This window comes from Pristis pectinata, chromosome 3 (assembly GCF_009764475.1).
Source record: "Pristis pectinata isolate sPriPec2 chromosome 3, sPriPec2.1.pri, whole genome shotgun sequence".
Lineage (NCBI taxonomy): Eukaryota > Metazoa > Chordata > Chondrichthyes > Rhinopristiformes > Pristidae > Pristis > Pristis pectinata.
The window spans coordinates 10,247,710-10,314,107 of record NC_067407.1 but is presented as its reverse complement, the minus strand read 5'-3'; the positions used below and the strand labels follow the sequence as shown (position 1 = coordinate 10,314,107).

Genomic DNA, 66,398 nt, shown 5'->3' with positions numbered 1-66,398 from the left:
ACAGACAGTGGCCGGATTTGAACCCGGGTTGCTGGCGCTGTAAAGCATTTTGCTAACCACTATGCTACCATGTCTGACTTTTCTAACTTCTCCCCAGCTGTGGTCAAGAGAGCTTGCACTTGTATCTCTGCCATTTCCTGCACCTGCTCTCACCCCCACCCCTCCCAGACCCAACAGGTATAGGGTTCCCCCTCTTTAGTCCACCTATCACTGCTCTGCTTTTCCCTCCCATATATTGGGCTTCCCCCTTTCCTATCATCAGTCCTGAAGAAGGGTCCTGACCCAAAATGTTGACTGCCTGCTTTTCTCCATGGATGCTGTTGGCCTGCTGAGTTCCTCCAGCATCATAACTAGCCTCCTCTCGAGTTGGAAGATCCAGTATAGCCTCCCCTCTAGTGGGACAGAGGGTAGGCTATACTGAACCTATCCCTACTTTTAGACACCCCTACCATGAGAAACAGACTATGGGTATTTACCTGATCTATTCTCCCCATAATTTTATACACCTCTGTAATGTCACCTCTCAGCCTCCTGCAATCCAGGAAAAACATACCCAGCCTCTCAAATCTCTCCTTACAACTCAATTCCTGCAATCTATGCAACATCCTTGTGAATCTTTTCTGCACTGTCTCTAGCTTAATCACATCATTCCTATAGCATGGCGACCAGAACTGTACACAATACTCCAAATGCAGCCTAACCAACATCTTGTACAACTGCAACATGACATGCCCACTCTTGTACTCAGTGCCTTGGCCGATGAAGGTAAACATGCCATATGATGTCTTCACTACCCCGTCTACTTGTATCACAACTTTCAGGGAACTATGCACTTGTACTTCAAAGTCTCTCTGTTCAACAACACTCCCCACAGCCCTGCCAGTCACTGTATATGTCCTATCCTGGTTTAACTTCCCAAAATGCATTATGTCAAACTTGAGCTAAATTACAAATGCCATTCCATTGCCCACTTTCTCAGTTGATCTACATTCTGTTGTATCCTTAGACAACCTTCTCTATGCACTATACCATAAGTTTACAGATGACATCAAAATTAATGAATCATGCCAACTACATTCTCATCCAAATCATTAATATATATGACAAAGAACAGAGGACACAGCATTGATCCCTGTGGCACACTACTAGTCATAGGCCTCCAATCTGGAAAAACAGCCCTTCACTAACACCCTCTGCTTCCTACCGCCAAGCCAATTTTCTAACTAATTGGCCTGCTCACCCTGGGAGATGTAGGTTTCTTCCTCCCATTGCTGGGTGACCACAAAAGCAATGTTTATTTAAAAATCCATCTGGTTTATTAATGTTCTTCAGAGAAGATCAACCTTATCTGGTCTGACTCATCAGTCCGGTTGCAAGCCAAATGCTGGCTTTGGCAGTGATGACCAGATCCTGGGGAAAAAAAAATGAATAAATGAAAAGATTACAAAAACCTGTCAAAGTATTGATATCAAGACCAATACATCACAACAATCAAATAAAGTTTTGAGGTTTGATGTTTGAACATATTACTTTGTATTTGCCAACAGTGAATCATCATATGGTGAGATTAGTAACTTCCATTGTACTTATTTAGCAAGTTTAGTGCAAAATTAATATTCCTTGCACCTCAACACAATCATTTACTTTTCCTTTATTCAGATTTCCAGCATCTGCATTTGTTTTGATTTTCATTTACTTTCTCTTGCCTTTACATGTTGATATTGTCAGGAACGATAGGATTTGCTCTAAGCATATCCTCAGCTTTGATGGAACTGAAAGATATGAGGTTAAAGTATGTATACAGGGACTTGAGGATACTCCAAGGATAACAGTCAGAACAGAGGAACAGGCCATGTGCTTTCTAGGATACATAGAAAATAGTATTAAATATTTAGAACAGCAAGGTGGAATTGTTATTGTAATCACAGATGATTTGATATCAAGGTGAATCTTTAAGTTCTACAGAAGCTCTTAGTCCTTATAGCCCAATCAAGTCTCAAGGCAAATAATGGTGTTGCCACCTACACAGGGGTCAGAGACCATGGGTCAGAATTGTTCTGATGCATGTTACTGATAGAAATCTGAAGCTGATCTATGTTTCCTCTGCCAATCAATACTGTGGCTTTATTGAACATGTGAGCATCAAAGTCTTTTTCTGTTGAAGATCATGCAGGGGGAATGAAAGTGACCATCAAAGTGGAGGTTTATTTTAGGATATTGCCAAATTCCACTCTCACTTCAGAGGCACAGTTGAGCACGTCCCACTCCACTTGAACCTAAGAAATTCCAAGATCTTCTACCTCAAACACCATTTTCTTCTCAATTCCCATATTATGTGATCCCTTTAATAAGCCAAAGTCAATGAATCTCTGTTTTAAATGCAGCAATGACTGACTTCTATATCCTTCTGGGAATAGAATTCCAATGAGTTACCACCCTTTTAGTAAAGGAACTTCTTCATCTTTCAGTCCTAAATGGTTGACGTTTTATTTGGAGACTGTGATCCCTTGTTCTAGGGCAGAGGAAACATCATCTTCCCTGCATTTCCCTCAATAGCAAGTATGTATTTTTTGTAGATAAGACCAAAATTGTACACAATACTCCAGGCATAGTATCATCTGGGACCTATATAATCACAATAAGAATATGCTGTGCTGTATGGTTCTGTTCTATTCTAACCCATAATGTTGTATTCTACTTTTCCTGCCAACATGCCTATTTCCTTCCTGATTGTGGGCTGAAGGGCCTATTCCTGTGGGGCAGGCACAGTCGTGTAGTGGTTAGCGTAATGCTGTTACAGAGCCAGCGACCCAGGTTCAATTCCAGCCACTGTCTGTAAGGATTTTGTACGTTCACCCCGTGTCTGTGTGGGTTTTCTCCCGGTGTTCTGGTTTCCTCCCACATTCCAAAGACGTAGGGGTTAGGAAGTTGTGGGCATGCTATGTTGGCGCCAGAAGCATGACGACATTTGCGGGCTGCCCTCAGAACACTCTACGCAAAAGATGTATTTCACTGTGTTTTGTTGTACATGTGACTAATAAAGAAATCTAATCTATTAACAGTTGCATCTGCATGTTACTACATTGTGTCTTGTGTACAAGGATATTTAAGTTTGCTTGAACATCAATATTTCCTGATCTGTCAGCACTTAACAGATGCTCTGCTCTTCTACTCACATTTTTCCACCTTGTAGTCCACTTGTGTTGTTGCCCAGTCACTCAGCATGTTTATATCCCCTTGAAGCCTCTTTGAATCTTCATCACTACTTCCATTTCTACTAGGGGTTGGTTGTGTCATCAGCGTACACAGAAATATGACATTTGGTACCCTCAGCCAAATCATTGCTATAGATCATGAATAGCTGGGCCCCCAGTACCAATCCCTGTGGTACATCACTAGTCACAGCCAGCCAACCTGAGAATGGCTTGTTTATTCCAACTCCTTGGTCTGTTAATCAACTCTTAATTCATGCTAGCATACTGTTTTCAATTCCATGCGCACTCACTTTGTTCACCAACCTCCTGTGTAAGACCTCATTGAAACCCTTCCAAAAATCCAAATGCACCAACTGACCCACTCCCTCACTGAGATATATCCTTAAAGAACTCAATAGGTTATTCAAAAGTTATTTGCCCTTCTTTAATCCATGTTAATTCTGCTCAATCTCATTACTATTTTCTAAGTATCATGACATCATAACCTAAAATTATAGATTTCAGCATTTACCCTACTACTGGGTCCCTGCTTTCTCTCTCTCTTTCTCTAAATGCAGTCACATTTTCTACCCTTTCATCAGCAGGAACCATTCCAAAATCAGTAGAATCTTGGCCAATGATGACCACAGCACCCGTGACCTCAAAAGCCCCCTCTGGGATGTAGATCATCAGGTTCTTGGAATTTATCAGCTTTCAGCTTCATTAATGTCTCTGGTATTTCATTTAGTTCACTTCATTTCCACTGAACTGTTTCCCAGTATTTCTGGGCGGTCTGATTGTCTTCTGTGAAAACAGGAAAATATTTGTTTAATTCTACTGGCATTTCCTTATAAACCCCCCTGGGAATTTGTAAGGAAGTGCCAGTAGAATTAAACAAGGGATCCAATTTACCTTATCAGCCTTTTCCGTTGTATTATCCCTTCAGTTTTCTTTGTTCAGATTGAAAACCCTGGATTCAGGCTGTATCACAGTTTTCAAACTTCTATTACAGTACATGCACTCTTTCATGGGGCTCCTTGACAACAAGATTATGAATTAATCCCTCTTCATTGCACGGTAATAGATCTAAAACAGCCTACTGCCCCCACTCAGCTACTCATTTGGCTGATCTAGAAATCCATCTTGTGCACATTCCAGGAATTCATTCTTAACATTGTTAGTAATAATTTCATTTGCTAAGTATATAATCTAATTATAGTTCCTCAGAATTACTGTATTTCCCCCATTACATTTATCTCTCATTCCCTCATTTGTACCATGCCCTACTCCTATTCCAATCTGAGGTTACCACCTACTTTAAGAAGACCACTATCATCCTGGTGCCAAAGAAAAATAAGGTAATGTTCCTTAATTGCTGCCCAGTGGCTCTGATATCCATCATCATGAAGTGCTTCGATGGGCTGGTCATAGTACATTTCAACCACAGCCTCACAGACAACCTATTTACTGCAATTTGCCTACAGCCAAAACAGGTCCACAGTGGACACCATCTCCCTTGTCTTGCATTCATCTTTGGAACATCTGGATGACAGACACCCAAGTCAGACTCCTATTTATTGATTATAGCTCCACCTTCAATACCATAATTCTGAACAAACTCATCTTCAAACTCCTTGAGCTAAGACTCAGTAAACCCTCTACGAATGGATCCTTCACTTCCTGACCAACAAACCAGTCAGTAAGGATAGGCAGCAACATCTCTGCCACAATTTTCCTCAACACTGGTGCTCTTCAAGGCAGTGTCCACAGCCCCTTACTTTACTCCTTATACACTCATGGCTGTGTGGCCAGATTCTGCTCTAACACCATTAGTGGGTTGGATCTCAAAGAACAGATGGAGTACAGGAAGGCGATAGAGAGCCTAGTGGCATGGTGCCAAGACCACAACCTCTCCCTCAGGAAGGGGGCAGCTTATACGCCCCTGTCTATATCAATGGTGCTGAGGTGGAGGTGATTGAGAGCTTCAAGTTCCTAGGTGTAAATATCACCAACAATTTGTCCTAGTCCAGTTATGTAGTCACTATGGCCGAGAAAGCACACCAGTGCCTCTACTTCCTCAGAAGCCTAAGAAAATCCAGCATGTCCCCAATGACCCTCATCAATTTTTACAAGTGCACCAATTGAAAGCATCCTATTTGGATGCATCACAGCTTGGTATGGCAACTCCTCTTCCCAAGAATGCAAGAAATTGCAGAGAGTTGTAAACACAGCACAGACTATCAGGAAAACCAGCCTCCCCTCCACTGACTCAGTCTACACTTCACACTGCCTTGGGAAAGAGCCAACGTAATCAATGATCTCTTCCACCCTGGTCGTCCTCTCTTTTGCCCCATTCTACTGGGTATAAGATACAAAAGCTTGAGAACACACACTGCCTGGCTCAAGGATGGTTTCTATCCAGTTATAAGACTCTTAAACAGACCTCTTAATATGACAAAGATGAACTCCTGATCGCTCAGTCGACATCATCATGGCCCTTGCACTTGTCTACCTGCACTACACTTTCTCTAACTATAACACTACATTCTGCATAGTGTTTTGTTTTCCTTTTGTACTACCTCGATGTACTTATTTATGGAATGATCTGTCTGGCTGGCATGCAAACAAAAGCTTTTCACTGGAGACACTTGAGACTGCAAATGCAGGAGATGTGGAGCAACACACAAAAAACTGGAGGGACTCAGCAGGTCAGGCAGCATCTATGGAGGGGAATGGACAGTCAACATTTTGGGTCAAGACCCTTCATCAGGACTGGAAAGAAAATGGGGAGATAGCCAGTTTAAAAAGATGTGGGGAAGGGGTGGAGCAAGAGGTGACAGGTGGATTCAGGTGAGGGGGGTGATAGGCAGCCAGCTCTTGCTCCACCCCTGTAGGTTTCAGCAACTGGGAAACAAGAAATTCTGCAGATGCTGGAATCTGCAGCAACAAACACAAAATGTTGGAGGAACTCAGCAGATCAGGCAACATCTATGGAGGAAAATAAACAGTCGACGGTTTGGGCTGAGACCCTTCATTAGGACTGGAAAAGAAGAGGGCAGAAGCCAGAATAAGAAGGTAGGGGGAGGAGCACCCACAGGCAGGTGATAGGTGTGTTCAGGTGATAGGTGAGTCCAAGTGAGAGGGGGAAGGTAGTTGTGTGGTGGGGGGGGGGGGGGGGGTGGGAAAGATGTAATAAGCTGAGAGGTGATAGGTAGAAGAGGCAATGGTCCACTACCCTCTCCTACCGGATTCCTCCTCCTTCAGCCCTTTGCCTCTTCTGCCTATCACCTCTCACTTATAACATCTTCCCCCACCCGCCCCCTACCACACACCTACCTTCCCCCTCTCACCTGAACTCACCTGTCACCTGCCTGCGTGTGCTCCTCCCCCTCCCCCCAACTTCTTATTCTGGCTTCTACCCTCTTCCTTTCCAGTCCTGATGAAGGGTCTCAGCCCGAAACGTCAACTGTTCATTTCCCTCCATAGATATTGCCTGACCTGCTGAGTTCCTCCAGCACTTTTTGTGTAAGGCTTCAGCAACTGTAAGGGACTCTGGAAATCATCTCAGGTTGAATCTTGGCAATATCTTCAGCAACTGATCTGCTGAACTCAGACAGGTGATTGGGTTGTTTGGAGGTTCCTTCCTACATATGTCTACTTCCGGAAAATTAGAAGAGAGTGATAGCTGGAGGGTTCTGCTCTAATTTAGCCCTTTTGCAAGTGGACTGACATCATGATTTTCTTTCCCTGCATATTTCTCCTAATGGACTGCCCAAGAAGAAAGTGCATCAAGACCCAAATCAATACAGAAGTTGATTCAACTTATAGACCCTGTCAGTTGTTGTATGAAAACCAATTCAGCACTTCATAACATCTAAACAGCAGAGCTATGGGGTTGAAATTTGGGGTTGTTCTTTCTTCCATGGTTACCTGATTACTTCAGAAGAAAGAAAGTCAGTTCTCTTTCCAGGGCAACTCATTATTGTCTTAGTGCAAATTCTGAGCACTTAGAGCACATTGGAACTTCTGGTCCAATTTTATATTCTTTTCTGTCAGAACAACCTCCTCCAATCTCTTTCAATTCATTCTTGAGAAGTGGATGTCACTGGCAGATCTATTACTTGCATTGCAGGAAGTCTGCTCAAGCAGAAAAATCCTCTGTGCAAGAATGATGCAAACCCAGGGTTCGGTGTTCTACTGTCTCTTGAGCGTTTGCATTATAAAATGCTCCAAGGTTACATTGGTCAATAATGGATATAGAGACACTGTTTTTGCTATAAATCCTAGTATCCAATATAATGCCAAGCTTATTGAAAACATTCAGGTGAGGTGATGGCTGAGATCAATTTATTTACATTGTTTTGTTCATCAAATGTTACTTACATCGTGTTTCACTGCTTGGAGTTTACGATTTGATGAGAGTTAATGTTCTTTTTTCCCCTCTCCGGGTGATTAAAATGCAGCCAGGCATTAACTTTTAATCCTGAGCTTGTTTTGCAGGAAATGATGACTGAAGCCTTATTCTACCTCCACCAAGCTATGAAACATCAACTTTACTTCTCAGATGTAAAAATTCTGCTGCCTGCTGTCTGGCCATTGAATTCAAGCCTGCTTCAGAGACCAACTACTCAGTCATATGAGAAGGTAAGAACAGAGGGATGAGAGACTAAAACTAATATCAATGGCTTTCCTCCACTGGAACTTCTTCCAAAACCTTTTGTTCACATGTGAGTTTTGTGCTTTAGTTCCAGTGGTGGAGCAGGAGAAACTCTGCGTATATACCTGGAAGAACAATTTCCAAAGACTTTCTTACAAATATAATCTTCTCCCTCAGTGAACAGTCTCTCTCAGAGTCACGGAAATGCCCCACTGACAGTAAAACATAGTATTTATACCTGGTAACAAATGGGATTAGTGTAAACGGTTGTTTGATGGTCAGTGCAGACTCAGTGAGCCAAAGGAACTATTTCTATGTTGTATGACTCTATGAATAATATTCGGATCTCTCAATAAGTTGAATTCTGAAACTTTTGTTGGTGCTTTGTTGACAGAGTTCCACAACCCTTTTGATTTTTCCCTGAAATAACAACTCAGTGGCTTTAATTGTTATATGTTCCTTTATTTGCATATTTGATTCTTCCCTCTTACCTGTCTGGAAGCCTGGTGAGCACAAGCCCAAAAGCTTTGATACCTAAACTGAAGGTTTCCGGAACTGTAATTGAGTTCTTGCACTTTGATGACATTAGGCTATTTTGGAATCTGGCAGGAATGTTGCGGGTGAGCCTGTGGTTTGTTAACATTAGGAGATGGAACATTAAGATCTGATTCTTGTGGCTTGGTACTGACTTTTGGTGGAGGGTGTACAGGGCTTGACAAAAGTGGGAGTCTGCAACTCTGGGTAGACAATTTCCAGGTGACAGAGGTGCTGTCAATGACAATGTTGCTGGGGGACATCGGAAAGTTGATTAGTTTTGAGAACAGTGTCTGTGCAGGATTCAAAGATACGTGCATTTTGTGGAAAGAGAGGTACTGAGCATGTGGGTGTTGCAAGGGAAGAAGCCTCAATTCCAGTTCTATTGGAGAAATACTGTGTCAGGGAGCTTTTTGAATTGTGGAGCATTGGAAATGTGAAAGAAAGATCTTAGTCATGGAGTCGTGCAGCACAGAAACACATCCCTTCAGCCCACCTTGTCCATGCCAACTGTGATGCCTATCTACGTTAATCCCATTTGCCTGCATTTGCCAATATCCCTCTATGCATTTCCTATCCAAGCACCTGTCCAAACACCTTTTAAATGTAGAACTGTATCTGCCTCCATTACCTCCTCTAGCAGCTTGCTCCAGATATTCACCACCTTCTGTGTGGAAAAACTTACCCCACAGACCTCCTTTAAAATTCTCTGCTATCACTTTAAAACTGTGACCTTGAGTTCTGTACTTCCCTGTCCTGGGAAAAAAGATTCTGACCATCTATCCTATGTATGGCTCTCATAATTTTATAAACCTCTATAAGGTCACCCCTCAGCTTTCTATTCCAGTGAGAATAAACTCAGTCTATCCAATCTATGCTCATAACTACAGCCCTCCAATCCAGGCAACATCTTGGTGAACCTCTTCTGCACTGTCTTTATAGCTACCACATCCTCCCTGAGGTGTGGCAACCAGAAACATACAAAATACAAGTGTGGTCCAAGTCCCAACTCTTACACTCAATGCCTCAGCCTACAAAGGCTAGCATACCAACATCACTATCCTATCCACATGTGTTATCACTTTCAGGAAGCTATGGACTTGCATGCCAGAATCTCTCTGTACATCAACACTCCTAAGGTCCCTGCCATTTACTCTGTATGTCCAACTAGAATTTGACATCACATTTGTCTACCACTTCTCTGCCCTACTTTTTAACTGATCTATGTTCCATTGTATCTTTAGACAACCTTCCTCACTATCTATGACTCCACCAATTTTTGTGTCATCCACAAACTTACGGATCGTACCCTCTATATTCTCATCCAAGTCATTTATATATATTACCAATAACAGAAGTCCCAGCACTGATCCCTGTGGTACACCACTTGTTACAAATTTCCAGTCAGAAAAAGCATCCATCCACCAATACTCTCACATAGCCAATTTTGGATCCAATTTTCCAATACGCCCCAGATACTTTACTCAGATAAAATACGCCTCAGGGCAGCCATGACAGCGTAGCGGATAGCGTAATGCTATTATAGCACCAGCGACCAAGGTTCAATTCCAGCCACTGTCTGTAAGGAGTTTGTATGTTCTCCCCGTGACTGCACGGGTTTCCTCCGGGTGCTCCAGTTTCCTCCCACATTCTAAAGGCATACGGGTTAGGAAGCTGTGGGCATGCTACGTTAGCGCTGGAAGCGTGGCGACATTTGCGGGCTGCCCCCAGAACACTCTACGCAAAAAATATATTTCACTGTGTGTTTCGATGTACATGTGCCTAATAAAGATATCTCTACTTTGTGCCTTAACCTTCTGGATCAGCCTACCTTGTAGAATCTTGTAAAAACCCTTACTAAAGTCCACGTAAACAAGGTCTGCTGCTCTGAACTCATTAATTTTCCAAGTTACCTCCTCAAAAAATACAATCAGATTTGTGAGACATGATCTCCCCTGCACGAAACCATGCTGACTTCTCCTAATCAGTTCCTGTCTTTCCAAGTGAACATAAATCCTGTCCCTCAGTCTTCTCTGACAACTCACCAGCTTGTAGTTTCCAGGCTTATCCCTACTGCCCTTTTTGGCCAAGGAGCTAGCATTAGCTATCCTCTGCTCTTCTGGTACCTCATCCATGACTAACAAAGATGCAAAAATCTCTGTCAGAGCCCCAGCAATTTCCTCCCTTGCTCCCTGAGGATCCTGGGATAGAACCCATCTGGCCCTGGGGGTTTTCCCCACCACCCTAATGTGCTCCAAAAGCTCCAGTACTACTTCCTGATACAGACATGTTCCAGAATACCAGTGTAACCCTTAACTCTCCACCCTCCATGTTTTACTCCCTGGTGAGTACCAATGAGAAGTATTCACTTAGGATCTCTCTCATGCCCTGGGGGGGCTTATTTGTTCTTTGGCTACCCTCTTGCTTCTAATATACTTATTAAAAAGTTTTAGAATTCTCTATAATCCTACTTGCCAAGGTCATTTTATGGCCCCTTTTTGCCCTCTAATTTCTTTCTTAAGTTTTCTCCTATATCCCCTGTAAACCTTAAGTGACTCGTTCGATAACAATTTCCTTAGCCTGACATATGCTTTTTTCTTTTCCCTGATCAAACCTTCAATATCCTTGTTAACTAAAGTTCCCTAAACTTACCATCTTTGCCTCCTACCCTTACAGGGACATGTTAACTCTGAGCTCTTAAACACCTCCCACTTGTCAAATGTTGTTCCCCTCCCCCTCTCCCAAGCAGCTGCTCCCAAACTACCTCTCCCAGGTTCTGTCTTATACTATCAAAATCCATCTTGCTTCAATTTAGGGCCCTAACTTGAGGACCAACTTTCTCTTTTTCCTTCACTGTCTGAAAGCTTACAGAGCTATGGTCATTGTCCACAAAGTTTTCCTCCACTGACACATCAATCACTTACCCGTTCCCATTCCCTAAGATAAGATCAAGTACAGCCCCATATTGCTTCAAACAGCCCTTTTGAATGCATTTATGAATTCCACCCCATATAATCCCTTTGCACTAAGGCAACTGTAGTTAATATTGAGAGAGTTAAAATTTTCGACAACTATAATCCTATTGCTTTTACACCCTTCTGCAATCTGCCTATTTATCTATTCTTCTAATTCCCACTGACTATTGGGAGGCCTATAGTATAACCCCATCAAGATGACTGCTCCTTTCTTATTCCTAAATTCTACCCATATAGCCTTATTGACCTATCCCTCCAGAATATCCTCCCTGGGAAATGCCATAATGCTCTCCCTGATCAGCAGGGAATAGCCACTCCTCTTTTGTAACCTCTGTAATGCCTGAAACGTCTATACCCAGGAACATTGAGCTACCAGTCCTGTCTCTCACTCAACCACATTTCTGTGATTGCAATAACATCATAATCTCATGTTCTGATCCAAATCTTGGAGAGTTGGGTAGGAGTTAGCCCTTTAATAGAACACTGATAGAGGATCTGGAGAATATTGACATCAGGGAACAAGGAGAAGGACTCTGAAAACACGAATAAATAAGCTATGGGCCCTCAAGGGCAGTGAAAAGAAGAAAGGTGTCTAGTAGTATGTCAGAGCCTGCTCAAGGATCCAGGAATACTGAGAGGTGGAGTCTGGGTAGGGGAGGTAAAGCAGAGCAAAGCAGCGATGAAGGGAAGGGAAAGAGGAGCAAATAGACTATTCTGAAACTTTAGTCACTCGTGAACTAAGCTCTCGGATTTAGTACATATACAATTTTGCTCTTGGTTTTTTTTCACGTGTGCAGGGATTTTCAAATGTAAACATGCAATTTCCTTTCATAGGCGAATGTGATCATTGCTGAACCATACCTTAAATATGGAGATGCCCCATACACCCTGTAGTATGGTGGATGTGGCAGAAGGGCCAATATATTCACTTCACCCCAAACTTCATACTAAATGATGAAATAACCTCAGTTTATGACCCAAAAGGTAACAATTTAAATAAGCTTGCATTGCTGTAGCATGTGTTTTGAACACTGAATTACCCAAGTGACATAGGAACAGGTGCCTGAAGCGTCTTCCATCAATCAATGATATCATTGCTGATCTAAAGCCCAATGACAATCCCAACAGAAAGTCAAGCATTCGAGACATGGAAATGGACACAATATTTCTCTATAACAAACATATTCAGCACAGCACAGGGTCCTAGCCTACCCAGTCTCTCCTTGTAAAAATCCTTCTAGTCCCGGTAACATCCTCGTGAATCTTTTCTGCACCCTCTCTAGCTTAGGAGCATTTCGGAGAAAGTGACCACAACTCCCTGACCTTTAGCATAGCCAAGGACAAGGATAGGAGCAGACGATATGGGAAAGTTTTTAATTGGGGGAGGGCTAATTACGATGTGTTACGGACTCAGTGAAAGTCCCTTTAAGATTGAGAGTGTGTGTGTATGTGTGTGTGGGGCGTGCTTACGTCAATAGAAGATAAAGGACGTAATGACGTTGTTGAAGAAGTTAGAAGAAGGAGAGAGAAAGAGAAGGGAGAGAGACACCAGCCTGCTTGTTTTCTCTATCGATAGATGAGAAACAATAACTGTGTCTGCCACTGAAATCCATGTATGGAAGTTGGAAGTAATCCGGTGGAGTTCACTTTGTTGCTGACCTGTAGAAGGAAACAGGTATTTGTGTGGACGACCACGATTCGGATGCTTTTTGGGGTGAGGAAGTCACTACCGAGTAAACACTGAAGTGTTGTTTGGGTTCCATCGTGGAACATTTGGATTTCGTATTTACTCTCTCTATGTTTCTCTACGTCTACGTCTTATCTTCAGACAACGGTGGTTGTTGAAGAAGCCCTTGCTCATGTTTCACCTTATGGCTTGCCGAACTGAACTTTAAGAACCATTCCTGGACTTGGAGTTTGGGACTTTGCCACACACACACGACGAGTTTAGTTTTTGGGGTTAACGTTCAAGGTTTAACATTTTTGAATTCTAACATACTAACATTTTTACTTTTATTTTACATATTATCATAACTATTTTATTAATCACTACTTTTTAACACTGAATCATGCTCAGTGTATTTCTTTTGTTGCTGGTTCGTGACAGATGGTATTAGGTAGGAACTTGGGAGCGTAAATTGGGAACAGATGGTCTCAGGGAAATCCATAGCAGAAATGTGGAGGCTGTTTAAGGAACACTTACATGGGGTTCTGGATAGGTTTTTCCCACTGAGACAGGGAAAGGATGGTAGGGTAAAGGAACTAAGTTTGATAAGAGAGGTGAAACATTTAGTCAAGAGGAAGGAGGAAGCATACTTAAGGTTTAGGAGGCAAAAATCAGGCAGGGCTACCTTATAAGAATTATAAGATAGCCAGGAAGGAGCTTAAGAAGGGACTTAGGAGAGCTAGAAGGGGACATGAGAAGCCCTTGGTGAATAGGAATGAGGAAAACCCCAAGGTGTTCTACACGTACGTGAAGAACAGAAGGATGACTAGGCTGAGGGTAGGACTGCTCAGGGATAAAGGGGGAAACATGTGCCTGGAGGCGGAAGGGGTAGGGGGGGTCCTTAACAAATACTTTGCTTCATTGTTCACCAGGGAGAGAGACTTTGACAAATGTGAGGTCAGCATAAAACAGGCTAATGTGCTGGAGCATATTGAGGTTAAGAAAAAGGCAATGTTAGACCTTCTGAAAAACATTAGGATAGACAAATCCCCAGGGCCACACGGAATATACCTCAAGTTACTACAGGAAGCGAGGGAAGAGATTGCTGGGGTGCTGACAATGATATTTGTATCCTTCCTGGCCACAGGAGTGGTACCAGAGGATTGGAGGATGGCAAATGTTGTTCACTTGTTCAAGAAAGGTAATAGGGACGATCCTGGGAATTATAGACCAGTGAGTCTTACTTCAGTAGTGGGCAAACTATTGTAGAGGAGTCTTAGCGACAGGATTTACGAGCATTTGGAGAAGCATAGCCTTATTAGGGATAGTCAGCATGGCTTTGTGAGGGGCAGATCGTGCCTCATCAACCTAAATGAGTTTTTCAAGGAGGTGACAAAACAAATCGATGAAGGTAGAGCAGTGGATGTGGTGTATATGGACATTAGTAAGGCATTTGACGAGGTTCCCCATGGTAGGCTCATCCAGAAAGTTACGAGGCATGGGATCCATGGAGACTTGGCTGCGTGGATTCAGAATTGACTTGCCCACAGAAGGCAGAGGGCGGTAGGAGATGGAGAGTATTCTGTCCTGAGGTCGGTGACGAGTGGTGTTCCGCAGCAATCTGGTCAGGGACCCATGCTCTTTGTGATTTTTATAAATGACTTGGATGAGGAGTTGGTGGAATGGGTTGGTAAGTTTGCAGATGACATGAAGATTGGAGATGTTGTGGATAGTGTAGAAGGTTGTCGTAAGTTACAACAGGAAATAGGATGCAGAGTTGGGCAGAGAAGTGGCAGATGCAGTTCATTCCGAACAAGTGTAAAGTGATGCACTCTGGAAGATCAAACTTGAAGGCAGAGTACAAGGTTAGTGGCAGGATTCTCAGCAGTTTGGAGGAACAGAGGGATCTTGGGGTCCAAGTCCATAGATCCCTCAAAGTTTCCACACAAGTTGATAGGCTAGTTAAGAAAGCGTATGATGTGCTAGCCTTCATTAGTTGGGATTGAGTTCAAGAGCCACGAGGTAATGCTGCAGCTTATAAAACTCTGGTTAGACCACAAGAGTATTGTGTTCAATTCTGGTCACCTCATTATGGGAAGGATGTGGAAACTTTAGAGTGCATGCAGAGGAGATTTACCAGAATGGCACCTGAATTAGAGAACATGCCTTATGAGGAAAGGTTGATGGAGCTTGGGCTTTTTTCTTTGGAGCGACACAGGATGAGAGGCAACTTGATAGAGGTGTATAAGATTTTGAGGGGAATAGATAGAGTGGACAGCCAGCACTTTTTTCCCCCCAGTGTGGCAATGGCCAATATCAGAAAACATCAGTTTAAGGTCAGAGGAGGAAAGTTTAGAGGAGATGTCAGAGGTAGTTTTTTTTTTACACAGAGTGGTGGGTGCCTGTGTCACGAACCAGCAACAAAAGAACCACACTGAGCATGATTCAGTGTTAAAAACTATTTTATTAATCACTACTTATGGTAATACATAAAATAAAAGTAAAAATGTTAGTATGTTAGAATTCAAAACTGTTAAACCTCGAACATTAACCCCAAAACTAAACTCATCGTGTGTGTGTGTCACAAAGTCCCAAACTCCAAGTTCCAGAATGGTTCTTAAAGTTCAGTTCGGCAAGCCATAAGGTGAAACATGAGCAAGGGCTTCTTCAACAACCACCGTTGTCTGAAGATAAGATGTAGACGTAGAGAAACATAGAGTAAATATGAAATCCAAATGTTCCACGACGGAACCCCAGCGACACTTCAGTGTTTACTCGGTAGTGACTTCCTCACCCCGAAAAGCTTCCGAATCGTGGTCGTCCACACACAAATACCTGTTTCCTTCTACAGGTCAGCAACAAAGTGAACTCCACCGGATTACTTCCAACTTCCATACATGGATTTCAGTGGCGAACACAGTTATTGTTTCTCATCCATCGATAGAGAAAACAAGCAGGCTGGTGTCTCTCTCCCTTCTCTTTCTCTCTCCTTCTTCTAACTTCTTCAACAACGTCATTACATCCTTTATCTTCTATTGACGTAAGCACGCCCCACACACACATACACGCATACTCTCTATCTTAAAGGGACTTTCACTGAGTCCGTAACACCTCCCACCTAAAAAAAATTTTTCCCAAGAAAAATTTAACCGCGCATACAGTTAGTAATGTTAATAATTATCATGCTACACAACTACAGAATATCAGATTAGTACAGATACATGTTTCCCATTTAACATCAGGAAAAACAATCAGCAATCACATTATCTTTGCCTTTAATGTGAGTTATCATGAGATCAAACTCTTGCAAAATTAAACTCCAGTTTAACAGCCTTCTGTTCTTGTTTTTGACTCGGCTCAGAAACACCAATGGGTTATGATCTGTATATACAGTCAATGGTTTCTGAGTGGTGCAAACATATACATTGAAATGTTGCAAGGCTAAAACAAGCAACAGTAATTCTTTCTCTATCGTGGAATAATTCTTTTGATGCTCATTAAATTTCTTTGAAAAGTAAGCTACCGGATGGTCAATATCATCAAGGTCACCCTTCTGCAACAACACAGCTCCTGCAGCTTCATCACTGGCATCTACTGCTAATGAAAATGGTTTTTCAAAGTCAGGTGTTTTGAGCACAGGATGGTAGCATAAAATGGCTTTCAGCTTCTCAAATGCTTCTTGACAAGAATCTGTCCAAACAAACTTTACTCCCTTCTTCCGAAGATTAGTTAGGGGAAGAGCAATATCAGCAAAGTTTTTACAAAATTTTCGATAATACCCAACCATTCCCAAAAATCTTCTACCAGTCCTCGTACCTGTGGGGATAGGGAACTCAGATATTGCTTGAACTTTTGCCTGAACAGGAGCTTGCTTGCCTTGACCTACAACATAACCAAGATACGTCACAGTGGCATGGCCAAATTCACTTTTAGCCAAGTTAACTGGAAGGTCAGCCTTGGAAAGTCTTTCAAACAATCTTTCTAACGCAGAGATGTGATCTTCCCAAGTATCATTCCCAGTCACTAAGTCGTCAATGTAGGCATCTGTATGTTTTAACCCATGAATCACTGAATTAATCATTCTTTGAAATGTTGCCGGAGCATTTTTCATTCCAAATGGCAAAACATTGTATTCATACAATCCAGAAGGGGTTACAAAGGCTGAAATCTCCCTTCCTCTAACTGTTAATGGAACACACCAGTACCCTTTTAATAGGTCAATCTTTGTAAGGAATTTTGCCTTTCCCACTCTATCTATGCAATCATCCACCCTAGGAATAGGGTAAGCATCTGACTTTGTTACAGCATTCACTTTCCTGTAATCTGTGCAAAATCTAACAGTTCCATCAGGTTTAGGTACAATAACACAGGGCGAACTCCAATTTGAAGTAGAATGTCTAATAATATCATTTTCCAACATGTATTTTATTTCCTGATCAACAAGTTTACTTTTTTCCACATTCATTCGATATGGGTGTTGTTTGATTGGTTTTGCATCCCCAACATCATGGGTAATTATCGATGTTCTGTTTGGAACATCTGGGAACAGATTTTTAAATTTTAAAATTAATTCTCTCATCTGTTGTTTTTGTGAAACTTGTAAATGGTCCAACTTCGTTTCAAGGTTCTCCAGGATATTTTGGTTTTTTAGTTTTGATGGAACAATATTTGGTCTAAATTGGCCTTTCTCAACATCAACATCAGGCATTCTAGAAACAACCTTTACATCATCCACCAAGGCCACAACTGAATCCCTCTCATAATAAGGTTTTAGCATGTTTACATGACAGAGTTGTGTTTTCTTGCGTCTATCTGGTGTTTTGGCGTCTATCAGTCACTCGAGATTCAATAACATAGGGTTCAGAAAAACGAGATTGCAAGGGATTATTTTGGCTAGGGAAAAATACCAACAACTTTTGCCCCACTGCAAATGTCCTAGGCCGAGCAAGTCTATCAAAATATGTCTTCATTCTTATCTGGCTGGTTTTCAAATTCTCTCTCGCTAGCCGGCAGACTCTCTCCAACCGAGTTTTAAATTTTTGGACATGGGGAGGTCTCCATTTCCTCATTAACACTCCATTTTTGACATAATATCCAATTGGCACTTGCTCAATCTCCTCACATGAAAGTGCTTTTTCTTTCAATTCTGTCAACTCAGGGTCCTTTGTCTGTTCCACCATAAGATCCTTCCTCGACAAAGACAAATCTTTAAATTCAGGCTCACTATAAGGATGTTGATCCTCCAGTGAAGACAGAAAAGTCTCAGATAAGGCATCATAATTTTCTTCCTGTTTAGGACTGTCATAAGGAACCACATCAGACTGCACCGGACTGTCTGTCTTGGCTAATTCTCTAGCTCTAGCTCGAGTCACCGCACATGATGGGTAAACATCTAGATCATTCTCAGACTTATCAATCCTTGGTTTGGTTGTTAACCGTACCACATGAACAATTTCTCCATCTGCAAGGTCATTTCCCAATAACAAAGAAACTCCTTCCACTGACAAACTAGGTCTTATCCCTATCTCGACTGGTCCTTCTACGAACTTTGACTTTAAAATCACCGTGTAAAGGGACAGACATGGTGTCATCTGTAACGCCTCGTATTAGATTTACCTCACCAGTGTCACTTTCTTCACCAAAATTTAAAACACTGTCCAGCAAGAGAGATTGACAAGCCCCAGTATCTCTAAGAATTTTCACTGGCACCTGGGGTGACTCATTCAGTGAAACAAAACCCTCTGATACATAAGAACGGAATTCCTTTCTCACCTCCTCCAACTTTTCCGCTTTTACCCCTTGCAGGGACTGATCTTTAACAGCATCTCCTAAATCTTTTTGATTTTTAATTGCCTGAAAGCAAGCATTGGGCACAGCTTCCTTCCTTTTCTTCAAAAGGGCACAATTAGATATCACATGGCCAGGTTTCCTACAGTAATAACAAGTACGCTCAACAGGTTTCTCCAGCCCTGGCTTCTTTTCATCTTTTCCTTTTTGATTACCTCCCAATTTAATCTCCGGTTTACCTGGATTGTCTTTGTAACTCTTTTGAAAGGTTTTAGGTTGTCCCCATTTGGATTTATGGATTAAAGCATAATCATCTGCCAACCTAGCAGTTTCTTGTAAAGTTTCCACTGCCTTTTCATTTAAATATGTTGTTAATTCAGCTGGAACACATCTTTTAAAGTCTTCCACTAATATCAATTCTTTCAATTTATCAAAATCCCCATCTACATTTTTAGCCATGTACCATCGTTCAAAACATATTCTCTTTCCATTGGCAAATTCCATATAAGTCTGATCTGCAGATTTCCTCAAGTCTCTGAATTTTTGTCTATAAGCTTCAGGTACCAATTCATAGGCCTTCAATATAGCTTGTTTTACCTTGGTATAATCAACTGCATCCTCAGCAGACAAAGCAGAATAAGCTTTTTGAGCTTTACCTTTAATCACACTCTGTACCATAAGAGCCCATCCTTTCCTTGGCCAGTTTGAACTCTCAGCAACCTTTTCAAAATGTTGGAAATACTGATCAACCTGATCTTCTTCAAAAGGAGGGACTAATTGAACCTCCCTGCTGGCTGAAAAACCATCATCAGAATCAGATTCCGAACTCTTTCGCTTCATTTGTAACTCATGCTGCCTCTGTTTTTCCTTCTCCTCTGCCTCAAACTTTAACCGAATTAGTTCCCGTTCCCGTTCAGCCTCTAACTTCATCCGAGTTATCTCTCGTTCCCGTTCAGCCTCTAACTTCATCTGAGTTATCTTTTGTTCGGCCTCTAATTTCCTTTGCTCTCGTTCAGCTTCTAATTTATTTTGCTCTCGTTCAGCCTCTATCTTTAACTGGGTTTGCTCTCGTTCAGCCTCTATCTTTGCCAGCTGCACCTGTGCCTCAGAAATTGCTATTTCACTGCCAGAAAACTGTTTTAACACTTCCTTCTCAAACACCACCTTTTCCACATAATGGCCAGCTATCAGTCTCCGAATATCTGCCTTTCTCATAGACTGTTTTACTTCTGTAAGGTTTAGCCTTGTAGCAATCTTTATCAGATCATCCTTTTTCGCCACCTCCAATCCCTTTTGGGTTGGTGACTCCAAAAATGCCTTAATATCCATTGCTGCTGGTTTCCACACACACAAGCCAATTAAAAAGAATTTATCAGACCTCCCTCAGAAATCTTTGGATTGAATCCCGAACAAATCTCGTCAATCTGGGGAACGATCCCAGACGACACTCGTTAACCTTTGGATTGGATCCCGGACGAATCTCGTTAACCTTGGGAACTATCCCGGACGAGCCCCCAATTTTGTCACGAACCAGCAACAAAAGAACCACACTGAGCATGATTCAGTGTTAAAAACTATTTTATTAATCACTACTTATGGTAATACATAAAATAAAAGTAAAAATGTTAGTATGTTAGAATTCAAAACTGTTAAACCTCGAACATTAACCCCAAAACTAAACTCATCGTGTGTGTGTGTCACAAAGTCCCAAACTCCAAGTTCCAGAATGGTTCTTAAAGTTCAGTTCGGCAAGCCATAAGGTGAAACATGAGCAAGGGCTTCTTCAACAACCACCGTTGTCTGAAGATAAGATGTAGACGTAGAGAAACATAGAGTAAATATGAAATCCAAATGTTCCACGACGGAACCCCAGCGACACTTCAGTGTTTACTCGGTAGTGACTTCCTCACCCCGAAAAGCTTCCGAATCGTGGTCGTCCACACACAAATACCTGTTTCCTTCTACAGGTCAGCAACAAAGTGAACTCCACCGGATTACTTCCAACTTCCATACATGGATTTCAGTGGCGAACACAGTTATTGTTTCTCATCCATCGATAGAGAAAACAAGCAGGCTGGTGTCTCTCTCCCTTCTCTTTCTCTCTCCTTCTTCTAACTTCTTCAACAACGTCATTACATCCTTTATCTTCTATTGACGTAAGCACGCCCCACACACACATACACACACACTCTCTATCTTAAAGGGACTTTCACTGAGTCCGTAACACCTGGAACACACTGGTGGTAGAAGCTGATATAATAGGGACAGTTCAAAGGCACATGGATGTTAAGAAAAATGGAGGGTTATGAACTGTGTAGGAGGGAAGGGTTAAATTGACCATAGAGTAGGTTTATATAAGTCGGCACAACATTGTTGGCCAAAGGGCATGTACTGTCCTATGTTCTCTATTCATCACATCCTTCCTATATTATGGTGGCCGGAACTGTACATAATATTCCAGATGCAGTCTCACCAAGGTATTGTACGTGACATCCCAACTCCTGTACTCAGTGCCCTGTCTGATGAAGGCAAGCATGCTATATGCCTTTTTCACCACCGTGTGTACCTGCATCCCATTTCTTTGTTCACTTTCCTAGTTGATCTGGATCCTATAATAACCTTAGACACCCTTCTTCACTATCCATTGTACAACCAATTTTGGTGTAATCTGCAAACTTACTAATCATGCCACCTACATTCCCATCCAAGTCATTAATATTCTAAGACAAGCAACAGGAGATTCAGCACTGAACCCTGTAGCACAAAACTGGTCACAAGCCTCCAATCTGAAAAACAACTCTCACTACCTCTACCATCTTTCCCATCTGTCCTGATGCAGGGTCTCAAACTAAAACATTGACAATTCTTCCCCTCCCCACAGATGCTGCTCCACCCACTGAATTCTTCCAGCAGTTTGCCTTTAGCTCCCGATTCCAGCATCTGCAGTCCCTTGTGTCTCTCACAACCACCTTCTGCCTCCTATCACCAAGCCAATTTTGTTTCCATTTGGCAGCTAGCCTTCCGGACTAGCCGACCATATCTCAATCAAATTTCATGAGACACAATTACCCACACACAAAGCCATGCTGATTATCCCTAATAAGTCCTTGCATTTCCAAATGCAATTAGATTCTGTCTCTCAGAATCCCCTCCAGTAACTTTCCTGCCATTTATGCTATATTAATACGCTGTTGCTAATTAGCTGCTTCCTCAGGAAAATTCATCAAGATTCATTAGACAAAGTCCAGCCTTTACAATCCCGGTTAGTGCCAGGTAACGTGCTCAAGTGTTCCAGCACTCTGTTTAATTATAGACTACAGTATCTTCCTCACAAGATGTTGGTCTAATAATTGCCTGGTTCTACTAAAGGATAATTTTAACATGCAAAACAGCAGAAAGTGAAAGGAAATGTGACCTAAAGAGGACCATCACCTGACTCGAATGCTTCCAGGCTGAATGAGCCGAGTCTTGCTGCACACAAATAACAAGAGTTGCTGTTGTCATTAGCTCTGTCAAGCTTTCAATTAAAACTACATTTCACTGCATGATTACATGGAACTGAGAAGATTTCCAATTGATTTAATTGATTGATTAATTAATTGATTTGATTGAAAATGCCACCAGCACAGGCTTCCAAGGGCTCAAGAGAAATTTGTCAGTAGGAAAGTGTGGTGAAAGTGCCCATCAAAGAATATTTCAAGCTCAGATTGTCGCCAGTAGTGGAAGTTGTGGTTGCTTGGTCAGTTCCCTCATAAGCTTGCTTACCTTATAAACACAGTTCACATTTGTTGATTCAACCATTGGGCAAAATAACTGCCTATTTATTTTTATGATGCCAGAAAAAAAAAACTCATCCCACTGAGAGTAACTTGCCCTTACAAGTGAATTATGTCGATATCTAAACCGGCAGAAATAATAGCACTGTTTATATCTTACAGAATGTGAAAGCATTGCATTCATTATTAAAAAAAAAGATTTTGTTTTTATAGGTAAAGTATTTCTTCATGAATGGGCCCGTTTTCACTGGGGTACGTTTAATGAACATAATGATTTGATCCCATTTTACAAATCCAACAATGGAACCTCTGAAGCAACAAGGTATGACAAATCTAATTGTATGATTTCATTTGGTCTTGGGATCTCTACTCAAGAACATCGGAGATAAAAATAGAAGAATTTGCATTTCTATGTTAATTTTCCTAATCTTAGTATGTCCCAAAGTGCTTTACAGCCAGTGGTATACTGTTTGCATACATAAATTATAATGTAAGGAATATAGCAACCAATGTTGCACAAAGCTTGCTGTCACAGACAGCAATTTGATAATGACCCTTTCATCTGTTTTAAGTCATGCTATATGAGTCATACAAGATGGTCAGGACACAAAGGAGAACTCCACTGCTTCTAAGCTGTGCCATGGGACTTTAGACTGCAACGGCAGTCACAACCTCGGTTTGTGTATGTGCAGTCTGCTGCAGTAATGTAATAGTAGTAATGTGCATCATTAAGGACCCTCACCACTCAGGCCATGCCCTCTTCACGTTACCACCATAATGGAGGAAGTACAGGAACCTGAAGACCCACAATCAATGTTTCAGGAACAGCTTCTTCCCCTCCGCCATCAGATTTCTTAACGGTCCATGAACCCATGAATATTACCTCATTATTCCTCTTTTGAACTATTTACTTATTTTTGTAACTTATAGTAGTAATTTTTATGTCTTTATGTCTTGCACTGTACTGCTGCCGCAAAACAACAGATTTCACGACATATGTCAGTGATGATAAACCTGATTCTGATTTGTTGACAAGATTAAGCCATCGCGTTGGATGCCTTGATTGTGGGTTTCAGAATATCATACACAGGAAGGATTAGTGGCAACAATTGCAAAGAACAGTACTAAAATTCATCCTAGTTTAGTGAAGAAGTGTTCAAGTCTTTGGAGGGTTTTAAGGCTGGACTGGGAGGTCCAAGCAATGTGTCACAATGGAAGAATAGGCTGGAAATGAGAAGACCAGTAAACTGGCCACTCCTCTTTTCTGATGAAACTGTCAAATGTACTGAAATAAACAGAAGTACACTTTTATAATTATTATTTCAACTTTCAGATGTTCACTCAGCATAAGAGGAAAGAATGCTGAGTGCAAGGGCAGTTCCTGTTCACCATGTACCATTGATGAAAGCCCTATACCAAGGGTAAAAGCATGGCTAGGGAGAAAGTAGGTCCCCTTAGAGATCAGCAGGACCACCTACGTCTTGAGCCACAGGAGATGGGTAGGATTTTTAACAAATATACAGTATCTCTGCAGTGCTCACTGAGGAGCAAATCGTGGTTGCTCATGAGATAAGGGAAACTAGTGGAGATGTTTTGGAGGAAATACACATTACCAGGGAGGAAGTATTTGCAGCCTTACAACGCATTAAGGTGAATAAATTCCTAGGGCCTGACCAAGTACATCCTTGGACTTTGTGTGAGGCCAGGGAAGAGGCCCTTGTGGAGATAGTTGCTTCATCGTTAGCCACTGGTGAAGTTCCTGAAGACTGGAAGGTGGCTAATGTCCTTCCGTTGTTTAAGAAGGGTAGTAAGGACAAGCCAGGGAACTACAGGCTGGTCAGCCTGACATCAGTAGTGGGGAAGTTACTAGAGGGAATTCTGAGGAACAGGATCTACTAACATTTGAATAGACAGAGTCTGATCAAAGGTGTCAGCATAGTTTTGTATGTGGAAAGTCGTGCTTGATGAAATTTTTAGTTTTTTTTTGAAGAGGTAACCAAAAAGGTAGATAAGGGTAGGATAGTGGATGTTGTCTATTTGGACTTTAACAAGGCCTTTGACAAGGTCCTCCATGGTAGGCTGGTCTGGAAGGTTAGGTTCCATGGAGTCCAGGGAGAGCTAGTTCGGTGGATTCAAAATTGACTCGGAGGCAGGAAGCAGAGGGTGGTGGTTGAAGGTTGTTTCTCAGAAAAGAGGCCGGTGACAAGTGGTTTGACACAGGGTTCGGTGTTGGGACCCTTGATATTCGTTATTTATATAAATGATTTGGATGCAAATGCACAAGGCTTGATCAGTAAGTTTGAGGATGACACAAAATTAGGAGGTATTGTTGATAGTGAAGAAGGTTATTGTAGATTACAGAGGGATCTTGATCAGTTAAGGAAGTGGGAGTGGCAAATGGATTTCAATATAGGTAAGTGTGAGGTGATGCATTTTGGAAAGTCGAGCCAGTGTAGGACTTATACTATTAATGGTAGGGCACAGAGGAACAAAGGGATCTATGAGTACATGTGCATAGTTCATTGAAAGTGGCATCACAAGAAGACAGGGTGATGAAAAAAAGAGTTTAGCATGCTGGCCTTCATCAGTCAGGGCATTGAGTATAGGAGTTGGGACATTATGTTGCAGTTGTATAAGGCGTTGGTGAGGCTGCATTTGGAGTACTGTCTTCAGATTGCCCACCCTGTTATAGGAAAGACATGGTTAAACTAGAAATTTAAGTTTAAGATTTACAAGGATGTTGCCAGGACTAGAGGGCCTGAGTTACAGGGAGATGTTGGCCAGGCTAGGTCTTTATTCCTTGGAACATAGGAGAATGGGATCCAAGGGGACATTGCAGTGTGGATCCAGAACTGGCTGGCCCACAGAAGGCAAAGAGTGGTTGTTGAGGGGTCGTATTCTGAGTGGAGGTCGGTGACCAGTGGTGTACCTCAGGGATCTGTACTGGGACCCTTACTATTTGTGATTTTTATAAATGACCTGGATGAGGAAGTGGAGGGGTGGGTTAGTAAGTTTGCGGATGACACGAAGGTTGGGGGTGTTGTGGATAGTTTGGAGGGCTGTCAGAGGTTACAGAGGGATATAGATAGGATGCAGAGTTGGGCTGAGAAGTGGCAGATGCAGTTCAACCCAGATAAGTGTGAAGTGGTTCATTTTGGTAGGTCAAATATGTTGGCAGAATATAGTCTTAATGGTAGGGCTCTTGGCAGTGTGGAGGATCAGAGGGATCCTGGGGTCCGAGTCCATAGGACGCTCAAAGCGGCTGCGCAGGTTGACTCTGTGGTTAAGAAGGCATATGGTGTATTGTCCTTCATCAATCGGGGAATTGAATTTAGGAGCCGGGAGGTATTGTTGTAGCTATATAGGTCCCTGGTCAGACCCCACTTGGAGTAATGTGCTCAGTTCTGGTCGCCTCACCACAGGAAAGATGTGGAAGCCATAGAGAGGGTGCAGAGGAGATTTACAAAGATGCTGCCTGGGATGCAGAGCATGCCTTATGAAAGGAGGTTGACGGAACTCGGCCTTTTCTCCTTGGAGAGACGGAGGATGAGGGGGGACCTGATGGAGGTGTATAAGATGATGAGAGGTATGGATAGGGTAGATAGTCAGAGGCTTTCACCAGGGCTGAATTGGTGGCCACAAGAGGACATAGGTTTAAGGTGCTGGGGAGTAGATATAGAGGAGATGTCAGGAGTAAGTTTTTTTTACTCAGAGGGTGGTGAGTGCGTGGAATGGGCTGCCGGAGATGGTGATGGAGGCTGATACGATAGGGTCTTTCAAGAGACTGTTTGTTAGGTATATGGAGCTGAGTAAAATAGAGGGTTATGGGTAAGCCTAGTAATTTCTAGGGTAGGGACATGTTTGGCACAGCTTTGTGGGCCAAAAGGCCTGAATTGTGCTGTAATTGTTCTATGTTCTAATAAGGGGCGACCTTATAGAAGTGTTTAAAATGATGAGAGGCATAGTTAAGGTGGACGGTAACAGTCTTTTCCCCAGGCTAGGGGAGTCCAAAACTAGGGGGCATAGAATTAGGGTGAGAAGAGAATGAATTAAAAGGGACCTAAGGGGGAACATTTTCACACAGTGGGTGGTGAGTATATGGAACGAGCTGCCAGAGGAAGTGGTTGAGGCAGGTACAATAGTATCATTTAAGAAGCACTTGGATAGGTACCAGGAGGGGTGGGGCTTAGAGGGATATGGGCCAAATGCAGGAAATTGGGACTAGCTGGGTGGGCACCGTGGTTAGCATGGGCTCATGGGCCAAAGGGCCTGTATCCGTGCTGTATTGCTCTGTGACTCTGACATTTTTCTGCTCAAATTTCCAACTGATCTATATCCTATTCTATCCTTCGACAACCTTCCTCGTTCCCCACAACTCCACCAATTTTTACGTCATCTGCAAATTTACTAATCAGCTCACCTACTTTTTCATCCAGATCGTATCACATCACAATACAGGTCCCAGCACTGATCCTTGTAGAACACCACTAGTCACAGACCTCAAGTTAGGCAAACACCCCTCCACCACTACCCTCTGTGTTCTATGACCAAGCCAATTTTGTATCCAACTTACCAATTCACTGTGGATCACATGTGACTTAATTTTATGGATTAGCCTACCATGAGGACCTCGTCAAATGCTTTACTAAAATCCATGTAAACAACATCCACTGCTCTTCCATTGTCAATCATCTTCATCATCTCCTCAAAAAAACTCATTCAAAGTTGAGACAAGACCTCCTCTGCACAAAGCTATGCTGACTTTCCCTAATAAGTCCATGCTTTTCCAAATGCGAGTAAAACTCATCCTGAAGAATCGTCCCCAATTAACTTCCCTAGGTTGACTGGCCTATAACTTCCTGGTTTGTCTTTCTTGCCCTTCTTAAACAAAGGAACAATGCTGGTTATTTTCCAGCCTTCTGGGACCTCATCTGTGGCTGAAGATCTCTGTCAAGACCCCTGCAATTTATTCCCTTGCCTCCCTCAGAATCCTGGGATAGATTCCATCAAACCCTGGGGACTAACCTACCTTAATGTTTCTCAGTATTAACAATATCTTCTCCTTCTTAATATCAACATGCCCAAGCATATCAACTCCTCCTTAATCTCACCATCATTCATGTCCTGCTCCTTGATAGATACTGATGTGAAGTACTCGTTAAGGACCTTGTCCACTTCCTCTGGCTTCATGCAGAAATTCCTTCTGTTGTCTTTGAGTGGACCTACCCTTTCCCTAGCTACCCGCTTGCTCCTAAAATACATGTAAAATAACATGGATTCTTCTTAAACTGACTTGCCTGGGACATTTCATGGTCCCTTTTAGCGCTCCTAATACCCTATTTAAGTTCTTTCCTGCTTCTAACCCAGCACGATCTGGCTAAATAAATATAAAATGTATTTTTCTCATGTTTATTGGTCATACACAGATGACACAGCTTCACATTATGGAAAATTTCAATATGAACCATTTTCTAGGACGGCACTCCACTGCCACACCCCCACTACCCCACCCCGTAATGCAGGCAGGGTTCTGTAAGACTTAGAGTTATGATCACTAATCCCAAGATGCTCCACCATTGAAACTTCAATCAACCAACCAGGCTCATTGCCCAAACTCTAGTACAGCCCCATCTCTAGTTCAATGATCAACAATGTTGTTCCAAGGATCCCTCCTCGATGCACTTAACAGATTCTGCCCCATCTAATCCCCTGGCACTAAGGGATTCCCAGTGAAGATTAGGAAAATTAAAATACTCACTGCAACAACATTGTTTTTAACATCTTTCCATGACTTGCCCGTATATGTGTTTCTCTAGCTCCCACTGGCTATTGGGAGGCTTGTGATATAACCCTGTCATAGTGAGTTGACCTTTTAGTCTTGAACCCTCAATGCAGTTGTGCCATTCTCCTGAATGGAAATCCCCCACCTCTTTTCCATCCCCCCTATCATGTCTGAAACGTCTGTACCCTAGAATGTTAAGCTGCCAGTTCTGCCCTTCTCTCAACCTAGTTTCTGTAAAGGTTACAACACCTTAGTTCAGTGTACTAATCCAGGCTAATCTCATCTGCTTTACCCGTTATACTTCTGTCAGTCCTGCCCTGTTATTAACTTGGCGTTGCCTGTTATTGCTATTAATCTTACTTCAATGAACTTCGACCTTAACCTCAATCATTCCACCTGCCAAGCTACTGTTCTGGTTCCCATGTTCCTGCACACTAGTTTAAACCCTCCCAAGTAGTATTAGCAAACCTCCCTGCAAAGACATTGGTGCCCCTCCAGTTTGTCTCAGAATACTCTCCACTTGCCTGGAAGACCTTACATTCAAGCCTCATTAATAATCATACTATATTGTAATTTTACAATTAGCCTGATTTTATTGAGTATGTTTAAGCAGAGATGACTTTTTCCAATGTTTCCACCTCTTTTAACCCTGTTGGTACAAATTTCCAGGTAGATCAATTCTGTGATTCTGATCCTCAATCCTGAAGCACCCAACATGCAGAATAGAATGTGCAATTACAGGAGCACTTGGGAAGTGATCAACAAGTCAGAAGATTTCAGAAATATTTCCTCACGCCACATGGGTTCAGTCAAACCAAATTTCACACTTCTACATGCCAAGGATCGCGTGCTTTGTTTAGTCCTTGATGTATCAGGAAGCATGAGATTGGTAAGGTCTTTTATGATATTCTATTACAATTTTGTACTGAATTCCCTGCTGTTGTGTGACTTTCAACGAGACCAGTTCAAAGATTGGGTATTCTGATGGAACTGTCTTACCTCCTGGCTCCCCCTAAGTCCTCTCCACCATGTATAAGGCATGGGTGCAGAATGCGATGGATGGTTTTCTACTTGCATGAGTGTCTGTGGATCGAGCAACAATGAAGGAGAAGCTCAACACCATCCAGGGCAAAGCAGGCTGCTTGATTAATCTAAATTTACATTAATTTTTAAAAATCTTTCTTAAAATACAGAGTTTAAGAAAATCAAATAAATGAGGTTTGCTGGATGTTGAATTGTGCTCTTCTGATACGCAGGAGAATCGCATTGTCAGGCTCCGACAAGCAGCCGAGATCTTCTTACTGCAGATTGTTGAAACAAGATCACAAGTTGTAATTGTCACTTTTAACCACAGTGCAAGCATTAAAACACAGTTAAAAAGGATTGATAATGATACCGCAAGGGAGGACCTTGTACAGCTGTTACCAATATCAGCTGGTGGGGCAACCAGCATTTGTGCAGGGGTTTGGCTTTGAGGTAAGTCTATAAAGTTTAGCCAATTCTGTTAATTTCAAGTGTTACATTTTTTTCATGTTGATAACTGATTGCTGCAGGTACTTCGTGGTGATGACGGTACTACAAAGGGTGATGAAATCATTTTACTGACAGATGGAATAGATCATCAAATAAGCAATTGCTTCCCAGAAGCACAGGGAAGTGGAGCTGTAATCCACACCATTGCATTAGGCCCATCTGCAGCTGAAGAGTTAGAACAGCTCTCGACTATGACAGGTAACTGGCATTGAAAGATCCTGCAATTATCTGCTGGGAAACCAGGAATGCAAACATTTCACATGCTGGTTCCAGGGGACTCACCTTCACATTTGTTTTGCAGGTATTAACAGGTTTATATTAAATTAGCCAGCATAATGTAAATAACAACAAGAGAACTTCAGGTGAAAGCATTAAATTTGGAGTTCATCCAAAATCTGGAATTAGTGGGACTTTTTTTCCTGATTTTCTTCCTGGTCCAAACCCAATTCAGCAATGATAAGAAGGAAGTTGGCATCCTTCTATGATTCAATTGTCCACAAGTCATACCATACAGATTTTTGTAAAGGTATAATGAAAGGATTACTCAGCTAACACAAATTAGTGCCATTGTATTACAAAGCATATAAACCATGGGAAGGGACTTTTTAACTTCACAATTTTATGTCATCCATATATTCAACCCCAGCTACTCAACTAATCAACTTAAATGCTTCTTGACCAGCTGACTCTAATCCTTCTGATAGTTCATATTTGAACCTCTGAGTAAACCAAAATCTTATCATCTGTTGTTTTTCATCTGTTGATGGCAAGACCCACATTTATTGTGCACTAATAAATGCCCTGAACTGAATGGTTTGCTTAGCCCTTCCAGTTCAGAGTCCATATTTCCATGTTTCCATGCAACATAGAAATAAGCCATTTAGCTGGCTCATAGAGCAATCCCATTCCTACACTAATTTCCCTGTAACTGATTCTCCCCACATTCTATTCAATTCCTCTGTCTATCACTCACCTACACACTAGGAGCAATTTACAGTGACCAACTAATCTACCAATCTGCATGTCTGTGGAAGAAACCGCAGTATGTGGAGGAAACCGCAGTATGCAGAGGAACCCATGCGGTCACAGGGAGAACATGCAAACTGCACACAGATAGAACCATAGGTCAGGAATGAACCTAGTTCACTTGAAGTTATTGTGCTATAATACAAATCATCCCTCATTCCACCAAACAGTGGAGCAGTCTTAAAGGGTTGGCTCAAGTATTCATTTGTCATTTTAGACTCCGTATTTCCCACCTCTTCATATTTTTGTACTGAAAGTTATGAAAGCCAGGACTAAAGTGCAGTTGGACCAATCTGGTCACATTTCACGATGCTTATTTGTTAACTTCTTAAATGGCATAGGTCATTGATATTACCCAAGTTGACCATAAAATTTGTTATTTTAATTCTGCAGGGTGCTTACAGTTTGCAGCAACTGATAACCTGGATACAAGTGGATTAATTGATTCTTTCACAGGATTAGTATCAGCAAATGGTGACAGCAGCCAACAGCCCGTCCAGGCTTGATTGTCTTTCAGTAAGGCACTACTTAAATTGCCATATTTGCAGAAATTACTGCAACAGGCCAAATCGTCCAATCGCTCTCAATTCCAGGCCCTCATGCTTTCACCTCGGCCACTTCTGGAGTCTCTGACCTCTATCTCAGCTGTTCCTGGAGTCCCTGAACTACCCCTTGGCTGCCCATGAGGCTTGCTCTCTGCCCATCCAACCCCACACCTATACTCATGTTCCTACAGCAAACCCCATGAACTCAAGCTAATCACATGCCTGAAATAGAGCAAAGAGCTGAGGTGCACCTGGAGATGTGTCTCGAGATTTAATGATTTAATATGTTAATGGCATTATTTTAATGTTTTAAAATATTAAATTGCTCATGAAAATCAAAAAAGCTGCAGATGCTGAAAATTTGAAATAAAGATATAAAATGCTGAAAACACTTTGCAGGACCTGAAACGTTAATTCTATTTCTCTCTCCATGAATGCTATCTGACCTGCTAAGCCTTTTCAGCATTTTCCAGTTTTATTATTAAAAGTACTTATGCAGTTTAATATACTTTGACTTTTGCAAATTATCACAGCTAATAGAAGTATATTTTCTCTGTTATTTTATCGGTCTCATCTGCAACTCAACTACAATTTTTGAATTTCATCACACAATTTAAGTGGAGATTTGCCATTCAGGAATTACAATGCAACTATTCTCTTCCTTTAACAATTGCTTTATGATAAAATATTGTTCTATTTGTTTGTTCCCAGCTTGAAAATTTAGGAAGAAACATCAGCAATGACACTTGGTTAAATGGCACTGTCTTTATCGATAAGACTATTGGCAATGACACAACTTTTGTGGTTATCTGGGAGACACAAACTCCTAATGTGTTTGTGCATGACCCCAGTGGAAAGATTTACAATAACAGTGACTTTAAGATAGATCAGATTGTGTACGCAGCCCGATTTAAGATTAATGGCACAGCACAGGTATGGATTAAAATACTTGCCATAATTAAACTGAAATGTTAATGCTATTTCTTTTTCCACAGAGGCTGCATAACCTGCTGCATATTTCCAGCATTTTCTGATTTTGCTTCAGTCACCCATGTTTTCCATTCTACTGTCTAAAAGCCAAACTATTTTCCCTCTGGCTATATTGTGTAAATACAGCTTGCTTCTTGAAGTCCATTGCCTGTACAGTCGTGTCTCTATTCTATACAACAACTTTTATGTTAATGAACAGTGAGAGCATGGTACACCTCCCGACTTCCAAAAGCCTTTCCATGATCTGCAAAGGTATGAGTTAGGAATATGACTCAAACAACAAGTAGCTTGACACCAAGCAAGACAAAGCAGCCTTCTCAATTGACTTCCTTAAACCTTAGGCAGTCCTTCGAAGTCGAGGATAACTTCCAATCCAGATTATGTGGTTCCAAGGTGACTGAAGAATCCTATGAGGAATGCAGGGGTGGTGTTTCGATGAACAGGAGAGTGATAGATTGATACTGTTATGGACTCAGTGAAAGTCCCTTTAAGATAGAGAGTGTGTGTGTATGTGTGTGTGGGGCGTGCTTACGTCAATAGAAGATAAAGGACGTAATGACGTTGAAGAAGAAGTTAGAAGAAGAAGAGAGAGAGAGAAGGGAGAGAGACACCAGCCTGCTTGTTTTTCTCTATCGATGGATGAGAAACAATAACTGTGTTTGCCACTGAAATCCATGTATGGAAGTTGGAAGTAATCCGGTGGAGTTCACTTTGTTGCTGACCTGTAGAAGGAAACAGGTATTTGTGTGTGGACGACCACGGTTCGGATGCTTTTCAGGGTGAGCAAGTCACTACCGAGTAAACACTGAAGTGTCGTTTGGGTTCCATCGTGGAACATTTGGATTTCGTATGTACTCTCTCTATGTTTTTCTACATCTACATCTTATCTTCAGACAACGGTGGTTGTTGAAGAAGCCCTTGCTCATGTTTCACCTTATGGCTTGCGGAACTGAACTTTAAGAACCATTCCGGAACTGGAAGTTTTGGACTTTGTCACACACACACACGAAGAGTTTAGTTTTGGGGTTAACGTTCGAGGTTTAACATTCTTGAATTCTAACATACTAACATTTTTACTTTTATTTTACGTATTATCATAAGTAGTGATTAATAAAATAGTTTTTAACACTGAATCATGCTCAGTGTGTTTCTTTTGTTGCTGGTTTGTGACAAAATTGGGGGCTCGTCCGGGATAGTTCCCAAGGTTAACGAGTGTCGTCTGGGATTGTACCCCAGATTGACGAGATTTGTTCGAGATTCAATCCAAAGATTTTTGAGGGAGGTCTGATAAATTCTTTTTAATTGGCTTGTGTGTGTGGAAACCAGCAGCAATGGATATTAAGGCATTTTTGGAGTCACCAACCCAAAAGGGATTGGAGGTGGCGAAAAAGGATGATTTGATAAAGATTGCTACAAGGCTAAACCTTACAGAAGTAAAGCAGTCTATGAGAAAGGCAGATATTCAGAGATTGATAGCTGGCCATTATGTGGAAAAGAAGGTGTTTGAGAAGGAAGTGTTAAAACAGTTTCCTGGCAGTGAAATAGCAATTTCTGAGGCACAGGTGCAGCTGGCAAAGATAGAAGCTGAACGAGAACAAACACAGTTAAAGATAGAGGCTGAACGAGAGCAAAATAAATTAGAAGCTGAACGAGAACAAACCCAGTTAAAGATAGAAGCTGAACGAGAGCAAAAGAGATTAGAGGCCGAACAAAAGAAATTAGAGACTGAACAAGAGATAACTCGGATGAAGTTAGAGGCTGAACGGGAACGGGAACTAATTCGGTTAAAGTTTGAGGCAGAGGAGAAGGAAAAACAGAGGCAGCATGAGTTACAAATGAAGCGTAGGAGTTTGGAATCTGATTCTGATGATGGTTTTTCAGCCAGCAGGGAGGTTCGATTAGTCCCTCCGTTTGAAGAAGATCTGGTTGATCAGTATTTCCAACATTTTGAAAAGGTTGCTGTGAGTTCAAACTGGCCAAGGAAAGGATGGGCTCTTATGGTACAGAGTGTGATTAAAGGTAAAGCTCAAAAAGCTTATTCTGCTTTGTCTGTTGAGGATGCAGCTGATTATACCAAGGTAAAACAAGCTATTTTGAAGGCCTATGAATTGGTCCCTGAGGCTTATAGACAAAAATTCAGAGACTTGAGGAAATCTGCAGATCAGACTTATATGGAATTTGCCAATGGAAAGAGAATATGTTTTGAACGATGGTGCCTGGCTAAAAATGTAGATGGGGATTATGATAAATTGACAGAATTGATACTAGTGGAAGACTTTAAAAGATGTGTTCCAGCTGAATTAACAACATATTTAAATGAAAAGGCAGTGGAAACTTTACAAGAAACTGCTAGGTTGGCAGATGATTATGCTTTAACCCATAAATCCAAATGGGGACAACCTAAAACCTTTCAAAAGAGTTACAAAGACAATCCAGGGAAACCAGAGATTAAATTAGGAGGTAATCAAAAAGGAAAGGATGAAAAGAAGCCAGGGCTGGAGAAACCTGTTGAGCGTACTTGTTATTACTGTAGGAAACCTGGCCACGTGATATCTAATTGTGCCCTTTTGAAGAAAAAGGAAGCTGGGCCCAATGCTTGCTTTCAGGCAATTAAAAATCAAAAAGGTTCAGGAGATGCTGTTAAAGATCAGTCCTTGCAAGAGGGAAAAGCGGAAAAGTTGGAGGAGGTGAGAAAAGAATTCCGTTCGTATGTATCAGAGGGTTTTGTTTCACTGAATGATGAGTCACCCCAGGTGCCAGTGAAAATTCTTAGAGATACTGGGGCTAGTCAATCTCTCATGCTGGACAGTGTTTTAAATTTTGGTGAAGAAAGTGACACTGGTGAAGTAAATCTAGTACGAGGCGTTACAGGTGAGACCATGTCTGTCCCTTTACACAGGGTGATTTTAAAGTCAAAGTTCGTAGAAGGACCAGTCGAGATAGGGATAAGACCTAGTTTGCCAGTGGAAGGAGTTTCTTTGTTATTGGGAAATGACCTTGCAGATGGAGAAAGTGATCCTGTGGTACGGTTAACAACCAAACCAAGGATTGATGAGTCTGAGAATGATCCAGATGTTTACCCATCATGTGCGGTGACTCGAGCTAGAGCTAAAGAATTAGCCAAGACAGACAGTCCGGTGCAGTCTGATGTAGTTCCTTGTGACAGTCCTAAACAGGAAGAAAATTTTGATGCCTTATCTGAGACTTTTCTGTCTTCACTGGAGGATCAACATCCTTACAGTGAGCCTGAATTTAAAGATTTGTCTTTGTCGAGGAAGGATTTTATGGTGGAACAGACAAAGGACCCTGAGTTGACAGAATTGAAAGAAAAAGCACTCTCATGTGAGGAGATTGAAAAGGTGCCAACTGGATATTATGTCAAAAATGGAGTGTTAATGAGGAAATGGAGACCTCCTCATGTTCCTGTTAATGAGGAATGGGAAGTTATTCATCAGGTTGTTGTTCCAAAAGTTTATAGGGATGAGATTTTAAACCTGGCCCATAGTATGCCTTTGGGTGGTCATTTTGGTGTGAATAAAACTGTAGGGAAGATCTTGAAACAATTCTATTGGCCTGGTTTGAGAAAAGATGTGGTGATGTTTTGTCGAACCTGCCACACATGTCAGATGGTAGGTAAACCAAATCAAAAACCCCCTGTGGCTCCTTTGAAACCAATTCCTGCTTTTGGTGAACCCTTTTCGAAGGTGATTGTGGACTGTGTTGGCCCCTTACCAAAGTCTAAGACTGGAAATCAGTATTTGTTAACCATCATGTGTGCCACTTCTAGATTTCCAGAGGCAATACCCCTTAGAAATATTAAGGCCAAGACGGTGTCAAAGGCTCTTGTAAAATTTTTTACCTTGTTTGGTTTGCCAAAAGAAATCCAATCTGATCAAGGTAGTAATTTTATGTCAAAAATTTTTCAACAAATAGTCTATGAGCTGGGAGCAAAGCAGATTGTATCATCTGCATATCACCCAGAATCTCAAGGAGCTCTGGAGAGATTTCATTCTACTCTCAAAAATATGCTGAAGACTTATTGCTTTGAAAACACAAAGGATTGGGACGAAGGTATCCATTTACTTTTGTTTGCCGTTAGAGAATCAATCCAGGAGTCAATAGGATTTAGTCCGTTTGAGCTTGTATTTGGACATAGGGTGAGAGGACCTTTGGAGTTGTTAAGAGAGCAATGGGTTAATGAGGAAGTTCACTTGAGTCTGTTGGACTATGTCCAAAAATTTAAAACTCGGTTGGAGAGAGTCTGCCAGCTAGCGAGAGAGAATCTGAAAACAAGCCAGATAAGAATGAAGACATATTTTGATAGACGTGCTCGGCCTAGGACATTCGCAGTGGGGCAAAAGGTGTTGGTATTTTTCCCTAGCCAAAATAATCCCTTGCAAGCTCGTTTTTCTGGACCCTATGTTATTGAATCTCGAGTGACTGATCTAACATATATAATCAAAACACCAGATAGACGCAAGAAAACACAACTCTGTCACGTAAACATGCTAAAACCTTATTATGAGAGGGATTCAGTTGTGGCCTTGGTGGATGGTGTAAAGGTTGTTTCTAGAATGCCTGATGTTGATGTTGAGGAAGGCCAATTTAGACCAAATATTGTTCCATCGAAACTAAAAAACCAAAATATCCTGGAGAACCTTGAAACGAAGTTGGACCATTTACAAGTTTCACAAAAACAACAGATGAGAGAATTAATTTTAAAATTTAAAAATCTGTTCCCAGATGTTCCAAACAGAACATCGATAATTACCCATGATGTTGATGTTGGGGATGCAAAACCAATCAAACAACACCCATATCGAATGAATGTGGAAAAAAGTAAACTTGTTGATCAGGAAATAAAATACATGTTGGAAAATGATATTATTAGACATTCTACTTCAAATTGGAGTTCGCCCTGTGTTATTGTACCTAAACCTGATGGAACTATTAGATTTTGCACAGATTACAGGAAAGTGAATGCTGTAACAAAGTCAGATGCTTACCCTATTCCTAGGGTGGATGATTGCATAGACAGAGTGGGAAAGGCAAAATTTCTTACAAAGATTGACCTATTAAAAGGGTACTGGTGTGTTCCATTAACAGATAGAGGAAGGGAGATTTCAGCCTTTGTAACCCCTTCTGGATTGTATGAATACAATGTTTTGCCATTTGGAATGAAAAATGCTCCGGCAACATTTCAAAGAATGATTAATTCAGTGATTCATGGGTTAAAACATACAGATGCCTACATTGACGACTTAGTGACTGGGAATGATACTTGGGAAGATCACATCTCTGCGTTAGAAAGGTTGTTTGAAAGACTTTCCAAGGCTAACCTTACAGTTAACTTGGCTAAAAGTGAATTTGGCCATGCCACTGTGACGTATCTTGGTTATGTTGTAGGTCAAGGCAAGCAAGCTCCTGTTCAGGCAAAAGTTTAAGCAATATCTGAGTTCCCTATTCCCACAGGTACGAGGACTGTTAGAAGATTTTTGGGAATGGTTGGATATTATCGAAAATTTTGTAAAAACTTTGCTGATATTGCTCTTCCCCTAACTAATCTTCTGAAGAAGGGAGTAAAGTTTGTTTGGACAGATTCTTGTCAAGAAGCATTTGAGAAACTGAAAGCCATTTTATGCTACCATCCTGTGCTCAAAACACCTGACTTTGAAAAGCCATTTTCATTAGCAGTAGATGCCAGTGATGAAGCTGCAGGAGCTGTGTTGTTGCAGAAGGGTGACCTTGATGATATTGACCATCCTGTAGCTTACTTTTCAAAGAAATTTAATGAGCATCAAAAGAATTATTCCACCATAGAGAAAGAATTACTGTCGCTTGTTTTAGCCTTGCAACATTTCAGTGTATATGTTTGCACCGCTCAGAAACCATTGACTGTGTATACAGATCATAACCCATTGGTGTTTCTGAGCCGAGTCAAAAACAAGAACAGAAGGCTGTTAAACTGGAGTTTAATTTTGCAAGAGTTTGATCTCAGGATAACTCACATTAAAGGCAAAGATAATGTGATTGCTGATTGTCTTTCTCAATGTTAAATGGGAAACATGTATCTATACTAATCTGATAGTCTGTAGTTGTGTAGCGTGATAATTATTAACATTACTAACTGAATGCGCGGTTAAAATTTTCTTGGGAAAATTTTTTTTTTAGGTGGGAGGTGTTATGGACTCAGTGAAAGTCCCTTTAAGATAGAGAGTGTGTGTGTATGTGTGTGTGGGGCGTGCTTACGTCAATAGAAGATAAAGGACGTAATGACGTTGAAGAAGAAGTTAGAAGAAGAAGAGAGAGAGAGAAGGGAGAGAGACACCAGCCTGCTTGTTTTTCTCTATCGATGGATGAGAAACAATAACTGTGTTTGCCACTGAAATCCATGTATGGAAGTTGGAAGTAATCCGGTGGAGTTCACTTTGTTGCTGACCTGTAGAAGGAAACAGGTATTTGTGTGTGGACGACCACGGTTCGGATTCTTTTCAGGGTGAGCAAGTCACTACCGAGTAAACACTGAAGTGTCGTTTGGGTTCCATCGTGGAACATTTGGATTTCGTATGTACTCTCTCTATGTTTTTCTACATCTACATCTTATCTTCAGACAACGGTGGTTGTTGAAGAAGCCCTTGCTCATGTTTCACCTTATGGCTTGCGGAACTGAACTTTAAGAACCATTCCGGAACTGGAAGTTTTGGACTTTGTCACACACACACACGAAGAGTTTAGTTTTGGGGTTAACGTTCGAGGTTTAACATTCTTGAATTCTAACATACTAACATTTTTACTTTTATTTTACGTATTATCATAAGTAGTGATTAATAAAATAGTTTTTAACACTGAATCATGCTCAGTGTGTTTCTTTTGTTGCTGGTTTGTGACAATACGTTATATGTCCCTTCAGGTGTTTACACTTGGCCTCCATATGATCCCATTGGAGAGGCTAAAGGTGCTCAATTCCTTCCCAAATGCTCATTCTCTACTTTGCACAATTATGCTCCAGCCACTCCATGAGTCGCTGAGGATTTTTTTTCAAAAATCTCTTGCTGTTATGGAGTCCAGAGTAGAGAGCTTGATATGTAAGCCTGGTATTGGGTATTTGATGCTCAACAATTGGCTCAGATCTTCAATGTTGGCCTAGAAGAGGATACTGACATTGGAATATTTTGCAGAGAAAAGAATGGTGATATTTCTCCAGTGCTCAGAGGTCATAAAGTAATACAGCACAGAAACAGGCCCTTTAGCCCAACCTGTCTATGACAACCAAGATGCCCATCTAAGCTTAGACCCATTTGCCTGTGTTTTACCTATATCCCCCTAAACCTTTCATATCCATGTGCCTGTCCAACTGTCTTTTTAAATGCTGTTATTGTACCTGCTTCAACCACTTCCTCTGGAAGCTTGTTCCATATATGCACCACCAGCTGTGCAAAAAAGTTGCCCCTCAGGTTCCTATTAAATCTTTCCCCTCTCAGCTTAAATCTATGCCCTTTAGTTATTGGTTCCTTACCCTGGGAAAAAGACTGTGTCCATTCACCCTATTTATACACTTCTAAGATCACCCCTCAGTCTCCTATGCTTTTTCACCACCGTGACACCACTTTCAGGTATTTATTGGAGGTTGTCCACTGTAGAGAATCTGCAAGAGGGCAGGGATCAATACTCTTGGATAGACAATGTGATTGGTGACAAATTTGCAGTCTCAATCTCTGTACACCTTTTTCATCAGTTGGCTGAAAGCTGTACACAGTGGAGGTGGTGGTGAATTTTGTTATCAATGTCCGTATTAACTGAGAGGCAGCTCCTGAAATATGGAAATAGGACCATGTTTTCCCAGAATCTCGCCATGGGTCATGACTGTTGCAGGGGCCAGGGGTGCAATATTGAGCAATATGGGCGGGTTAGTGAGGTCCTTTATCTTCTGGATGTTTAATGCAAGTCTCTTCTTATCATATGCTTCAGTGATTGGAGCTCAGGCATACAAACACAAGTATCATCTGCATACCATTAATGATGATTAGAATGAGCTTGGCTCTGGAGTGAAGGATGAACATCCTTGTTTGCCCTGTAGATTAACTCCATTCAAAGGAGAAAATTACTGGGGATGACATGCAGCATTGCTGTGAAGAAGATTGAGGAGCAGGTTGGAATCCAGTCAGCACTGGGTTTGGTCTGTACTGCACTCAATGGTCAAGACCATGGCTTGTATGTCATTTGTGGAGCAGATGTAGTATGTTCGTTAGGGCAGCCAATTTTGACAAGGTTTCTCCTTTAAAGAATTTTGTAAGGTTGAAATAGCCACATACATTGGTTAATACTGTTCCCTCATATTTCTTGGATTTCATTGTGCCACTTGAAGGGCAGAGTCCTCATTGCAACTCTAATACTTTGGCCACATAGAGTAGGGAGTTGAGGACAATTCTTGCAAAGCCTTTCCCTGTAACAGACAACAGGGAGACTCCTGTGGACCTCTCTCCTTTCTTGAAGATGGTCACGATGATGCCATCTCTGATATTCCTTGGCATGTTCTACTCTTCCCAGATCAGAGAGAGGAGCTCATGAATTCATACTGGAAGTACTTCTCCATCTAGTTCAGCTTTTCAGCAGGGATTTTATATGGCCTGTAGGCTTTGTTGTTTTGCTATAGAATGGCATTTTTGACCTTTAGTGCTGCAATTATACAGGCTACTGTGGGACCTAATCAAGGACATTTACATCAAAGGTAATCTCAATTAATGAGATCTTCAAGGTGTTCCTTCTTGTGGGCACTGACTGCCTCTCTGTACTCAGCCAACTCCTCCATTCATGCCTCTCAGTAGGTTGCTTCTGTGGGTGTTTTGGCTGTTGACAATCCTGAAGAATCTATGCATATCATGATTATTGGCCATTTGCAGGACTTCTGTGCTCTTTCTATCCACAATTTGTGTTTTAGGTGTGGAATCTGTAACAATGACTAATTTTTAAGCTATTTCCTTTGCTGTACACAGTTAAAATATTGCCCACAATAAAAGCATTGTTTTCTTTGTGTGATGGAAGTCATGATTCAGAAATAAAACAGAAAATACTGGAACTACACTGCAAGTCAGGTAGCATATATGGAGAGGGGAATAAAGTTATTGTTTCAAGTTGAGAACCTTTCAGCAGTTGTCATAATTCTTGTGTCTGATCATTGGGGGTCACTATTTATACTATGTGTACAAAAATAGCAAAAGAAAGCTTTTCTAAATGCATACTACCCTCACAATAGGAATGACCAGTCAATACACAGTTAGAGAGGCTAATAATCCAAGTATTTGGTTGGATTACATTTTAAATACATAGCAAAAAGGCTGATAATGATCATGACCATTATTCAGACGTTGGTAAAGCTGGTCCCTGAGACTGACTATACTGGATCCTTCCCAAAGAAGTGTATACAATTATAGCTTGATTCTTGTCATTATGAACAATGATTGACATTTAAGTTACTTAAGGCAGAACAGACCCACTGGAGGTAGTGGCACAGTGGTATAGAGGTGGGGGAGAGAAACCATCAACATTGACTCTGAAATCCATGAAGTCTCATGATGACATCAGGCCAAACATGGGCTTCCCCGTGATTCCCATTGAATATCTTCCCTGAACTAATGAATCACTGCTCCTCCATTTTCAACAATACTTGGAAGAAGCATTGAAAGTAGGAAGGATACAGAATATATTCTGGGTGGGAGTCTTCCATTTCTATCACCAGGAGTCAGATGGTAGCACCACCACTATCTGAGATGTTTGAATCTTCAAGGACACACCTGCTAAATTGAGTGTGCGGCAGTTAGTGAGGAATGGATAAACTTATCTGTGCTCATCTTCACCTATCTACCAGTGTCAGTGGTACCTGTGTGTGATGGGATTAATAGAAATGACTGGCACACTGTCCTTATGGATACAAAGTCCTATCTGCATACCAGCCAAAGTCTTTCATCCTGTTGTTTAGTAAAGCGTGCTAAAAACCATGCATACGTGAGATGTTGTTGACAGCCAGTAGCACAGAAATGTGGGTCAAGACCATCTATAACCTTTGTTCCAGATTCCAGCATCTAGAGTTTCTTGTGTCTCAATCTACAACTTTATAGTCTGGCATATCCCTCATTCCATCTTTACTGCCAAAGGGTTTGCTGCTCTGGTTTAATGAATGCAGAAGGGCGTTCTGGGAGCAGCACCAGGCATAGGTAAAAGTGATGCATCAGCCTAGTGGAACAGTAACACAGAATTATATTTGTGCTAAACAGCATAAAGAAAGGATCGAGAGTGTATCAGCACCCAGAAATTGTGATTTAACTTTGACCAATTTTGTTTTAATCGTTGAAGCAACTTCCCTTCTTTATGACATGGTCTCATCTCCAGCCAAGAACTCATTTGATGTCTATTGAGCACATACACAGTTCTATTGCTAATCAATGTGTGTAAGGTAATTGATGCACAGATAATACATGCCAGGCACATGCAGAGCAGGCAGATCATTACATCAATCAGCATGCAATATTAGTCTGCTGGAATCGCTGCTCTTTTGGAGTTCATCATTACAACCAATGTCTGCTTTCAAATACATACTATTGAACACATTGCTATGTAAAGAGCATTATACCCCGGCTGAAAGTTGATTTCTTCTAGCTATCATTCTAATTCTACAAGGGTTTGATGCTTTCTATAGTTGTTCCTAGTTGCAGAAGCCTACAAGGGATGGAGTGGGAGGTGCTTAAGAACATTTTATTGACTTCAAGGCTTCATCACAAACTAATTGCTTTCAGCCCTGGGCACATCAGTGGATATTCCTACAAAGTGTAACAGGAGAGGGAACAACAGCATGCTGGAGAGGGATGGGAAGGAGGAAAGTGTTTTCAACAGAAGCAATCCTTTTACTTGGAAGGGGGCTGTTCAGCCTATAGGGTCCATTCTGTCTCCCAGCAGGACAACCATCAGTTCTATTCTCCCTCTCCTTCTTCCTTTATGACCCTGCAACATATTCTCTCTCACATGCTCACCAACTCCCCTTTGATCCTTTTTATCACTTTCCACTTATTAGGTTTAAATTCCATCTGCTATTGTTCCATCCAATTTACTGGATGATCAATATCATTCAGTAACTCAAAACCACCCTCCTCACTATCAACACCACCATTAATCTCATGTCATCTTCAAGCTTACTAATCATTCTGCCTACAAATATAAATTGTTAATGTGTATGACAAACAGGAACCCTGTGGTACACTGCTGATCAGAGGCTTACAATCACAAAAGCAACCTTCTACCATCATCCTCTGTCTGCCATGACCAAGCCAAATTTGGATCCATCTTTAATACTTTTGTTAGCATATAAGGAGCAATTTTCTGTTAGGTTTCATTGCATGCAGATTTCAAGTTACGGAATAGCTTCTTGAACCTTCCATAATCAGTGTTTATATGTATCATGAGAGTATATGCATTTCTTGTTATTTTTAATTTGTCAGTGCGTTTGATTGACCGAGATTTTTCTATAAAAGAACTAGTTATTTAAAAAGATTAACATAACTGAAAACACACTCCACTGAACCAAAAATACAAGCTGAAAAATTCAAAACCTTAACTATAGAAAAGGGAGGGTGCTGTAAACCAAAGGGAACACTTCATTTAGATAAATGAACAACCAACAAGACAGCCCCTCAAACTGGAGTTGGTCGACACTGTTAACCGAATTCTGCGAACTCAAGCCTCATGAATAATTCAAAGATTTGTTGCAAAAGTTGACAAGACTGCTGTGAGTTCAGACCTTTCAGTGCAGGCTAACACCAAACCTCTCAATTAAATCACTATCCATCAATAGATAGAGCCCTCCAGTTGTTTTCAACAGAATCAAAAAAGAATATTCAGGAAGAGGTTGATGACTTGCATAAAAGGGCAAGAATGTTGCTTTTCTGATTTCACCTGGAGACCTCTCTAGAATTATTTTATTATATTCAATGAAAGCAGTTAACAAAAGGCGCACACATATGCGCAGGTAACTCATTTGAAGTTCAATTCAAGAACTCACTACTTTCAACCTGAAACATTAATTGTTTCTCTTGATCTGTTGAGCATTTCTAATATTTTGCTTTGATTTAAGATTTCTAGCACGCACGGTATTTTGGTTACAATACAATTTACTGATTGAATTTCCTGCTGAAGGAACGGCTCAACTTAGAAAATGGATTTAGTTTTCACACCATTAAAATAGTGGAGTGGAGATGCAAGAGGAAGAAAATAAATTCAACAAGTGTTGATCAGGTAAGATTTTCCAATACTTTTGCTGCCACCTCTGTTCCCCAGGACAGGCATGTGACCAAATGGAAGGGTGCCAAAAATCACAGTATCCTTATTGCCCACTGTCAGGAGGTGCCAATGTTATTTTAAATTGCAAAATAAAGTTTTTGCATTATACAAGAACAATATCCTTCTCACATTTCCCCTTCTTTCCTATTTGTATCCCAGTCACATTACTCCACTGCATACAGTCAGATTGGTAAAGATCAGAAGGAACCGTAGATGCTGGAAATCCAAAAAAATAGAAAATGCTGGAAACGCTCAGCAAGTCAGGCCACGTCAATGGGAAGAGAAAAAAAGTTAACGTTTCAAGTCAAAGACCAACCCCCCCTCCTGGGAAGAAGACAAAAGAAGCTTGTTATGCTGGGGTGAGGGTGGGGAAGGGGGCACACGTCTGATCAGGTAAAACTGTGGTGACCATTGGGATAAACTGTCAACATAGAACACAGAACATTACAGCACAGCATAGGCCCTTCAGCCCACGATGTTGTTCCGACCTTTTAAACAACTCTAAGATCAATCTAACCAGTCCCCCCTACATACCCTTCCATTTTTCTATCATCCATGTGTCTATCTAAGAGTCTCTTAAATGTCCCTAATGTATCTACCTCCACCACCTTTGGCAGCACGTTCCATGCACCCACCACTGTGTGTAAAAAACTTACCTCTGTTTTCCCCTCCTGTACTTTCCTTCAATCACAAAATTATGCCCCCTCATTTTAGCGATTTCAGTCCTGGGAAAAAGTCTCTGGCTGTCCACTCGATCTATGCCTCTTATCATCTTGTACACCTCTCAAGTCACCTCTCATCCTCCTTTGCTCCAAAGACAAAAGCACAAGCTTGCTCAACCTATCCTCATAAGACATGTACTCCAATCCAGGTACCATCTTGGTAAATCTCCTCTGCACCCTTTCTAAAGCTTCCACGTCCTTCCTATAGTGAGCTGACCAGAACTAAACATAATATTCTAAGTGTGATCTAACCAGAGTTTTATAGAGCTGCAACATTACCTCGCAGCTCTTGAACTCAACCCCCTGACTAATGAAGGCCAACACGCCATACGCCTTCTTAACGACCCTATTAACTTGCACGGCAACTTTGAGGAATCGATTGACTTTGACCCCAAGATCCCTCTGTTCCTCCACACTGCTAGGAATCCTGCCATTAACCCTGTAGTCTGCCTTCAAATTCGACCTTTCAAAGTGAATCACTTCACACTTTTCCTGGTTGAGCTTCATCTGCCACTTCTCAGCCCAGCTCTGCATCCTATCAATGTCCCATTGTAACCCTCGACAACCTTCTACACTATCCACAACACCACCAACCTTTGTGTCATCTGCAAACTGACTAACTCACCCTTCCACTTCCTCATTCAAGTCACTGATAAAAATCACAAAAAGCAGAGGTCCCAGAACAGATCCCTGTGGAACACCACTGGTCACCGACCTCCAGGCAGAATACGCTCCATCTACAACCACCCTCTGACTTCTATGGGCGAGCCAATTCTGAATCCACACAGCCAAGTATCCCTGGTCCCATGCCTCTCCACCTTCTGAATGAGCCTATCATGGGGAACCTTATCAAACGCCTTACTGAAGTCCATGTACACCACATCCACTGCTCTACCCACAATGTGTTTTGTCACATCCTCAAAGAATTCAGTCAGGCTTGAGAGGCATGACCTGCCCCTCACAAAGTCATGCTGACTGTCCCTAATCAGCCTATGCTTCTCCAAATGCTCAAAAATCCTGCCCCTAAGAAACTTTCCCAATAATTTGCCCACCACTGAAGAAAGACTCACTGGTCTATAATTCCCAGGGTTACCGCTATTCCCTTTCTTGAGCAAGGGAATAACATTTGCCACCCTCCAGTCATCTGGTACTGCTCCTGTGGCCAGTGAGGACGCAAAGATCATCACCAAGTCTCAGAAATCTCTTCCCTTGCTTCCTGTATTATTCTGGGATATATCCCATCAGTCCCAGGGACTTATCTATCCTAACGTTTTTCAAAAATTCCAGCACATCCTCCTTCTTAACATCATGTTCTAGCTTTTCAGCCTTTTTAATGCTGTCCTCACAAACGTCAAGGTCTTTCTCACAGGAGAATAGTGAAGCAAAGTATTCATTAAGGACCTCCCCTACCTCCTCCAACTCCAGGCACATTTCCTCCTCTCTCCCTAATCAGTTCTACCTTCACTCTAGTCATCCTCCTGATCTTCACATATGAGTAGAACGCCTTGGGATTTTCCTTAATCCTACTCGCCAAGGCCTTCTCATGTCCTCTTCTGGGATGTCTTCCCTTTCTGCAGCTGTGATACTATTCCTGATTAGCAATGCCACTCCCGCACCTCTTACCTCCCTCACTATCCCTTTTGACACATCTAAACCCCGGAATATCCAGCAGCCATTCCTGCCCTTGTGACAGCCAAGTCAAGATTCGAGATTTGCTTTATTGTCATTTCCGAGTATTTACATACACAAAAAAAACAAAATACTGTTTCTCACCAGCTCATATCAGTGCAACAAAAAGAACAGTGACAAATATCCAAAACAGTCTATAAAAACATCTCTAAAACAAAACTAAAAACATATCTCTGTAATGGCCACAACATCATAGTTCCATGTATTAACCCCTGCTCTAAGTTCATCACCCTTGTTCCTGATACTTCTTGCATTAAAATAGATACACTTCAACACATCCAACTGACTGCAATTCCTTCCTCAGTCTCTCTACATGCTGTATCTACCTGTACACCAACTGCCCCATCCTCTGACCTATCACTCTGGTTCCCATCCCCCTGCCAAACTAGTTTAAACCCTCCAACAGTTCTAGCAAACCTGCCCGCAAGAATATTGGTCCCCCTACAGTTCAGGTGTAACCCGTCCCTTTTGTACAGGTCATACCTTCCCCAGAAGATATCCCAATGATCAACAAAACTGAAACCCTGCCCCCTGCACCAATTTCTCAGCCACACATTCATCCACCAAATCAATCTATCCTTACCTTCACTGCCACGTGGCACAGGCAGCAATCCAGAGATTACTACCCTTGAGGTCCTGCTTTTCAGCTTCCTACCTAGTTCCCCATATTCACTTTTCAGAATCTCATCCTTTTTCCTACCAACATTGTTGGTACCACTGTGTACCGTGACTTCTTGCTGCTCACCCTCCCCCTTTAGATTGCTGTGGACCAGATCTGAGACATCCCAGACCATGACACCTGGGAGGCAACATAGCACCCGGGAGTCATTTTCCCATCCACAGAATCTCCTGTCTGCTCCCCTAACTATAGAGTCCCCTATCACTATTGCTCTTCTCGCCCCTTCCCTTCTGAGCCACAGAGCCAGACAGAGTGCCAGCAACCTGACTGCTGGGGCTTTCCCCTGGTAGGTTGTCCCCCCAAACAGTATCCAAAGCAGTACACTTGTTATTGAGGGCAACTGCCACAGGGGTACTCTGCACTATCTGCCTATTCCCTTCCCCTCTCCTGACAGTCACCCAGCTACCTGCCTCCTGCAACTTAGGTGTGGCAAGGTTATCTGATCATTGAGTGAACGGAAGCAGTTCAAGAGATTTCGTCACCCACCTGTGATATTGGCTCAGCTTGTATATTGCTTCTTTTCCCCCCTCTGGGAGCGCAGGACACATCCAGTCTGATCAGTCGGGACTGTCTTCCTGCTCTGCATTTTGCAACTACCACATTCTTTTTATGTTCTCACTCTTGAACTGCTCCCATTCACTCATTGACCAGATAAACTTGTTTACAGGAGACACACAAGACTGCAGATGCTGGAATCTGGAGCAACAAACTGGTGGAGGAACTCAGGATATCAGGCAGCATCTAGGGAGGCGGGGGGGGGGGGGGGGGGGTGGAATTGTCAACACTTTGGGTCAAAAACCCTGCATCAGATAACATTGTTTACCTTCTATGCCCAAGGTCACCTGAGTTTTACCCTATCCAACACATTCCCTCTTCCCCCCTGTAGCTTGGTTGGGGGACAAAAGACTGCAGAAGCTGGAATCTGGGAACAAAAAGCAGTGCTAGAAGAACTCAGCCATTAGTCAGCCTCTGTGGAAGCAAAAGGTGTCAGTCAACCTTTTGGCTCGACACCTTGCATTGGGACTGAAACTCCCCGCAGTTCTTTTGTTTCCTTCCCAATTCTGAAGAAAGATCGTGGACCTTCCAGTCGGATGCTGACTGACTTGCTGAGTACAGGAGGTCCTCGACTTACAAACACCTTCGTGGTCGGTTCGTAAGCAGGCCCGGCCCCCGATCCTACCATGGCGGCAGTAAACCTTCTTCGTCCCAACCCCGGGCCAAGTGCTATTGTGCAGCTGGGGCCATGAGCGGCCACGATCCCCCGGCCCAAGTGCGCATGTGCGGACACCGTTCCGAGTTACATACAAAATCGGGTTACGAACAGTCTCAAAAACAGAACTGGTTCGTAACCCCGGGACGTCCTGTATTTCCAGCATTTTCCCGTTTTATTACAGTCAGTTTGGGTTGGGAAAAACAATCAGCAGGACTTCAGTTTTCACATACAAGGATTAAGGGGAGGGTGGAAGGGGGCAAACTCATGCCGAGTTTTCTTTTGCCGAGCCGTTAAATTAGTTGTGGAACCGACCTTCGTGAAAACGACGACCGAGAGACAGCGGCGCGCGAAACAGCGCGGCCGGGATAGAACGACAGTGACATCACCGTTGACCCCCGAAGTTTGTCCAGAAGCTTGGTCACCGGCTTATAGAGTTAACCCGCTGGTTTCATTAACCATAGAAATTAAATGTAAATTGGATAAGGAACCTAATGTGAAGTTCCGAGCATCGTTTAAGACTGCTTTGAAGAGCCACGTGGGGTTTAAAAGGCGGCAATGTTTACAACCAAGGACGAACAGTAGGAGTAATTTACCGCTACTTCATTTAGGAAGGGACGATTAAGTTTCTTGTTCATGTTTCTTGATTGTGCTCCTCTTGGTTGGATTAAGAGCCAATTAGAGTAGTAGAAAATCTATATTCACTGCTAATCCAAACAAGAGGAGAAAAGAAAATGTTGCTTAACCGATGAAATAAGTTTAAAACCGCACCAAGTTATAGAGATCGTTAGTATATGCCTATTAATGGCGAAGCAAAGACTTGCATTTACCTAGCAGCTCTGCTGCTCTTGGCATATCCCAAAACACGTCATAGCTTTTTTTTAGTGTTGTAGGAAGCACTGCAGCCAATTTGTGCACAGCTACCTGTCACAAACAGTCATGTGGATATAGTCAGATCATCTGATTTTAGGTGTTGGCATCAGGTAAATTGGCCAAAACAATGATGATATTGTCAAGGGATATTTCACAATCAGGTGGGATGGCACTGAGAATCTCAAGTCCATGCATCAGGAATGCACAGAACCCCTGTGTAAGCAGCTGGAGTGCACCACCTCACAAACTACCACCTCTTCCTCTCCCTGCTCCATCTTTGGAAGAGTGTGAGATTCCCCGTTAGCCTCATTAGCCACCTTAGAACCCACAATAATGGACTGGAAGCAAGTTTTTCTTGATCCTGAGCAGGAAGAAAAAGGAAGAGAAAGAGGCAGGGAAGTTTGGGAAAGGACTTCCGAGTAGATGGCCTATGTAACTGAAGATCAGAAATGCTCATGGGATCAGAGCTGGAGGCGGTCTTGGAGGGTTGCATAAAATAACGATGGGCATTTAGTGAATAAGTTGACTACCATGAAAGAGGAGTGGCGGCTATGCTACTTATTTCCCACAGAATTAGTTTTAGGCTTTCACTTCAGTAAACCTTGTGCTTCAACATTCTTTATTCTTCCCCATCTCCAGCTTTGGTCAAGAGTCATAGAAGTTGATACTGAATTGAAGATTGATCAAGCCAAAGTAAGAATTTTCCCTTGTATATTGAAATACTGGCATTTCAACATGTAGGTACACATGTGTCTTTAATTTTTGAATGGTTAGCTAGAAATTCCATTTGTTTTATGGGGCTGGTTCTCTGCAGGAAAGATGAGCAGTGATAATTAATTTCATTGTGAAAAAGATAGGTGAAAGATTCGGAGACTGGCGCTATGCCAGCTAACATATCTCCTCAATCATCCTAAAATATCCTCAATCAGATGATAAAATTCTAATTAGTAGCGAACTAGTAGCTAATCTTGGTATTATTTTCTTTGCACATATGATAAATATGTAATAGCAGTAATGATAACTTTAAAGTTGAAGTCCTTAGGAAACACCAGCTCTCATTTATCATGGTATACATAGGCTAATGTAGAATTACAAAGAATCTATAAGAAATGAAACAGCCCATTCAGCTATTTATCTTTGTCCCACATATCTTTGGTTTTCTACCCTATTTAATGTCTCATTTCTGAGAATAAACATCCCCGCTATATTAAATTTATCATTTATTCATCCAATCTATAGACCTGTTTATGTATTCCTATATCTGGTGCAGTTTTCCATATTATTTTCTATCCACCTCCAACTAACAATGTTTTTCAATACTAGGTATACAGAAAAATCAGGAAGGGCACTGCATATAAGGGAGCTGAGTCCAAAGCCAGGGATTTGTGTCTCTGGTGTCTGTTTGAATCAAATCCCATGTTTTGGAATTCAGACCAAATCTAGAGATGATGCTATACTGGGTTATAAAGAGATAAATTGTAGACCTGGAGCAAGAAAATCATAAACATAGACCTTCCACTAAAGCTTCCTCATTGTAAGTACTAGACATTTGATTCAAATACTGCACCAAATTTTTGCAAAGATTTTTACTTTGCACCTGTGCCAGTCAAAATATGGACAAATGCAGGTCGCAGATTGATTCAAAGCAGACTGCTGGTGTAATCTGTGGCTGGGAGAGACCTTTAAAAGGGGAATTGAAAGAAATGTGTATCAAGTGATTTTTCTGCCCACTATGCTCCATATGATACAACAAAAACAAACAAATAAGATTCAGTGTTACTTTGCCAAATGAATTTAATCTAAATCTCTAAATTGAAACTATACAAGGTAGCAGCAAGGGAGCAGTACTACAAAAATAGATTTAATGTCATGAACTGTGGATAACAAAGTGTGCACTGGGAAACAAGAGGATCGATCTCAAGTAGTAACAACAAGAGGTAGATATATTGAAATTTGTTGAAATAAAAGCAGAAATTGCTGGAAACACTCAGCAGGTCAGGCACAAAGAGTTAATATTCCAGGTTGAAGACCCCTCATCTGAACCTAGAAAGTGAGAAAGCAAAGTAGTTTAAGTCGTTGAGAGTGGGGGACGGATTAATAGGACAAAGGGAATATCTCTGATTGGGAGGGATAAGATAAAATAAGATATCTTTATTAGTCACATGTACACCGAAACACACAGTGAAATGCATCTTTTGCGTAGACTGTTCTAGGGGCAGCCCACAAGTGTTGCCATGCTTCCGGTGCCAACATAGCATGCCCACAACTTCCTAATCCATATGCCTTTTTTTGGAATGTGGGAAGAAACTGAAGCACCTGGAGGAAACCCACGCAGACACAGGGAGAACGTACAAACTCCTTACAGACAGTGGCCAGAATTGAACCTGGGTCACTGGCGCTGTAATAGCATGACACTAACAGCTACACTACCATGCCTGCCCACTAGGGGCTAGGGGGCTAGGGGTTGCTCAGATGAAACCAGAATTTGTGGAGTCTTCTAGTTAATAGATTAATGAGGTTAGAGAGAGAAGGGCAGAGAATAAATAAAGGGACATGTTGAAGTTGTGAAATGTAGAACAGACCCATTGCTGAAACCTTTAATCTAAAGATGAATGCTGGAAATAGCCAGCATATCAGGCAGTGGCTGTGGAGAGGAAAAAAAAACTGAGTTAATTTTATAGATGGATAGCAGAAGTGACCAATGCTGATTTAAACAGAAAGAGCGAGTTAAGTGAAATTGATGAATTTGATATTGAGTTCTAAAAGTTGTAATTTGCCCAGATGGAAGATGATTTGCTGCTCCTCAAGATTACTTAGGTTAGTGTTGGAACAGTGCAGGAGGCTGTAGATGGGATTGGAATGAAGAATTAAAGTCACAGGCAACTGGAAGCTCAAAGTTGCCTGTGCAGACTGAATGCAGGTGCTCTGTAAAGTGGTCATTGGGTAAGATTTTGCCAGTGTAAAGGAGGTCACATTGTGAGCACCAAATACAATACACTAGGTTGAAAGAAGTGCAAGTGAATCACTGCTTCACTTTGGGTCCCCAATAGCAGATGAGATAAAGTAAAAAGCAGTTGTTGCATCCCCTATGCTTGCATGGGAAAGTGCCATGAAAAGGTTGGTGGTGACAGAAGAGTGGACTAGGGAGTCATGTGGCGAATGGACTCCTCAGCAAAATGAAAAGGAAGATATGTCTGGTGGCGAAGGTTTGTCAAAAGTGACCATAATTTTGAATGCTGATCCATTAAATATGGAATTAAAATTGAAAATGTTGGAAAAACTTGGCATGACAGGCAGTATCTGTGGAAAGGGAAACAGGGTTAGCATTTCAAATCAAAAACCACTCATTAGAACTGGGAAAGAAAGATAAAAACGCTGGGTGATAGATGGAAGCAGACAGGGATAAAAAAAGCAAATAGAGTTAGGTGGGGGGAGGGAGGGTGAAGGTGGAGGTGGAGACGGCTGCTGTCTCCATCTTCGCCCTTCCTCCCCACACCTGACTCCTTCTGGCTTTTTTTTGCCTTGTCTGCTTTCATCTATAACCCACCTGCCTCTGTCTCCCAACCATCCTCCCCCTCTTCCTTGCCCATCTGGCTCCATTTGCCTGTCATCCTTTACCCCTCCTAGGGCTACCTATCACCTATTGGCCCCTGTCTCACCCCTCTCCCTCTCCTCTTTATACTGGCTATCTTCCCTCCCCACTCTCAGTCCTGATGCAAGGTCTAGACCTGAAATGTCGACACTTTCTTTCCCTCCACAGATGCTGCTCGACCCACTGAATTCCTATAGCAGTTTGTTTTTTGCTCTAGATTGCAGTATCTGCAGTCTCTTATGTCTCCAAGTCAGAAAGGATAATAGATTCTTGATTTGGAGGGAAGTCATAGAAATTTAGATAAACTTTATGGGGATTCTAATGGACAGAGGTGGACAAATAAATGCATTATTTGTATGCATTAAATTTGTGAGAGTTGTTACGGACTCAGTGAAAGTCCCTTTAAGATAGAGAGTGTGTGTGTTTGTGTGTGTGGGGCGTGCTTACGTCGATAGAAGATGAAGGACGTAATGACGTTGTTGAAGAGGTCAGAAGAAGAAGAGAGAGAGAAGGGAGAGAGACACCAGCCTGCTAGTTTTCTCTATCGATGGATGAGAAACAATAACTGTGTCTGCCACTGAAATCCATGTATGGAAGTTGGAAGTAATCCGGTGGAGTTCACTTTGTTGCTGACCTGTAGAAGAAAACAGGTATTTGTGTGTGGACGACCACGATTCGGATGCTTTTCGGGGTGAGGAAGTCACTACCGAGTAAACACTGAAGTGTCGCTGGGGTTCCATCGTGGAACATTTGGATTTCGTATTTACTCTCTCTATGTTTTTCTACGTCTACGTCTCATTTTCAGACAACGGTGGTTGTTGAAGAAGCCCTTGCTCATGTTTCACCTTATGGCTTGCGGAACTGAACTTTAAGAACCATTCCTGAACTTGGAGTTTGGGACTTTGTCAGACACACACGAAGAGTTTAGTTTTGGGGTTAACGTTCAAGGTTTAACATTTTTGAATTCTAACATACTAACATTTTTACTTTTATTTTACGTATTATCATAAGTAGTAATTAATAAAATAGTTTTTAACACTGAGTCATGCTCAGTGTGGTTCTTTTGTTGCTGGTTCGTGACAAAATTGGGGGCTTGTCCGGGATCCAATCCAAAGATTAACGAGTGTCGTCTGGGATCGTTCCCCAGATTGACGAGATTCGTTCGGGATTCAATCCAAAGATTTTCGAGGGTGGTCTGATAATTTCTTTTTAATTGGCTTGTGTGTGTGGAAACCAGCAGCAATGGATATTAAGGCATTTTTGGAGTCACCAACCCCACAGGGATTGGAGGTGGTGAAAAAGGATGATTTGATAAAGATTGCTACAAAGCTAAACCTTACAGAAGTAAAGCAGTCTATGAGAAAGGCAAATATTCAGAGACTGATAGCTGGCCATTATGTGGAAAAGAAGGTGTTTGAGAAGGAAGTGTTAAAACAGTTTCCTGGCAGTGAAATAGCAATTTCTGAGGCACAGGTGCAGCTGGCAAAGATAGAGGCTGAACGAGAACAAAAGAGATTAGAGGCTGAACGAGAACAGACCCAGTTAAAGATAGAGGCCGAACGAGAGCAGACCCAGTTAAAGATAGAGGCCGAACGAGAGAAATTAGAGGCCGAACAAAAGATAACTCAGATGAAGATAGAGGCTGATCTAGCAATGAAGCAGATGGAATTGAAGAGGATGGAGCTGGATAGTGAGGAGAAGGAAAAACAGAGGCAGCATGAGTTACAAATGAAGCGAAAGAGTTTGGAATCTGATTCTGATGATGGTTTTTCAGCCAGCAGGGAGGTTCGATTAGTCCCTCCTTTTGAGGAAGATCAGGTTGATCAGTATTTCCAACATTTTGAAAAGGTTGCTGTGAGTTCAAACTGGCCAAAGAAAGGATGGGCTCTTATGGTACAGAGTGTGATTAAAGGTAAAGCTCAAAAAGCTTATTCTGCTTTGTCTGCTGAGGATGCAGCTGATTATACCAAGGTAAAACAAGCTATATTGAAGGCCTATGAATTGGTACCTGAAGCTTATAGACAGAAATTCAGAGACTTGAAGAAATCTGCAGATCAGACGTACATGGAATTTGCCAATGGAAAGAGAATATGTTTTGAACGATGGTACATGGCTAAAAATGTAGATGCAGATTTTGGTAAATTGAAAGAATTGATGTTAGTGGAAGAGTTTAAAAGATGTGTCCCAGCTAAAGTAACAACATATTTAAATGAAAATGAAGTGGAAACTTTAGAAGAAACTGCTATGTTGGCAGATGATTATGCTTTAACCTATAAATCCAAATGGGGACAACCTAAAACCTTTCAAAAGAGTTACAAGGACAATCCAGGTAAACTGGAGATTAAATTGGGAGGTAATCAAAAAGGAAAAGATGAAAAGAAGCCAGTGCTGGAGAAACCTGTTGAGCGTACTTGTTATTACTGTAGGAAACCTGGCCATGTGATATCTAATTGTGCCCTTTTGAAGAAAAGGAAGGAAGCTGTGCCCAATGCTTGCTTTCAGGCAATTAAAAATCAAAAAGGTTTAGGAGATGCTGTTAAAGATCAGTCCTTGCAAGAGATAAAAGCGGAAAAGTTGGAGGAGGTGAGAAAGGAATTCCGTTCTTATGTATCAGAGGGTTTTGTTTCACTGAATGATGAGTCACCCCAGGTGCCAGTGAAAATTCTTAGAGATACTGGGGCTTGTCAATCTCTCTTGCTGGACAGTGTTTTAAATTTTGGTGAAGAAAGTGACACTGGTGAGGTAAATCTAGTGCGAGGCATTACAGATGACACCATATCTGTCCCTTTACACAGGGTGATTTTAAAGTCAAAGTTCGTAGAAGGACCAGTCGAGATAGGGATAAGACCTAGGTTGCCAGTGGAAGGAGTTTCTTTGTTATTGGGAAATGACCTTGCAGATGGAGAAATTGTTCCTGTGGTACAGTTAACGACCCAACCAAGGATTGATGAGTCTGAGAATGATCCAGATGTTTACCCATCATGTGCGGTGACTCGAGCTAGAGCTAAAGAATTAGCCAAGACCGACAGTCCGGTGCAGTCTGTTGTGGTTCCTTGTGACAGTCCTAAACAGGAAGAAAATTATGATGCCTTATCTGAGACTTTTCTGTCTTCACTGGAGGATCAACATCCTTATAGTGAGCCTGAATTTAAAGATTTGTCTTTGTCGAGGAAGGATTTTATGGTGGAACAGACAAAGGACCCTGAGTTGACAGAATTGAAAGAAAAAGCACTCTCATGTGAGGAGATTGAGAAAGTGCCAAGGGGATATTATGTCAAAAATGGAGTGTTAAGGAGGAAATGGAGACCTCCCCATTTCCAAAAAATTTAAAACTCGGTTGGAGAGAGTCTGTCAGCTAGCGAGAGAGAATTTGAAAACCAGCCAGATAAGAATGAAGACATATCTTGATAGATGTGCTTGGCCTAGGACATTTGCAGTGGGGCAAAAGGTGTTGTTATTTTTCCCTAGCCAAAATAGTCCATTACAATCTCGTTTTTCTGGACCCTATGTTATTGAATCTCGAGTGACTGATTTAACATGTATAATCAAAACACCAGATAGACGCAAGAAAACACAACTCTGTCATGTAAACATGCTAAAGCCTTATTATGAGAGGGATTCAGTTGTGGCCTTGGTGGATGATGTAAAGGTTGTTTCTAGAATGCCTGATGTTGATGTTGAGGAAGGCCAATTTAGACCAAATATTGTTCCATCGAAACTAAAAAACCAAAATATCCTGGAGAACCTTGAAACGAAGTTGGACCATTTACAAGTTTCACAAAAACAACAGATGAGAGAATTAATTTTAAAATTTAAAAATCTGTTCCCAGATGTTCCAAACAGAACATCGATAATTACCCATGATGTTGACGTTGGGGATGCAAAACCAATCAAACAACACCCATATCGAATGAATGTGGAAAAAAGTAAACTTGTTGATCAGGAAATAAAATACATGTTGGAAAATGATATTATTAGACATTCTACTTCAAATTGGAGTTCGCCCTGTGTTATTGTACCTAAACCTGATGGAACTGTTAGATTTTGCACAGATTACAGGAAAGTGAATGCTGTAACAAAGTCAGATGCTTACCCTATTCCTAGGGTGGATGATTGCATAGATAGAGTGGGAAAGGCAAAATTTCTTACAAAGATTGACCTATTAAAAGGGTACTGGTGTGTTCCATTAACAGATAGAGGAAGAGAGATTTCAGCCTTTGTAACCCCTTCTGGATTGTATGAATACAATGTTTTACCATTTGGAATGAAAAATGCTCCGGCAACATTTCAAAGAATGATTAATTCAGTGATTCATGGGTTAAAACATACAGATGCCTACATTGACGACTTAGTGATTGGGAATGATACTTGGGAAGATCACACCTCTGCGTTAGAAAGGTTGTTTGAAAGACTTTCCAAGGCTGACCTTACAGTTAACTTGGCTAAAAGTGAATTTGGGCATGCCACTGTGACGTATCTTGGTTATGTTGTAGCTCAAGGCAAGCAAGCTCCTGTTCAGGCAAAAGTTCAAGCAATATCTGAGTTCCCTATTCCCACAGGTACGAGGACTGTTAGAAGATTTTTGGGAATGGTTGGATATTATCGAAAATTTTGTAAAAATTTTGCTGATATTGCTCTTCCCCTAACTAATCTTCTGAAGAAGGGAGTAAAGTTTGTTTGGACAGATTCTTGTCAAGAAGCATTTGAGAAGCTGAAAGCCATTTTATGCTACCATCCTGTGCTCAAAACACCTGACTTTGAAAAACCATTTTCATTAGCAGTAGATGCCAGTGATGAAGCTGCAGGAGCTGTGTTGTTGCAGAAGGGTGACCTTGATGATATTGACCATCCGGTAGCTTACTTTTCAAAGAAATTTAATGAGCATCAAAAGAATTATTCCACCATAGAGAAAGAATTACTGTCACTTGTTTTAGCCTTGCAACATTTCAGTGTATATGTTTGCACCGCTCAGAAACCATTGACTGTATATACAGATCATAACCCATTGGTGTTTCTGAGCCGAGTCAAAAACAAGAACAGAAGGCTGTTGAACTGGAGTTTAATTTTGCAAGAGTTTGATCTCATGATAACTCACATTAAAGGCAAAGATAATGTGATTGCTGATTGTCTTTCCCGATGTTAAATGGGAAACATGTATCTGTACTAATCTGATATTCTGTAGTTGTGTAGCATGATAATTATTAACATTACTAACTGTATGCGCGGTTAAATTTTTCTTGGGAAAATTTTTTTTTTAGGTGGGAGGTGTTACGGACTCAGTGAAAGTCCCTTTAAGATAGAGAGTGTTTGTGTGTGTGGGGCGTGCTTACGTCGATAGAAGATAAAGGATGTAATGACGTTGTTGAAGAGGTCAGAAGAAGAAGAAGAGAGAGAGAAGGGAGAGAGACACCAGCCGGCTAGTTTTCTCTATCGATGGATGAGAAACAATAACTGTGTCTGCCACTGAAATCCATGTATGGAAGTTGGAAGTAATCCGGTGGAGTTCACTTTGTTGCTGACCTGTAGAAGGAAACAGGTATTTGTGTGTGTGGACGACCACGATTCGGATGCTTTTCGGGGTGAGGAAGTCACTACCGAGTAAACACTGAAGTGTCGCTGGGGTTCCATCGTGGAACATTTGGATTTCGTATTTACTCTCTCTATGTTTTTCTACGTCTACGTCTCATCTTCAGACAACGGTGGTTGTTGAAGAAGCCCTTGCTCATGTTTCACCTTATGGCTTGCGGAACTGAACTTTAAGAACCATTCCTGAACTTGGAGTTTGGGACTTTGTCAGACACACACGAAGAGTTTAGTTTTGGGGTTAACGTTCAAGGTTTAACATTTTTGAATTCTAACATACAAACATTTTTACTTTTATTTTACGTATTATCATAAGTAGTAATTAATAAAATAGTTTTTAACACTGAATCATGCTCAGTGTGTTTCTTTTGTTGCTGGTTCGTGACAGAGTAAAAGTAAAGTTTGAACTATTAAGAGAGATTAGGCATCAGGTGATCTGTTATTGTGACTAATATTCATTGTGTGCTGTTCTGGAGACTGCCAAAAGTACCCGAGAGGGAAATAAGATAACCAGTTCTTCTTTGCAGATACAGGATGTCCGTTTTGGTATGAAGTTATGAAATTACGGTGGAAACTCACAGTTTGCTATCTCTCCCTAAATAATCACACATTCATAATACTTTTTGTTAAAATCCTGCTAACTTTGTTATCATAAATGGTAAAAAAAAAGTTTGTTTTTGTAGCTTAAATGCCCCAACTTAATAAGGTTTTACTTCTATTTTCTTTGTGATATAGTGCCTCTAGCACGGCTTACTTATGTGGTTCATCATTTCATGGTTTGATGTCCTCTTTGTTGATTTTGACTCACATTTAGCCCATAATGTTGCAGGCCAATTGAAATATTTTTTAAGAAAGCTATTTTTAGGCATCAGGTATTGATGAAGACTCTTTGAGGGTCTCCCTGTGCTGAATGTGCTGTACATGAAATGGAATGATTTGTTGCTTCCTTTCTGGTTCAATTATTTCTTTCCACTGCAAATTCCAAAGCATTCTCAAAAACCTTGTGTACGTCCTTATCATCCTCCAACTATCTGCCCCCACAATTCCACAACTTTTTTGCCCATCAAGTCTATTTTGCCCATCAAGTCCACACCAGCTCATGGAGCAATCCTACTGTTGCCACAAACAATCTGCGGGAGGAACTCACTGGGTCGAGCAGCACCTGTTGGTGGGGGGGGGGGGGGGGGCGGGGGGGAACTTGTCGACGTTTTGGGTCGAAACCCTGCATCAGTCTTGCCAAACGTCAGAACTGCATAATGCCTAAAACATCAGTTCTGCAAACATCAATTCCTTTCCCCCCCACAGACGCTGCTCAACCCGCTGAGTTCCTCCAGCAGATTGTTTGTTGCTCTAGATTCCAGCATCTACCATCTCTTATGTCTCCAGTCCCATACTCACATTGATTTTCACTGCAACCTATTCTCACCTCATTCCTATCAACTCCCCCTAGATTCTACCGTTCACCATCATTACCAGCCACACCTCCTGTGTATCTTCAAATCCCTTCACATCCTTAATGCATCTTGTTTTTCAAAACCTCCTCCAGCCTCACACATTCTTTCCATTTGAGGTCCTTTAATTCTGGCCTTTTGTGGGTTCCCCTGGAAGTGCAAGAATACCTGGACTGCTATCCAGAGAACTCTTTCTTATTATAAAGCACATTCACAAACATAGTAAAGACTCATTCTGCAGTGCCTAAAACATTGTACAAGGTCATGTTTGAGCAGATTAAGCATTATCACATTAACCATTTATAAAATTACCAGTAAAATGTACACAGGAAATAAATGAATGGGGAAATGTTTAAGATAGCTGATATCCATGTTTTTGCAAATAGTGAGAGCAATAAATTAACAGAGTGTGCAAACAAATTGAGGTGAATTACCTAATGAATGTTGCTTTGCATGATGGTCTAATAGTCTAGAACGTCCACATTTTGAATAGACTTCAAAAATATTCATTACGCATTATGGCATCATGTTAAGAAAATAAGAGTAACTGAAATAACATACCTGGGGCTCCTCAGGGGCTCTGACTTATGAAAGGCTAGGGGGAAACAGTCAGATCACGCGTTTGTGACCTCCTAAAAAGTCTGCCATGTGTGAGCATGGAATTGTAATTGTACAAACTACCTTTTGTATTTTTGGTACAGAGATTGCACTCTAAATGTTGGCCAAATCTCGGAGATCTGCTTTTTGAACTTCTGAATAATGCTTTCAGCCATCCAAAAACAAAACAGTGTTGTCATTGAATAACATGTTTTAATAATGTATAGTAACAGAATTAACATCAAAATTAGTTAACAATACACATTCCTTCTGTGTTAGAGCAGGAATACTTGCCAAAATACAGACAAGAGCCAAATTTTAGGGAATCCAGGACTATTTGGAACATCCTGAGGTCATGAAGATGTTATGTAATTCTTCTTTATCATATCTCCCACAATAAGATAATTAAATAGCTGGTAGATTTCCTGATTGCCTGATGTAAGCTCAGTGAAACGCTGGAAAGCATTCAAGTAGTTGTTACATCATTATCTGAGGATTTAATGGGTATGAAGTTACAATAAACTGCATGAAAAGCTACTATGGAACTTTAGACCAAGCCCATTGATTTTATTAGGATTTTAAACCCCTTTAATTAGGTGCTGCCTATTCACTTCTTTTCTAAGTTTTAATTATTTCTTACTCCTCATCTGCAAAGATTCTCTTTTGGCTTAAGCTGTTCAGAACACAATTGGTGATCAAAGCAATCAAGCATACAATAAATACAACAATGGCTATTATTGAAACTATCACTGATATATTAACATCATTTGGATGCTCACTTAAAGGTAGGAAGGCAGAAGCCTTGGCCACATTTGACATTTCAGAAAACAGATCATTTTCATCATATGCACAGACAGCAAAATAGAGAGTTGCCCCATTTTGCAGTTCTGTATTTTCAGGAACAATTGTTGCTGTTTCTCTGGACCCATATGGTCGTGGTTTCAAACTGGCCAAATTAACCAGAGTAGCACTGAAGAAATTATTCCGTAGCTGCAGTAGATTGTCGCTCATCCTCATTTCATAGCGAGATGCTAAGAAAAGAATAAGAACCTTTGAAAATAATGGAATATACTGTATGACTACAAGTACAGACATATGAAAAATGGACAAATAATGACTTGGCACACCCCACTGACTTCTGGGACTTTCTGGTCCATGACTGCTCAAAGTGGAGAAGTAGCATTCAGGATTGTTTTGAGAACCTTGAGATCATGCATCAGGAGCACACAGGAGCTTACCATCCCACAAATGACCCAGCCACACTCTCTCTATCTGCCATCTCTTGTCCCATCAGTGGAAGAATCTCTGGTTCCCACATTGGCCTCATTAGTCACCTCAGAACCTACAAGACCAGAGTGGAAGCAAGTTATCTTCCATCCCAAGGGACAACCTAAGAATAAGAAGGAGGTGACCTAATTGCTGTTATTTGTACCTTTTCTTCTGTAGATCTCCCTGACTCTCCACTTCTTTCTCTCTTCCTCTGAGATGCCCTTAGTAAATCACTTTATCTAATGTGTTTGTGGATGTGAGTGTTTGAGCATGTGCATTTCTGTGTGTGTGCGTGTGTGTGTGCGTGTGTGTGTGCGTGTGTGTGTGCGCGCACACGCATATGCCCATGTATTTTTCCTTGTGCATGTATACATACATATGGATAGACAACAGGTCATTTTCTGACTGCTTAGTCATAAGTTTGCCTTCATGATGGCCCTGATAATAGAATCTGTCTGAATCAGAATTTTTCTTTCCCCCGAGAGCTAAATTTCATTAACAAGAATATGTGAAAAGGAAATCCAGCTCACTGATTAAACAATATCTAAGCTCAGTAGAAGCACTCTCACCTCTCGGTCAGAGCACTGCAAATTTAATTTCCTTTTCAGAATTTGATGACATGGTCTAAAGCTGACATGTTTGTGCACTACATTTCTAGCAATTATTTACTCAAATGAGACAATGAGTTGAGATCCAGCTTTACCAGGCAAATAAAAAACATACATTGATACTTTAAATGAAAACCACTGGAGCTCCCTGGGCATCTTGATCAACATTCTCTTCTCACCCAACATCATCCAAAGCAGATTGAGCAGTTCAATTATTTCATGGCTACAAGCACACTGCAAGTCATGTTCTGGATGATGATGATTGCATAAATGCTGTGTGGGGGAGTTCAGACAAATAGAATGGAGATTCTGCTGTGGCTTGTGAGTAAATTAGATCTCCATTCAATTCAGCCTCCAACTCACTGGCTGGCACATCAGTGCCAATATTCACTCTGTTACTTTGCTGCTGTTTGTTGCAGTGACCGAGCTTCAAAAGCAGTGACCCTGTAAGCTACAACATTTGGCCTATGTTGACAGTTACCTTCCATGCAAGCAATTCGTCCTGATAACATTTCTCCACCCCATTCCAAATGCCCACAGCATATTTTCCTTCATTCACCTATCTGATCTAATCTTCCGTCATTACATGGTCTCTTCCTCAACCAGCAAGCCAAGAAGTAATTGAGTCTCACATAGCTTGATAGCTCAGAGGAAATAAAGTGCCAATGATAAATTTTGTCCTAAATATTTTTACGCCACAAACTCTTCCCCGGGGAGCTTCAATTCTTTAGAATCCTTTCTTTATATTGTTATTTTCTTGTGCCCTTCATGGTCTCATCATTCTAGATCTGCTTCTCACATCCCACACCAAAAATGGTCACAGGAGGAGGAATGTGGAGAGTCACTGCCATAGATTCCACATTCCCTACTCATACCCTGCCAAATCAGCAGGGCTTGACTTGCTCTTCATTGTACCAAGCATATCATATGTAATATCAGTCCTTGGATATTAATTGCTCCTTAACTGCTGTCACTCCTTTAAGAAATGTCTCATGTCACTCATTCCTCTCTCATGGTGCAACAGGATTTAGTGCCAAAAGTTTCATTCAGAAAGTCAGAAGGCCTGGGATCCAGGGGAACTTGGCTGTGTGGATTCAGAATTAGCTCGCTCACAGAAGACAGAGGGTAGTGGTAGATGGAGCGTATTCTGCCTGGAATTTGGTGACCAGTGGTGTTCCGCAGGGATCTGTTCTGGGACCCCTGCTCTTAGTGATTTTTATAAATGACTTGGATGAGGATGTGGAAAGGTGGGTTAGTAAGTTTGCTGATGATACAAAGGTTGGTGGTGTAGTGGTTAGTGTAAAAGGTTGCTGTAGATTACAACAGGATATTGATAGAATGCAGACTTGGGCTGAGAAGTGGCAGATGGAGTTCAACCCAGAAAAGTGTGAAGTGACATACTTCAGGAGATCGAATTTGAAGACAGAATACAAGGTTAATGGCAGGACTCTTAGTAGTGTGGAGGAACAGTGGAGGAACAGGAACTTGGGGTCTACGTCCATAGATCCCTCAAGGTTGCCGCGCAGGTCGATAGGGTTGTTAAGAAGGTGTATGGTGTGCTGGCCTTTATTAGTCGGGGTATTGAGTTCAAGAGCTGCAAGGTAATGTTGCAGCGCTATAGAACTCTGGTTAGACCACACTTGGAGTATTGTGTTCAGTTCTGGTCGCCTCATTATAGGAAGGATGTGGAGGCTTTAGAGAGGGTGCACAGGAGATTTACCAGGATGCTGCCTGGATTGGAGAGTATGTCTTAGGTTGAGTGCCTTAGGGCTTTTCTCTTTGGAGAGGAGGAGAATGAGAGGTGATTTGATAGAGATGTAAAAGCTGATAAGAGGCATAGATCGAGTGGACAGTCAGAGACTTTTTCCCAGGGCGACAATGACTAACACTGGGGGCATAATTTTAAGGTGATTGGAGGAAGATATAAGGGGGATGTTAGGGGTGAGTTTTTTTTACACAGAGTTGTGGGTGCGTGGAATGCACTGTTGGCAGACGTTGTGGGGGCAGATACATTAAGGACATTTAAGAGACTCTTAGATAGCCACATGAATGATAGAGAAACGGAGGGCTATGTGGGAGGGAAGGGTTAGCTAGATCTTAGAGCAGGATAAAATGTCAGCACAACATTGTGGGCCAAAGGGCCTGTACTGTGCCATCATGTTCTATGTTCTAAGTCCCAGAGGCATCTATTTGGAGAAAAGCCATGGTAGATTACTACTGGCACTGTAAGCCATATCATTAATAAAACATCTTTATTGATATTTAAATTACCTATTATTTTTAGTAACTTATAGACTGAAAAGGGATACACTGAGACATTCAGTATTCCTCGGTCCCTCTCTCCCTGGGATAGGTACTCTTCTTCAGTGTGTGAAATTCCAGTTGTTCAGTTGAGGTTATCAACAATTGGTTCAATACATTGCCAGAAGAATAAAAAGCATGTAGCTTAAACTCAGCAGCATTTACCTTTTCCTTGATCATAATCTCCTCCTGGTGCTGTCCATTCCAGTTCCACTTTATTCTTAACAATTGTAGCTTGAAGGTCTGTGATTTTACATGGTGGGAAGTCAACAGTGAGTGTTTCTGAGGGAAGTGAAATTGCTCCTCCTGATCTGACCCTGCTGAAGCCTCCTAATGGAGCCACAAGATCTTCCTCCTTAACCGGAAGCTTTGCTGAATGGTTTTGAATATTCCCTATATGAAAAGACAAAGATATAGCAAAGTAATTAAGAGGACAAGGAATGTTGGCCTTTGTTGGAATTTTGAAGGAGTACAAGAGTAAGGGAGTATTTCTACAACAGTTTAGGGCCTTGTTAACACCACTCCTGAAGCACAGCAAACAGTTTTAGTCTCTTTATTTAGGAAGGATGTATAAAGTGATGCTACATTGGTTCACTAGGTTGAGTCTTGGGTTGAATGGGTTGCCTTATGAGCAAAACAAAACTGAGAATGGGCTATATTGTCTGGAGTTTAGAAGAATGAGAGGAGATCTTACTGAAAGATTCAGAATTCTGAGAGGGCTTGACAGAGTACCTGCTTTGAGAATGTTTCCCTGCTGGAAGAGGCTTGAATTGGAGAGCATAGATTTGGAATAAGAACCTTCCCACAAGACAGAGATGAGGAGGAATTTCTTCTCTTAGCGAGTTGTGGATCTTTGGAATTCTCCACTCCAGATAGCTGTGGAGGCTAAGTCATTGATTCATGGCTAAAATGGATTTTTGGAGAACATGGGAATCAAAAGTTGTGGGAATGGGCAAGAAAATGGATTTGAAGACAAAAGTCAGGTCAGGTAAAATCTTTGAGCAACGATTAATAGATATTTTGACCAAAGAT

At 41.5% G+C, this 66,398-nt stretch overlaps 1 pseudogene; it reads left to right on the top strand.

The window, feature by feature from the left end:
* The first annotated feature begins 7,362 nt into the window (after positions 1 to 7,362).
* On the top strand, positions 7,363 to 49,039 carry LOC127568921 (calcium-activated chloride channel regulator 1-like; annotated as a pseudogene).
* The last annotated feature ends 17,359 nt before the right edge of the window (positions 49,040 to 66,398 follow it).